The sequence below is a fragment of the Mustelus asterias genome, chromosome 23 (assembly GCF_964213995.1).
Source record: "Mustelus asterias chromosome 23, sMusAst1.hap1.1, whole genome shotgun sequence".
Classification (NCBI taxonomy): domain Eukaryota; kingdom Metazoa; phylum Chordata; class Chondrichthyes; order Carcharhiniformes; family Triakidae; genus Mustelus; species Mustelus asterias.
The window spans coordinates 10,129,179-10,201,267 of NC_135823.1; positions in this window are offsets into that span (position 1 = coordinate 10,129,179).

Below are 72,089 nucleotides of genomic sequence, written 5' to 3' on the forward strand. Positions count from 1 at the left end.
CAATCCAATCCAATCCAATCCAATTCAATCCAAGTAGCGGCATCCAATCCAATCCAATCCAAGGAACGGCATTAAACCAATCCATTCCAGTCCAATCCAACTAACGGCATCCAGCCCAATCCAATCCAATCCAATCTCAGCCTGTCCAATCCAATCCAAGGAACGCCATCCAATCCATTCCAATCCAATCCGATCCAATCCAATCCAATCAAATCCAATCCAATCCAAGAAACGGCATCCAATCCAATCCAATCCAATCCAATGATCGGCATCCAAACCAATCCAATCCAATCCAATCCACTCCACTCCAATCCAATCCCATCCAATCCAAACCAATCCAATCCAATCCAGTCCAGTCCAGTCCAATGCAAGGAACGGGATCCAATCCAATCCAATCCAATGCAATCCGATCCAATACAATTCTATCCAATCCAATCAATTCCAATCCTAGGAACGGCATCCAATCCAATCGAATCCAATCTAAGGAACGACATTCAATCCAATCCAATCCAAACCAATCCAGTCCAATCCAATCCAATCCAATGAACGGCATGCAATCCAATCCAATGCAATCCAATCCTATCCAATCCAATCCAAGGAACGGCATCCAATCCAATCCAATCCAATCCAATCCAAGGAACGGCATTCATTCCAATCCAATCCAATCCAGTCCAATGAAACTCAATGCAATCAAAGGAACGGCATCCAATCGAATCCAATCCAATCCAATCCATTCCGAACCAATCCAATCCAATCCAACCCAATACAATCCAATCCAATGAACGGCATCCAATCCAATCCAATGCAATGCAATCCAGTCCAATCCAATCCGATCCAATCCAATCTAATCCAATCCAATCGAAGGAACGACATTCAATCCAATCCAATCCAATCCAATCCAGTCCAATCCAATCCAATCCAATCCAATCCAATCCAACGAACGGCATCCACCCCAATCCAATCCAATCCAATCAAATCCTATCCAGTCCAATCCAATCCAATCCGTTTCAATCCAATCCAATCCAATCCAAGAAACGGCATCCACTCCAATCCAATCCAATGCAATGCAATCCAATCCAATCCAATCCAAGAAACGGCATCCAATCCAATCCAATCCAATGCAATGCAATCCAATCCAATCCACTCCGATCCAATCCAATCCAATCCAATCCAATCCAATCTAAGGAACGGCATTCAATCCAATCCAATCCAATCCAATCCAAGGAACGGCATCAAATGCAATCCAATCCAATCCAATCCAATCCAATGAACGGCATGCAATCCAATCCAATGCAATCCAATCCTATCCAATCCAATGTAAGGATCGCCATCCAATCCAATCCAATGGAATCCAAACCGATCCAATCCAATCCAATCCAATCCAAGGAACGGCATCAAATCCACTCCAATACAATCAAATTCAATACAATCCAATCCAATCCAATACAACCCAATTCAAGGAACGGCATCCAATCCAATCCAATTCAATGCAATCCATTCCAATCCAATGCAATCTAAGGAACGGCATCCAATCCAATCCAATCCAATCTCATCCTATCCAATCCAATCTAAGGAACGCCATCCAATCCAATCCAATGCAATCCGATCCAATCCAATCCAATCCAATTCAATCCAGGAAACGGCATCCAATCCAATCCAATCAAATGCAATGCCATCCGATCCAATGCAATCCGATCCAATCCAATACAATACAATCCTATCGAAGGAACGTCATTCAATCCAATCCAATCCAATCCAATCCAATCCAATCCAATCCAAGCCAAGCCAAGCCAAGCCAAGCCAATCCAATCCAATCTGAGGAACGGAATTCAATCTAATCCAATCCAATCCAATCCAATCCAATCCAAGGAACGGCATTCAATCCACTCCAATCCAATTCAATCCAATCCAAACCAATCCAATCCACTCCAATCCAGGTCACGGCATCCAATCCAATCCAATCCAATCCAATCCAAGGAACGGCATTCATTCCAATCCAATCCAATCCAGTCCAATGAAACTCAATGCAATCAAAGGAACGGCATCCAATCGAATCCAATCCAATCCAATCCATTCCGAACCAATCCAATCCAATCCAACCCAATACAATCCAATCCAATGAACGGCATCCAATCCAATCCAATGCAATGCAATCCAGTCCAATCCAATCCGATCCAATCCAATCTAATCCAATCCAATCGAAGGAACGACATTCAATCCAATCCAATCCAATCCAATCCAGTCCAATCCAATCCAATACAATCCAATCCAATCCAACGAACGGCATCCACCCCAATCCAATCCAATCCAATCAAATCCTATCCAGTCCAATCCAATCCAATCCAATCCGATTCAATCCAATCCAATCCAATCCAAGAAACGGCATCCAATCCAATCCAATCCAATGCAATGCAATCCAATCCAATCCAATCCAAGAAACGGCATCCAATCCAATCCAATCCAATGCAATGCAATCCAATCCAATCCACTCCGATCCAATCCAATCCACTCCAATCCAATCCAATCCAATCTAAGGAACGGCATTCAATCCAATCCAATCCAATCCAATCCAAGGAACGGCATCAAATGCAATCCAATCCAATCCAATCCAATCCAATGAACGGCATGCAATCCAATCCAATGCAATCCAATCCTATCCAATCCAATGTAAGGATCGCCATCCAATCCAATCCAATGGAATCCAAACCGATCCAATCCAATCCAATCCAATCCAAGGAACGGCATCAAATCCACTCCAATACAATCAAATTCAATACAATCCAATCCAATCCAATCCAATCCAATTCAATGCAATCCATTCCAATCCAATGCAATCTAAGGAACGGCATCCAATCCAATCCAATCCAATCTCATCCTATCCAATCCAATATAAGGAACGCCATCCAATCCAATCCAATGCAATCCGATCCAATCCAATCCAATCCAATTCAATCCAGGAAACGGCATCCAATTCAATCCAATCAAATGCAATGCCATCCGATCCAATGCAATCCGATCCAATCCAATACAATACAATCCTATCGAAGGAACGTCATTCAATCCAATCCAATCCAATCCAATCCAATCCAATCCAAGCCAAGCCAAGCCAAGCCAAGCCAAGCCAAGCCAATCCAATCCAATCTGAGGAACGGAATCCAATCTAATCCAATCCTATCCAATCCAATCCAAGGAACGGCATTCAATCCACTCCAATCCAATTCAATCCAATCCAAACCAATCCAATCCACTCCAATCCAAGTCACGGCATCCAATCCAATCCAATCCAATCCAATCCAAGGAACGGCATTCATTCCAATCCAATCCAATCCAGTCCAATGAAACTCAATGCAATCAAAGGAACGGCATCCAATCGAATCCAATCCAATCCAATCCATTCCGAACCAATCCAATCCAATCCAACCCAATACAATCCAATCCAATGAACGGCATCCAATCCAATCCAATGCAATGCAATCCAGTCCAATCCAATCCGATCCAATCCAATCTAATCCAATCCAATCGAAGGAACGACATTCAATCCAATCCAATCCAATCCAATCCAGTCCAATCCAATCCAATCCAATCCAATCCAATCCAACGAACGGCACCCACCCCAATCCAATCCAATCCAATCAAATCCTATCCAGTCCAATCCAATCCAATCCGATTCAATCCAATCCAATCCAATCCAAGAAACGGCATCCAATCCAATCCAATCCAATGCAATGCAATCCAATCCAATCCAATCCAAGAAACGGCATCCAATCCAATCCAATCCAATGCAATGCAATCCAAACCAATCCACTCCGATCCAATCCAATCCAATCCAATCCATTCCAATCTAAGGAACGGCATTCAATCCAATCCAATCCAATCCAATCCAAGGAACGGCATCAAATGCAATCCAATCCAATCCAATCCAATCCAATCCAATGAACGGCATGCAATCCAATCCAATGCAATCCAATCCTATCCAATCCAATGTAAGGATCGCCATCCAAACCAATCCAATGGAATCCAAACCGATCCAATCCAATCCAATCCAAGGAACGGCATCAAATCCACTCCAATACAATCAAATTCAATACAATCCAATCCAATCCAATACAACCCAATTCAAGGAACGGCATCCAATCCAATCCAATTCAATGCAATCCATTCCAATCCAATGCAATCTAAGGAACGGCATCCAATCCAATCCAATCCAATCCAATCCAAGGAACGGCATTCATTCCAATCCAATCCAATCCAGTCCAATGAAACTCAATGCAATCAAAGGAACGGCATCCAATCGAATCCAATCCAATCCAATCCATTCCGAACCAATCCAATCCAATCCAACCCAATACAATCCAATCCAATGAACGGCATCCAATCCAATCCAATGCAATGCAATCCAGTCCAATCCAATCCGATCCAATCCAATCTAATCCAATCCAATCGAAGGAACGACATTCAATCCAATCCAATCCAATCCAATCCAGTCCAATCCAATCCAATCCAATCCAATCCAATCCAACGAACGGCACCCACCCCAATCCAATCCAATCCAATCAAATCCTATCCAGTCCAATCCAATCCAATCCGATTCAATCCAATCCAATCCAATCCAAGAAACGGCATCCAATCCAATCCAATCCAATGCAATGCAATCCAATCCAATCCAATCCAAGAAACGGCATCCAATCCAATCCAATCCAATGCAATGCAATCCAAACCAATCCACTCCGATCCAATCCAATCCAATCCAATCCATTCCAATCTAAGGAACGGCATTCAATCCAATCCAATCCAATCCAATCCAAGGAACGGCATCAAATGCAATCCAATCCAATCCAATCCAATCCAATCCAATGAACGGCATGCAATCCAATCCAATGCAATCCAATCCTATCCAATCCAATGTAAGGATCGCCATCCAAACCAATCCAATGGAATCCAAACCGATCCAATCCAATCCAATCCAATCCAAGGAACGGCATCAAATCCACTCCAATACAATCAAATTCAATACAATCCAATCCAATCCAATACAACCCAATTCAAGGAACGGCATCCAATCCAATCCAATTCAATGCAATCCATTCCAATCCAATGCAATCTAAGGAACGGCATCCAATCCAATCCAATCCAATCTCATCCTATCCAATCCAATCTAAGGAACGCCATCCAATCCAATCCAATGCAATCCGATCCAATCCAATCCAATCCAATTCAATCCAGGAAACGGCATCCAATCCAATCCAATCAAATGCAATGCCATCCGATCCAATGCAATCCGATCCAATCCAATACAATACAATCCTATCGAAGGAACGTCATTCAATCCAATCCAATCCAATCCAATCCAATCCAATCCAAGCCAAGCCAAGCCAAGCCAAGCCAAGCCAATCCAATCCAATCCAATCTGAGGAACGGAATTCAATCTAATCCAATCCAATCCAATCCAATCCAAGGAACGGCATTCAATCCACTCCAATCCAATTCAATCCAATCCAAACCAATCCAATCCACTCCAATCCAAGTCACGGCATCCAATCCAATCCAATCCAATCCAATCCAAGGAACGGCATTCATTCCAATCCAATCCAATCCAGTCCAATGAAACTCAATGCAATCAAAGGAACGGCATCCAATCGAATCCAATCCAATCCAATCCATTCCGAACCAATCCAATCCAATCCAACCCAATACAATCCAATCCAATGAACGGCATCCAATCCAATCCAATGCAATGCAATCCAGTCCAATCCAATCCGATCCAATCCAATCTAATCCAATCCAATCGAAGGAACGACATTCAATCCAATCCAATCCAATCCAATCCAATCCAGTCCAATCCAATCCAATCCAATCCAATCCAATCCAACGAACGGCATCCACCCCAATCCAATCCAATCCAATCAAATCCTATCCAGTCCAATCCAATCCAATCCAATCCGATTCAATCCAATCCAATCCAATCCAAGAAACGGCATCCAATCCAATCCAATCCAATGCAATGCAATCCAATCCAATCCAATCCAAGAAACGGCATCCAATCCAATCCAATCCAATGCAATGCAATCCAATCCAATCCACTCCGATCCAATCCAATCCAATCCAATCCAATCTAAGGAACGGCATTCAATCCAATCCAATCCAATCCAATCCAAGGAACGGCATCAAATGCAATCCAATCCAATCCAATCCAATCCAATGAACGGCATGCAATCCAATCCAATGCAATCCAATCCTATCCAATCCAATGTAAGGATCGCCATCCAATCCAATCCAATGGAATCCAAACCGATCCAATCCAATCCAATCCAATCCAAGGAACGGCATCAAATCCACTCCAATACAATCAAATTCAATACAATCCAATCCAATCCAATACAACCCAATTCAAGGAACGGCATCCAATCCAATCCAATTCAATGCAATCCATTCCAATCCAATGCAATCTAAGGAACGGCATCCAATCCAATCCAATCCAATCTCATCCTATCCAATCCAATCTAAGGAACGCCATCCAATCCAATCCAATGCAATCCGATCCAATCCAATCCAATCCAATTCAATCCAGGAAACGGCATCCAATTCAATCCAATCAAATGCAATGCCATCCGATCCAATGCAATCCGATCCAATCCAATACAATACAATCCTATCGAAGGAACGTCATTCAATCCAATCCAATCCAATCCAATCCAATCCAATCCAATCCAAGCCAAGCCAAGCCAAGCCAAGCCAAGCCAATCCAATCCAATCTGAGGAACGGAATCCAATCTAATCCAATCCTATCCAATCCAATCCAAGGAACGGCATTCAATCCACTCCAATCCAATTCAATCCAATCCAAACCAATCCAATCCACTCCAATCCAAGTCACGGCATCCAATCCAATCCAATCCAATCCAATCCAAGGAACGGCATTCATTCCAATCCAATCCAATCCAGTCCAATGAAACTCAATGCAATCAAAGGAACGGCATCCAATCGAATCCAATCCAATCCAATCCATTCCGAACCAATCCAATCCAACCCAATACAATCCAATCCAATGAACGGCATCCAATCCAATCCAATGCAATGCAATCCAGTCCAATCCAATCCGATCCAATCCAATCTAATCCAATCCAATCGAAGGAACGACATTCAATCCAATCCAATCCAATCCAGTCCAATCCAATCCAATCCAATCCAATCCAATCCAACGAACGGCACCCACCCCAATCCAATCCAATCCAATCAAATCCTATCCAGTCCAATCCAATCCAATCCGATTCAATCCAATCCAATCCAATCCAAGAAACGGCATCCAATCCAATCCAATCCAATGCAATGCAATCCAATCCAATCCAATCCAAGAAACGGCATCCAATCCAATCCAATCCAATGCAATGCAATCCAATCCAATCCACTCCGATCCAATCCAATCCAATCCAATCCAATCTAAGGAACGGCATTCAATCCAATCCAATCCAATCCAATCCAAGGAACGGCATCAAATGCAATCCAATCCAATCCAATCCAATCCAATGAACGGCATGCAATCCAATCCAATGCAATCCAACCTATCCAATCCAATGTAAGGATCGCCATCCAATCCAATCCAATGGAATCCAAACCGATCCAATCCAATCCAATCCAATCCAAGGAACGGCATCAAATCCACTCCAATACAATCAAATTCAATACAATCCAATCCAATCCAATACAACCCAATTCAAGGAACGGCATCCAATCCAATCCAATTCAATGCAATCCATTCCAATCCAATGCAATCTAAGGAACGGCATCCAATCCAATCCAATCCAATCTAATCCTATCCTATCCAATCTAAGGAACGCCATCCAATCCAATCCAATGCAATCCGATCCAATCCAATCCAATCCAATTCAATCCAGGAAACGGCATCCAATCCAATCCAATCAAATGCAATGCCATCCGATCCAATGCAATCCGATCCAATCCAATACAATACAATCCTATCGAAGGAACGTCATTCAATCCAATCCAATCCAATCCAATCCAATCCAATCCAATCCAAGCCAAGCCAAGCCAAGCCAAGCCAAGCCAATCCAATCCAATCTGAGGAACGGAATCCAATCTAATCCAATCCTATCCAATCCAATCCAAGGAACGGCATTCAATCCACTCCAATCCAATTCAATCCAATCCAAACCAATCCAATCCACTCCAATCCAAGTCACGGCATCCAATCCAATCCAATCCAATCCAAGTCACGGCATCCAATCCAATCCAATCCAATCCAATTCAAGGAACGGCGGTAAACCAATCCATTCCAATCCAATCCAATCCAACGAACGGAATCAAGCCCAATCCAATCCAATCCAATCTTATCCTATCCAATCCAATCTAAGGAACGCCATCCAATCCAATCCAATCCAATCCAATCAAATCCAATCCATCCAATGAACGGCATGCCATCCAATCCAATGCAATCCAATCCAATCCAATTCAATCCAATCCAATGATCGGCATCCAAACCAATCCAATCCAATCCAATCCACTCCACTCCAATCCAATCCCATCCAATCCAAACCAATACAATCCAATCCAGTCCAGTCCAGTCCAGTCCAGTCCAATCCAAGGAACGGGATCCAATCCAATCCAATCCAATGCAATCCGATCCAATCCAATTCTATCCAATCCAATCAATTCCAATCCTAGGAACGGCATCCAATCCAATCGAATCCAATCTAAGGAACGACATTCAATCCAATCCAATCCAAACCAATCCAGTCCAATCCAATCCAATCCAATCCAATGAACGGCATGCAATCCAATCCAATGCAATCCAATCCTATCCAATCCAATCCAAGGAACGGCATCCAATCCAATCCAATCCAATCCAAGGAACGGCATCCATTCCAATCCAATCCAATCCAGTCCAATGAAACTCAATGCAATCAAAGGAACGGCATCCAATCGAATCCAATCCAATCCAATCCAATCCGAACCAATCCAATCCAATCCAACCCAATACAATCCAATCCAATGAACGGCATCCAATCCAATCCAATGCAATGCAATCCAGTCCAATCCAATCCGATCCAATCCAATCTAATCCAATCCATTCTAAGGAACGACATTCAATCCAATCCAATCCAATCCAATCCAGTCCAATCCAATCCAATCCAATCCAATCCAATCCAACGAACGGCATCCACCCCAATCCAATCCAATCCAATCAAATCCTATCCAGTCCAATCCAATCCAATCCAATCCGATTCAATCCAATCCAATCCAATCCAAGAAACGGCATCCAATCCAATCCAATCCAATGCAATGCAATCCAATCCAATCCAATCCAATCCAAGAAACGGCATCCAATCCAATCCAATCCAATGCAATGCAATCCACTCCGATCCAATCCAATCCAATCCAATCCAATCCAATCAAAGGAACGGCATTCAATCCAATCCAATCCAATCCAATCCAAGGAACGGCATCAAATCCAATCCAATCCAATCCAATCCAATGCAATCCAATGAACGGCATGCAATCCAATCCAATGCAATCCAATCCTATCCAATCCAATGTAAGGATCGCCATCCAATCTAATCCAATGGAATCCAAACCGATCCAATCCAATCCAATCCAATCCAATCCAAGGAACGGAATCAAATCCACTCCAATACAATCAAATTCAATACAATCCAATCCAATCCAATACAACCCAATTCAAGGAACGGCATCCAATCCAATCCAATTCAATGCAATCCATTCCAATCCAATGCAATCTAAGGAACGGCATCCAATCCAATCCAATCCAATCTAATCCTATCCAATCCAATCTAAGGAACGCCATCCAATCCAATCCAATGCAATCCGATCCCATCCAATCCAATCCACGAAACGGCATCCAATCCAATCCAATCAAATGCAATGCCATCCAATCCAATGCAATCCGATCCAATCCAATACAATACAATCCTATCGAAGGAACGTCATTCAATCCAATCCAATCCATTCTAATCCAATCCAATCCAATCCAATCCAATCCAATCCAAGCCAAGCCAAGCCAATCCAATCCAATCTGAGGAACGGAATCCAACCTCATCCAATCCTATCCAATCCAATCCAAGGAACGGCATCCAATCCACTCCAATCCAATTCAATCCAATCCAAACCAATCCAATCCACTCCAAACCAAGTCACGGCATCCAATCCAATCCAATCCAATCCAATCCAATCCAATCCAATCCAATCCAAGTCACGGCATCCAATCCAATCCAATCCAATCCAATTCAAGGAACGGCGGTAAACCAATCCATTCCAATCCAATCCAATCCAACGAACGGAATCAAGCCCAATCCAATCCAATCCAATCTAATCCTATCCAATCCAATCTAAGGAACGCCATCCAATCCAATCCAATCCAATCAAATCCAATCCATCCAATGAACGGCATGCCATCCAATCCAATGCAATCCAATCCAATCCAATTCAATCCAAGTAGCGGCATCCAATCCAATCCAATCCAAGGAACGGCATTAAACCAATCCAATCCAATCCAGTCCAATCCAACTAACGGCATTCGGCCCAATCCAATCCAATCCAATCTAATGCTATCCAATCCAATCCAAGTAACGCCATCCAATCCATTTCAATCCAATCCGATCCAATCCAATCCAATCAAATCCAATCCAAGAAACGGCATCCAATCCAATCCAATGATCGGCATCCAAACCAATCCAATCCAATCCAATCCACTCCACTCCAATCCAATCCCATCCAATCCAAACCAATCCAATCCAATCCAGTCCAGTCCAGTCCAGTCCAGTCCAATCCAAGGAACGGGATCCAATCCAATCCAATCCAATGCAATCCGATCCAATCCAATTCTATCCAATCCAATCAATTCCAATCCTAGGAACGGCATTCAATCCAATCCAATCCAATCTAAGGAACGACATTCAATCCAATCCAATCCAATCCAATCCAGTCCAACTTGGCAGAGAACGTCCAATGAACCTGACAATATCATTGGAAACGAATGTAGATTTAGGCAAATTGCTGAACTCACCGAGATTCGCACTTTGCCGGCATATCAATTGAGTGGCGAAAAATCTTCAATGACAATGCCAGAAACATTGGAAGCTAAAGTGCATTTACTCAAAATGCTTAACTCAACTGGGTAGGCACTTGGCCGCAATAAGACATTTGTTGGCGAAACATCACGATTGGCATGGAGAGAAAGGTCGGAAACGATTGTTGATTGACTCCAAATGCTTCACACAACGACACAGGCACATTGCTGATTGGGGATAAAGTTATAATATATTGAGCGGAATCGAGATGAGGACCTCGCCACAATATCAATAACTTGGCAGAAAACTTTCAATGAACCGGACAATATGATTGGTACCTAATGCAGATTCAGGCAAATTGCTGAACTCACCGACATTAGCACTTTGCCGCCGTCTCAATTGAGTGGCGAAAAATCTTCAATGACAATGCCAGAAACATTGGAAGCTAAAGTGCATTTACTCAAAATGCTGAACTGAACTGGGTAGGCACTTGGCCGCAATATGACATTTGTTGGCGAAACATCTCGAATGGAACGGAGAGAAAGATTGGAAACGATTGTCGATTGACTCCAAATGCTTTACACAACGACATAGGCACATTACTGCAATAGGAGCTGTTTGGCGATAAAGCTAAAATATTTTGAGCGGAATCGAGATGAGGACTTCGCCACAATATCAATAACGTGGCAGAAAACTTTCAATGAACCTGAAAATATCACTGGAAACTAACGTAGCTTTAGGCTAACTTCTGAACTCACCGAGATTAGCACTTTGCCGCCATATCAATTGAGTGGCGATAAATCTTCAATGACAATGCCAGAAACATTGGAAGCTAAAGTGCATTTACTCAAAATGCTTAACTCAACTGGGTCGGCACTTGGCCGCAATATGACATTTGTTGGCGGAACATCTCGAATGGCATGGAGAGAAAGATCGGAAACGATTGTTGATTGACTCCAAATGCTTCACACAACGACACAGGCGCTTTGCTGCAACAGAAGCTGTTTGGCGATAAAGCTAAAATATTTTGAGCGGAATCGAGATGAGGACTTCGCCACAACGTCAATAACGTGGCAGAAAACTTTCAATGAACCTGAAAATATCACTGGAAACTAACGTAGCTTTCGGCAGATTGCTGAACTCACCGAGATTAGCACTTTGCCGCCATATTAATTGAGTGGCGAAAAATCTTCAATGACAATGCCAGAAACATTGGAAGCCCAAGTGCATTTACTCAAAACACTTAATTTAACTGGGTAGGCACTTCACCTCAATATGACATTTGTTGGCGGAACATCTCGAATGGCATGGAGAGAAAGATTGGAAACGATTGTTGATTGACTCCAAATGCTTAACACAACGACACAGGCGCTTTGCTGCAACAGAAGCTGTTTGGCGATAAAGCTAAAATATCTTGAGCGGAATCGAGATGAGAACATCGCCACAATATTAATAACTTGGTAGAAAACTTTCAATGATCCTGACAATATCATTGGAAACGAATGTAGATTTAGGCAAATTGCTGAACTCACCGAGATTAGCACTTTGCCGCCATATTAATTGAGTGGCGTAAAATCTTCAATGACAATGCCAGAAACATTGGAAGCCATAGTTCATTTACTCAACATGCTTAACTCAACTGGGTAGGCACTTGGCCGCAATAAGACATTTGTTGGCGAAACATCACGATTAGCATGGAGAGAAAGATTGGAAACGATGTTGATTGACTCCAAATGCTTAACACAACGACACAGGCGCTTTGCTGCAACAGAAGCTGTTTGGCGATAAAGCTAAAATATTTTGAGCGGAATCGAGATGAGAATATCGCCACAATATCAATAACTTGGCAGAAAACTTTCAATGATCCTGACAATATCATTGGTACCAAATGCAGATTCAGGCAAATTGCTGAACTCACCGACATTAGCACTTTGCCGCCGTCTCAATTGAGTGGCGAAAAATCTTCAATGACAATGCCAGAAACATTGGAAGCTAAAGTGCATTTACTCAAAATGCTTAACTCAACTGGGTAGGCACTTGGCCGCAATAAGACATTTGTTGGCGAAACATCACGATTGGCATGGAGAGAAAGATTGGAAACGATTGTTGATTGACTCCAAATGCTTAACACAACGACACAGGCGCTTTGCTGCAACAGAAGCTGTTTGGCGATAAAGCTAAAATATTTTGAGCGGAATCGAGATGAGGACTTCGCCACAATATCAATAACGTGGCAGAGAACGTCCAATGAACCTGAAAATATCACTGGAAACGAATGTAGATTTAGGCAAATTGCTGAACTCACCGAGATTCGCACTTTGCCGGCATATCAATTGAGTGGCGAAAAATCTTCAATGACAATGCCAGAAACATTGGAAGCTAAAGTGCATTTACCCAAAATGCTTAACTCAACTGGGTAGGCACTTGGCCGCAATAAGACATTTGTTGGCGGAACATCTCGAATGGCATGGAGAGAAAGATCGGAAACGATTGTCGATTGACTCCAAATGCTTAACACAACGACACAGGCGCTTTGCTGCAACAGAAGCTGTTTGGCGATCAAGCTAAAATATTTTGAGCGGAATCGAGATGCGGACTTCGCCACAATATCATTAACTTGGCAGACAACTTTCAATGAACCTGACAATATCATTGGTACCTAATGCAGATTCAGGCAAATTGCTGAACTCACCGACATTAGCACTTTGCCGCCGTCTCAATTGAGTGGCGAAAAATCTTCAATGAAAGTGCCAGAAACATTGGGAGCTAAAGTGCATTTACTCAAAATGCTTAACTCAACTGGGTAGGCACTTGGCCGCAATATGACATTTGTTGGCGAAACATCTCGAATGGCATGGAGAGAAAGATCGCAAACGATTGTTGATTGACTCCAAATGCTTAACGGAACGACATAGGCACATTGCTGATTGGGGATAAAGTTAAAATATATTGAGCGGAATCGAGATGAGGACCTCGCCACATATCAATAACTTGGCAGAAAACTTTCAATGAACCGGACAATATGATTGGAAACTAATGGAGATTTAGGCAAATTGCTGAACTCACCGAGATTAGCACTTTGCCGCCATATTAATTGAGTGGCGTAAAATCTTCAATGACAATGCCAGAAACATTGGAAGCTAAAGTTCATTTACCCAAAATGCTTTACTCAACTGGGTAGGCACTTGGCCGCAATAAGACATTTGTTGGCGAAACATCACGATTGGCATGGAGAGAAAGAACGCAAACGATTGTTGATTGACTCCAAATGCTTAACACAACGACACAGGCGCTTTGCTGCAACAGAAGCTGTTTGGCGACCAAGCTAAAATATTTTGAGCGGAATCGAGATGAGGACTTCGCCACAATATCATTAACTTGGCAGAAAACTTTCAATGAACCTGACAATATCATTGGTACCTAATGCAGATTCAGGCAAATTGCTGAACTCACCGACATTAGCACTTTGCCGCCGTCTCAATTGAGTGGCGAAAAATCTTCAATGACAATGCCAGAAACATTGGAAGCTAAAGTGCATTTACTCAAAATGCTGAACTCAACTGGGTAGGCACTTGGCCGCAATAAGACATTTGTTGGCGAAACATCACGATTGGCATGGAGAGAAAGATTGGAAACGATTGTTGATTGACTCCAAATGCTTAACACAACGACACAGGCGCTTTGCTGCAACAGAAGCTGTTTGGCGATAAAGCTAAAATATCTTGAGCGGAATCGAGATGAGAACATCGCCACAATATTAATAACTTGGCAGAGAACGTCCAATGAACCTGACAATATCATTGGAAACGAATGTAGATTTAGGCAAATTGCTGAACTCACCGAGATTCGCACTTTGCCGGCATATCAATTGAGTGGCGAAAAATCTTCAATGACAATGCCAGAAACATTGGAAGCTAAAGTGCATTTACTCAAAATGCTTAACTCAACTGGGTAGGCACTTGGCCGCAATAAGACATTTCTTGGCGAAACATCACGATTGGCATGGAGAGAAAGATCGGAAACGATTGTTGATTGACTCCAAATGCTTCACACAACGACACAGGCACATTGCTGATTGGGGACAAAGTTAAAATATATTGAGCGGAATCGAGATGAGGACCTCGCCACAATATCAATAACTTGGCAGAAAACTTTCAATGAACCGGACAATATGATTGGAAACTAATGTAGATTCAGGCAAATTGCTGAACTCACCGCCATTCGCACTTTGCCGCCGTATCAATTGAGTGGCGAAAAATCTTCAATAACAATGCCAGAAACATTGGAAGCTCAAGTGCATTTACTCAAAATACTTAATTTAACTGGGTAGGCAGTTCACCTCAATATGACATTTGTTGGCGAAACATCTCGAATGGAACGGAGAGAAAGATTGGAAACGATTGTCGATTGACTCCAAATGCTTTACACAACGACATAGGCACATTACTGCAATAGGAGCTGTTTGGCGATAAAGCTAAAATATTTTGAGCGGAATCGAGATGAGGACTTCGCCACAATATCAATAACGTGGCAGAAAACTTTCAATGAACCTGAAAATATCACTGGAAACTAACGTAGCTTTAGGCTAACTTCTGAACTCACCGAGATTAGCACTTTGCCGCCATATCAATTGAGTGGCGATAAATCTTCAATGACAATGCCAGAAACATTGGAAGCTAAAGTGCATTTACTCAAAATGCTTAACTCAACTGGGTAGGCACTTGGCCGCAATATGACATTTGTTGGCGGAACATCTCGAATGGCATGGAGAGAAAGGTCGGAAACGATTGTTGATTGACTCCAAATGCTTAACGGAACGACATAGGCACATTGCTGATTGGGGATAAAGTTAAAATATATTGAGCGGAATCGAGATGAGGACCTCGCCACAATATCAATAACTTGGCGGCAAAGTGACACAAGTGTCACATCAAGTGACACAAGTGTCACATCAATATGACATTTGTTGGCGAAACATCTCGAATGGAACGGAGAGAAAGATTGGAAACGATTGTCGATTAACTCCAAATGCTTTACACAACGACACAGGCGCCATGCTGCAATAACATCAGTGTGGCGAAAAAGCTGAATTACTTTGAGCGGAATCCAGATGTGGTCCCGCTACAATAATAACTTGTCAGAAAACGTTGCCTGAACCTGAAAGAATCTTTGGAAACTGATGTAGATTCAGGCAAATTGCTGAACTCACCGAGATTCGCACTTTGCCGCCATATCAATTGAGTGGCGAAAAATCTTCAATGACAATGCCAGAAACATTGGAAGCTAAAGTGCATTTACTCAAAATGCTTAACTCAACTGGGTAGGCACTTGGCCGCAATAAGACATTTGTTGGCGAAACATCACGATTGGCATGGAGAGAAAGATTGGAAACGATTGTTGATTGACTCCAAATGCTTAACACAACGACACAGGCGCTTTGCTGCAACAGAAGCTGTTTGGCGATAAAGCTAAAATATTTTGAGCGGAATCGAGATGAGAACATCGCCACAATATCAATAACTTGGCAGAAGACTTTCAATGATCCTGACAATATCATTGGAAACGAATGTAGATTTAGGCAAATTGCTGAACTCACCGAGATTAGCACTTTGCCGCCATATTAATTGAGTGGCGTAAAATCTTCAATGACAATGCCAGAAACATTGGAAGCTAAAGTTCATTTACCCAAAATGCTTTACTCAACTGGGTAGGCACTTGGCCGCAATAAGACATTTGTTGGCGAAACATCACGATTGGCATGGAGAGAAAGAACGCAAACGATTGTTGATTGACTCCAAATGCTTAACACAACGACACAGGCGCTTTGCTGCAACAGAAGCTGTTTGGCGACCAAGCTAAAATATTTTGAGCGGAATCGAGATGAGGACTTCGCCACAATATCATTAACTTGGCAGAAAACTTTCAATGAACCTGACAATATCATTGGTACCTAATGCAGATTCAGGCAAATTGCTGAACTCACCGACATTAGCACTTTGCCGCCGTCTCAATTGAGTGGCGAAAAATCTTCAATGACAATGCCAGAAACATTGGAAGCTAAAGTGCATTTACTCAAAATGCTGAACTCAACTGGGTAGGCACTTGGCCGCAATAAGACATTTGTTGGCGAAACATCACGATTGGCATGGAGAGAAAGATTGGAAACGATTGTTGATTGACTCCAAATGCTTAACACAACGACACAGGCGCTTTGCTGCAACAGAAGCTGTTTGGCGATAAAGCTAAAATATCTTGAGCGGAATCGAGATGAGAACATCGCCACAATATTAATGACTTGGCAGAGAACGTCCAATGAACCTGACAATATCATTGGAAACGAATGTAGATTTAGGCAAATTGCTGAACTCACCGAGATTCGCACTTTGCCGGCATATCAATTGAGTGGCGAAAAATCTTCAATGACAATGCCAGAAACATTGGAAGCTAAAGTGCATTTACTCAAAATGCTTAACTCAACTGGGTAGGCACTTGGCCGCAATAAGACATTTCTTGGCGAAACATCACGATTGGCATGGAGAGAAAGATCGGAAACGATTGTTGATTGACTCCAAATGCTTCACACAACGACACAGGCACATTGCTGATTGGGGATAAAGTTAAAATATATTGAGCGGAATCGAGATGAGAACATCGCCACAATATCAATAACTTGGCAGAAAACTTTCAATGAACCGGACAATATGATTGGAAACTAATGTAGATTCAGGCAAATTGCTGAACTCACCGCCATTCGCACTTTGCCGCAGTATCAATTGAGTGGCGAAAAATCTTCAAAACAATGCCAGAAACATTGGAAGCTCAAGTGCATTTACTCAAAATACTTAATTTAACTGGGTAGGCAGTTAGAACATAGAACATAGAACATAGAACATTACAGCGCAGAACAGGCCCTTCGGCCCACGATGTTGCACCGACCAGTTAAAAAAAAACTGTGACCCTCCAACCTAAACCAATTTCTTTTCGTCCATGAACCTATCTACGGATCTCTTAAACGCCCCCAAACTAGGCGCATTTACTACTGATGCTGGCAGGGCATTCCAATCCCTCACCACCCTCTGGGTAAAGAACCTACCCCTGACATCGGTTCTATAACTACCCCCCCTCAATTTAAAGCCATGCCCCCTCGTGCTGGATTTCTCCATCAGAGGAAAAAGGCTATCACTATCCACCCTATCTAAACCTCTAATCATCTTATATGTTTCAATAAGATCCCCTCTTAGCCGCCGCCTTTCCAGCGAAAACAATCCCAAATCCCTCAGCCTCTCCTCATAGGATCTCCCCTCCATACCAGGCAACATCCTGGTAAACCTCCTCTGCACCCTCTCCAAAGCCTCCACATCCTTCCTGTAATGTGGGGACCAGAACTGCACACAGTACTCCAAGTGCGGCCGCACCAGAGTTGTGTACAGTTGCAACATAACGCTACGACTCCTAAATTCAATCCCCCTACCAATAAACGCCAAGACACCATATGCCTTCTTAACAACCTTATCTACTTGATTCCCAACTTTCAGGGATCTATGCACACATACACCTAGATCCCTCTGCTCCTCCACACTATTCAAAGTCCTCCCGTTAGCCCTATACTCAACACATCTGTTATTCCTACCAAAGTGAATTACCTCACACTTCTCCGCATTAAACTCCATCCGCCACCTCTCGGCCCAACTTTGCAACCTGTCTAAGTCTTCCTGCAAACTACGACACCCTTCCTCACTGTCTACCACACCACCGACTTTGGTGTCATCAGCAAATTTGCTAATCCACCCAACTATACCCTCATCCAGATCATTAATAAATATTACAAACAGCAGTGGCCCCAAAACAGATCCCTGAGGTACACCACTTGTAACCGCACTCCATGATGAATATTTACTATCAACCACCACCCTCTGTTTCCTATCCGCTAGCCAATTCCTGATCCAATTTCCTAGATCACCCCCAATCCCATACATCTGCATTTTCTGCAGAAGCCTACCATGGTGAACCTTATCAAACGCCTTACTAAAATCCATATATACCACGTCCACTGCCTTGCCCCCATCCACCTCCTTGGTCACTTTCTCAAAAAACTCAATAAGGTTAGTAAGGCACGACCTACCTGCCACAAAACCATGCTGACTATCACCTATCAATTCATTACTCTCCAAATAACTATAAATCCTATCCCTTATAATTTTTTCCAACATCTTGCCGACAACAGAAGTGAGACTCACCGGTCTATAATTCCCGGGGAAGTCTCTGTTCACCTCAATATGACATTTGTTGGCGAAACATCTCGAATGGAACGGAGAGAAAGATTGGAAACGATTGTCGATTGACTCCAAATGCTTTACACAACGACATAGGCACATTACTGCAATAGGAGCTGTTTGGCGATAAAGCTAAAATATTTTGAGCGGAATCGAGATGAGGACTTCGCCACAATATCAATAACGTGGCAGAAAACTTTCAATGAACCTGAAAATATCACTGGAAACTAACGTAGCTTTAGGCTAACTTCTGAACTCACCGAGATTAGCACTTTGCCGCCATATCAATTGAGTGGCGATAAATCTTCAATGACAATGCCAGAAACATTGGAAGCTAAAGTGCATTTACTCAAAATGCTTAACTCAACTGGGTAGGCACTTGGCCGCAATATGACATTTGTTGGCGGAACATCTCGAATGGCATGGAGAGAAAGATTGGAAACGATTGTTGATTGACTCCAAATGCTTAACACAACGACACAGGCGCTTTGCTGCAACAGAAGCTGTTTGGCGATAAAGCTAAAATATTTTGAGCGGAATCGAGATGAGGACTTCGCCACAACGTCAATAACGTGGCAGAAAACTTTCAATGAACCTGAAAATATCACTGGAAACTAACGTAGCTTTCGGCAGATTGCTGAACTCACCGAGATTAGCACTTTGCCGCCATATTAATTGAGTGGCGAAAAATCTTCAATGACAATGCCAGAAACATTGGAAGCCCAAGTGCATTTACTCAAAATACTTAATTTAACTGGGTAGGCACTTCACCTCAATATGACATTTGTTGGCGGAACATCTCGAATGGCATGGAGAGAAAGATTGGAAACGATTGTTGATTGACTCCAAATGCTTAACACAACGACACAGGCGCTTTGCTGCAACAGAAGCTGTTTGGCGATAAAGCTAAAATATCTTGAGCGGAATCGAGATGAGAACATCGCCACAATATTAATAACTTGGCAGAAAACTTTCAATGATCCTGACAATATCATTGGAAACGAATGTAGATTTAGGCAAATTGCTGAACTCACCGAGATTAGCACTTTGCCGCCATATTAATAGAGTGGCGTAAAATCTTCAATGACAATGCCAGAAACATTGGAAGCTAAAGTTCATTTACTCAACATGCTTAACTCAACTGGGTAGGCACTTGGCCGCAATAAGACATTTGTTGGCGAAACATCACGATTGGCATGGAGAGAAAGATTGGAAACGATGTTGATTGACTCCAAATGCTTAACACAACGACACAGGCGCTTTGCTGCAACAGAAGCTGTTTGGCGATAAAGCTAAAATATTTTGAGCGGAATCGAGATGAGAACATCGCCACAATATCAATAACTTGGCAGAAAACTTTCAATGATCCTGACAATATCATTGGTACCTAATGCAGATTCAGGCAAATTGCTGAACTCACCGACATTAGCACTTTGCCGCCGTCTCAATTGAGTGGCGAAAAATCTTCAATGACAATGCCAGAAACATTGGAAGCTAAAGTTCATTTACCCAAAATGCTTTACTCAACTGGGTAGGCACTTGGCCGCAATAAGACATTTGTTGGCGAAACATCACGATTGGCATGGAGAGAAAGAACGCAAACGATTGTTGATTGACTCCAAATGCTGAACACAACGACACAGGCGCTTTGCTGCAACAGAAGCTGTTTGGCGACCAAGCTAAAATATTTTGAGCGGAATCGAGATGAGGACTTCTCCACAATATCATTAACTTGGCAGAAAACTTTCAATGAACCTGACAATATCATTGGTACCTAATGCAGATTCAGGCAAATTGCTGAACTCACCGACATTAGCACTTTGCCGCCGTCTCAATTGAGTGGCGAAAAATCTTCAATGACAATGCCAGAAACATTGGAAGCTAAAGTGCATTTACTCAAAATGCTGAACTCAACTGGGTAGGCACTTGGCCGCAATAAGACATTTGTTGGCGAAACATCACGATTGGCATGGAGAGAAAGATTGGAAACGATTGTTGATTGACTCCAAATGCTTAACACAACGACACAGGCGCTTTGCTGCAACAGAAGCTGTTTGGCGATAAAGCTAAAATATCTTGAGCGGAATCGAGATGAGAACATCGCCACAATATTAATAACTTGGCAGAGAACGTCCAATAAACCTGACAATATCATTGGAAACGAATGTAGATTTAGGCAAATTGCTGAACTCACCGAGATTCGCACTTTGCCGGCATATCAATTGAGTGGCGAAAAATCTTCAATGACAATGCCAGAAACATTGGAAGCTAAAGTGCATTTACTCAAAATGCTTAACTCAACTGGGTAGGCACTTGGCCGCAATAAGACATTTCTTGGCGAAACATCACGATTGGCATGGAGAGAAAGATCGGAAACGATTGTTGATTGACTCCAAATGCTTCACACAACGACACAGGCACATTGCTGATTGGGGATAAAGTTAAAATATATTGAGCGGAATCGAGATGAGGACCTCGCCACAATATCAATAACTTGGCAGAAAACTTTCAATGAACCGGACAATATGATTGGAAACTAATGTAGATTCAGGCAAATTGCTGAACTCACCGCCATTCGCACTTTGCCGCCGTATCAATTGAGTGGCGAAAAATCTTCAATAACAATGCCAGAAACATTGGAAGCTCAAGTGCATTTACTCAAAATACTTAATTTAACTGGGTAGGCAGTTCACCTCAATATGACATTTGTTGGCGAAACATCTCGAATGGAACGGAGAGAAAGATTGGAAACGATTGTCGATTGACTCCAAATGCTTTACACAACGACATAGGCACATTACTGCAATAGGAGCTGTTTGGCGATAAAGCTAAAATATTTTGAGCGGAATCGAGATGAGGACTTCGCCACAATATCAATAACGTGGCAGAAAACTTTCAATGAACCTGAAAATATCACTGGAAACTAACGTAGCTTTAGGCTAACTTCTGAACTCACCGAGATTAGCACTTTGCCGCCATATCAATTGAGTGGCGATAAATCTTCAATGACAATGCCAGAAACATTGGAAGCTAAAGTGCATTTACTCAAAATGCTTAACTCAACTGGGTAGGCACTTGGCCGCAATATGACATTTGTTGGCGGAACATCTCGAATGGCATGGAGAGAAAGATTGGAAACGATTGTTGATTGACTCCAAATGCTTAACACAACGACACAGGCGCTTTGCTGCAACAGAAGCTGTTTGGCGATAAAGCTAAAATATTTTGAGCGGAATCGAGATGAGGACTTCGCCACAACGTCAATAACGTGGCAGAAAACTTTCAATGAACCTGAAAATATCACTGGAAACTAACGTAGCTTTCGGCAGATTGCTGAACTCACCGAGATTCGCACTTTGCCGCCATATCAATTGAGTGGCGAAAAATCTTCAATTACAATGCCAGAAACATTGGAAGCTAAAGTGCATTTTACTCAAAATGCTTCACTCAACTGGGTAGGCACTTGGCCGCAATAAGACATTTGTTGGCGAAACATCACGATTGGCATGGAGAGAAAGATTGGAAACGATTGTTGATTGACTCCAAATGCTTAACACAACGACACAGGCGCTTTACTGCAACAGAAGCTGTTTGGCGATAAAGCTAAAATATTTTGAGCGGAATCGAGATGAGAACATCGCCACAATATCAATAACTTGGCAGGAGACTTTCAATGATCCTGACAATATCATTGGAAACGAATGTAGATTTAGGCAAATTGCTGAACTCACCGAGATTAGCACTTTGCCGCCATATTAATTGAGTGGCGTAAAATCTTCAATGACAATGCCAGAAACATTGGAAGCTAAAGTTCATTTACCCAAAATGCTTTACTCAACTGGGTAGGCACTTGGCCGCAATAAGACATTTGTTGGCGAAACATCACGATTGGCATGGAGAGAAAGAACGCAAACGATTGTTGATTGACTCCAAATGCTTAACACAACGACACAGGCGCTTTGCTGCAACAGAAGCTGTTTGGCGACCAAGCTAAAATATTTTGAGCGGAATCGAGATGAGGACTTCGCCACAATATCATTAACTTGGCAGAAAACTTTCAATGATCCTGACAATATCATTGGTACCTAATGCAGATTCAGGCAAATTGCTGAACTCACCGACATTAGCACTTTGCCGCCGTCTCAATTGAGTGGCGAAAAATCTTCAATGACAATGCCAGAAACATTGGAAGCTAAAGTGCATTTACTCAAAATGCTGAACTCAACTGGGTAGATCCAATCCAATCCAAGGGAATCCAAACCGATCCAATCCAATCCAATCCAATCCAAGGAACGGCATCAAATCCACTCCAATCCAATCAAATTCAATACAATCCAATCCAATACAACCCAATTCAAGGAACGGCATCCAATCCAATCCAATCCAATGCAATCCATTCCAATCCAATGCAATCTAAGGAACGGCTTCCAATCCAATCCAATCCAATCCAAGTCACGGCATCCAATCCAATCCAATCCAATCCAATTCAAGGAACGGCAGTAAACCAATCCATTCCAATCCAATCCAATCCAACGAACGGAATCAAGCCCAATCGAATCCAATCCAATCTCATCCTATCCAGTCCAATCTAAGGAACGCCATCCAATCCAATCCAATCCAATGCAATCCGATCCAATCCAATCCAATCCAATCAATTCCAATCCTAGGAACGGCATCCAATCTCATCCAATCCAATCCAATCCAATCCAATCCAATCCAAGCCAAGCCAAGCCAAGCCAAGCCAATCCAATCCAATCTGAGGAACGGAATCCAATCTAATCCAATCCTATCCAATCCAATCCAAGGAACGGCATCCAATCCACTCCAATCCAATTCAATCCAATCCAAACCAATCCAGGCCAATCCAATCCAATCCAAGGAACGGCATGAAATCCATTCCAATGCAATCCAATCCAATACAATACAATACAACACAATCCAGTCGAAGGAACGGCATTCAATCCAATCCAATCCAATCCAATCAAATCCAATCCATCCAATGAACGGCATGCCATCCAATCCAATGCAATCCAATCCAATCCAATCCAATTCAATCCAAGTAGCGGCATCCACTCCAATCCAATCCAAGAAACGGCATTAAACCAATCCAATCCAATCCAACTAACGGCATCCAGCCCAATCCAATCCAATCCAATCCAATCCAATCAAATCCAATCCAAGAAACGGCATCCAATCCAATCCAATCCAATCCAATGATCGGCATCCAAACCAATCCAATCCAATCCAATCCACTCCACTCCAATCCAATCCCATCCAATCCAAACCAATCCAATCCAATCGAGTCCAGTCCAGTCCAGTCCAGTCCAATCCAAGGAACGGGATCCAATCCAATCCAATCCAATGCAATCCGATCCAATCCAATTCTATCCAATCCAATCAATTCCAATCCTAGGAACGGCATCCAATCCAATCCAATCCAATCTAAGGAACGACATTCAATCCAATCCAATCCAATCCAATCCAGTCCAATCCAATCCAATCCAATCCAATGAACGGCATGCAATGCAATCCAATGCAATCCAATCCTATCCAATCCAATCCAAGTAACGCCATCCAATCCAATCCAATCCGATCCAATCCAACCCAATCCAATCCAATCCAATCCAAGAAACGGGATACAATCCAATCCAATCCAATCCAAGGATCGGCATCCAAACCAATGCAATCCAATCCAATCCACTCCATCCAATCCCATCCAATCCAAACCAGTCCAATCCAATCCAGTCCAGTCCAATCCAAGGAACGGGATCCAATCCAATCCAATACAATACAATCCGATCCAATCCAATTCTATCCAATCCAATCAATTTCAGTCCTAGGAACGGCATCCAATCCAATGCAATCCAATCCAATCCAATCCAAGGAACGGCATTCAATCCAATCCAATCCAATCCAGTTCAATGAAACTCAATGCAATCAAAGGAACGGCATCCAATCGAATCCAATCCAACCCAATCCAAACCGAACCAATCCAATCCAATCCAACCCAATACAATCCAGTCCAATGAACGGCATCCAATCCAATCCAATGCAATGCAATCCAGTCCAATCCAATTCAAGGAACGGCAGTAACCCAATCCATTCCAATCCAATCCAATCCAACGAACGGAATCAAGCCCAATCCAATCCAATCTAATCCTATCCAATCCAATCTAAGGAACGCCATCCAATCCAGTCCAGTCCAATGCAATCCGATCCAATCCAATTCTATCCAATCCAATCAATTCCAATCCTAGGAACGGCATCCAATCCAATCCAATCCAATCCAAGGAACGGCATTCAATCCAATCCAATCCAATCCAGTCCAGTCCAATGCAATCCGATCCAATCCACTTCTATCCAATCCAATCAATTCCAATCCTAGGAACGGCATCCAAACCAATCCAATCCAATCCAAGGAACGGCATTCAATCCAATCCAATCCAATCCAGTCCAATGAAACTCAGTGCAATCAAAGGAACGGCATCCAATCGAATCCAATCCAATCCAATCCAATCCGAACCAATCCAATCCAATCCAACCCAATACAATCCAATCCAATGAACGACATCCAATCCAATCCAATGCAATGCAATCCAGTCCAATCCAATCCGATCCAATCCAATCTAATCCAATCCAATCTAAGGAACGACACTCAATCCAATCCAATCCAATCCAGTCCAATCCAATCCAATCCAATCCAACGAACGGCATCCACCCCAATCCATTCCAATCCAATCAAATCCTATCCAGTCAATTCCAATCCAATCCAATCCGATTCCATCCAATCCAATCCAATCCAATCCAAGAAACGGCATCCAATCCAATCCAATCCAATGCAATGCAATCCAATCCAATCCAATCCAATCCAAGAAACGGCATCCAATCCAATCCAATGCAATGCAATCCAATCCAATCCAATCCGATCCAATCCAATCCAATCCAATCCAATCCAATCAATTCCAATCCTAGGAACGGCATCCAATCCAATCCAATCCAATCCAATCCAAGGAACGGCATTCAATCCAATCTAATCGAATCCAGTCCAATGAAACTCAATGCAAACAAAGGAACGGCATCCAATCGAATCCAATCCAATCCAATCCAAACCGAACCAATCCAATCCAATCCAACCCAATACAATCCAATCCAATGAACGACATCCAATCCAATCCAATGCAATGCAATCCAGTCCAATCCAATCAGATCCAATCCAATCTAATCCAATCCAATCTAAGGAACGACATTCAATCCAATCCAATCCAATCCAATCCAGTCCAATCCAATCCAATCCAATCCAATCCAGTCCAATGAAACTCAATGCAATCAAAGGAACGGCATCCAATCGAATCCAATCCAATCCAATCCAATCCGAACCAATCCAATCCAACCCAATACAATACAATCCAATGAACGACATCCAATCCAATCCAATGCAATGCAATCCAGTCCAATCCAATCCGATCCAATCCAATCTAATCCATTCCAATCTAATGAACGACATTCAATCCAATCCAATCCAATCCAGTCCAATCCAATCCAATCCAATCCAACGAACGGCATCCACCCCAATCCAATCCAATCCAATCAAATCCTATCCAGTCCAATCCAATCCAATTCGATTCAATCCAATCCAATCCAATCCAAGAAACGGCATCCAATCCAATCCAATCCAATGCAATGCAATCCAATCCAATCCAATCTAATCCAAGAAACGGCATCCAATCCAATCAAATGCAATGCAATCCAATCCAATCCAATCCGATCCAATCCAATCCAATCGAATCTAAGGAACGGCATTCAATCCAATCCAATCCAATCCAATCCAATCCAAGGAACGGCATTAAATCCAATCCAATCCAATCCAATGAACGGCATGCAATCCAATCCAATGCAATCCAATCCTATCCAATCCAATCCAAGGATCGCCATCCAATCCAATCCAATGGAATCCAAACCGATCCAATCCAATCCAATCCAATCCAATCCAATGCAAGGAACGGCATCAAATCCACTCCAATCCAATCTAATTCAATACAATCCAATCCAATACAACCCAATTCAAGGAAAGGCATCCAATCCAATCCAATCCAATGCAATCCATTCCAATCCAATCCAATCCAATGCAATCTAAGGAACGGCTTCCAATCCAATCCAATCCAATCCAAGTCACGGCATCCAATCCAATCCAATCCAATCCAATTCAAGGAACGGCAGTAAACCAATCCATTCCAATTCAATCCAATCCAACGAACGGAATCAAGCCCAATCCAATCCAATCCAATCTAATCCTATCCAATCCAATCTAAGGAACGCCATCCAATCCAATCCAATCCAATCCAATCCAATCCAATCCAATCCAATCCAATCCAATCCAAGCCAATCCAATCCAAGGAACGGCATGAAACCAATCCAATCCAATCCAATCCAATCCAATCCAACGAACGGTATCCAGCCCAATCCAATCCAATCCAATCTAATCCAAGGAACGGCATGAAACCAATCCAATCCAATCCAATCCAACAAACGGCATCCAGCCCAATCCAATCCAATCCAATCTAATCGTATCCAACCCAATCCAAGGAACGCCATCCAATCCAATCCAATCGAACCCAATCCGATTCAATCCAATCCAATCCAATCCAATCCAAGAAACGGCATCCAATCCAATGCAATCCAATCCAATGCAATGCCATCCAATCCAATCCAATCCATTCCAATCCAAGGAACGGCATCCAATCCTATCCAATCCAATCCAATCCAAGGCAAGCCAAGCCAAGCCAAGCCAAGCCAATCCTGTCCAATCTGAGGAACGGCATCCAATCGATTCCAATCCAATCCTATTCAATCCAATCCAAGGAACGGCATCCAATCCACTCCAATCCAATCCAATCCAATCCAAGAAACGGCATCCAATCCAATCCAATCCAATCCAATCCAATCCAAGGATCGGCATCCAATCCACTCCAATCCAATCCAATCCAATCCAATCCAAACCAATGCAAACCAATCCAATCCAATCCAAGGAACGGCATGAAATCCATTCCAATGCAATCCAATCCAATCCAATACAATACAATACAATACAAACCAGTCGAAGGAACGGCATTCAATCCAATCCAATCCAATCCAATCAAATCCAATCCATCCAATGAACGGCATGCCATCCAAACCAATGCAACCCAATCCAATCCAATTCAATCCAAGATTCCAATCGAATCCAATCCAAGGATCGGCATTAAACCAAACCAATCCAATCCAATCCAACGAACGGCATCCTCCCCAATCCAATCCAATCCAATCCAATCCTATCCAATCCAATCCAAGGAACGCCATCCAATCCATTCCAATCCAATCCGATCCAATCCAATACAATCCAATCCAAGAAACGGCATCCAATCCAATCCAATCCAATCCAAGGACCGGCATCCAATCCTATCCAATCCAATCGAATCCACTCCACTCCAATCCAATCCCATCCCATCCAATCCAAACCAATCCAATCCAATCCAGTCCAGTCCAGTCCAGTCCAGTCCAGTCCAATGCAAGGAACGGGATCCAATCCAATCCAATCCAATGCAATCCGATCCAATCCAATTCTATCCAATCCAATCAATTCCAATCCTAGTAACAGCATCCAACCTATTCCAATCCAATCAAATCCAAGGAACGGAATTCAATCCAATCCAATCCAATCCAGTCCAATGAAACCCAATGCAATCAAAGCAACGGCATCCAATCAATTCCAATCCAATCCAAACCAAACCAATCCAATCCAACCCAATACAATCCAATCCAATGAACGGCATCCAATCCAATCCAATCCAATCCAATCGGAGCCAATCCAATCCAAGGAACGGCATCCAATCCAATCCAATGCAATGCAATCCAGTCCAATCCAATCCGATCCAATCCAATCTAATCCAATCCAATCTAAGGCACGACATTCAATCCAATCCAATCCAATCCAGTCCAATCCAATCCAATCCAATCCAATGAACGGCATGCAATCCAATCCAATGCAATCCAAACCGATCCAATCCAATCCAAGGAACGCCGTCCAATCCAATCCAATCCAATCCGATCCAATCCAATCCAATCCATTCCACGAAACGGCATCCAATCCAATCCAATCCAATCCAATCCAAGGATCGGCATCCAAACCAATCCAATCCAATCCAATCCACTCCATCCAATCCCATCCAATCCAAACCAGTCCAATCCAATCCAGTCCAGTCCAATGCAATCCGATCCAATCCAATTCTATCCAATCCAATCAATTCCAATCCTAGGAACGGCATCCAATCCAATCCAATCCAATCCAATCCAATCCAATCCAATCCAAGGAACGGCATTCAATCCAATCCAATCCAATCCAGTCCAATGAAACTCAATGCAATCAAAGGAACGGCATCCAATCGAATCCAATCCAATCCAATCCAATCCGAACCAATCCAATCCAATCCAACCCAATACAATACAATCCAATGAACGACATCCAATCCAATCCAATGCAATGCAATCCAGTCCAATCCAATCCGATCCGATCCAATCCAATCTAATCGAATCCAATCTAAGGAACGACACTCAATTCAATCCAATCCAATCCAATCCAGTCCAATCCAATCCAGTCCAATCCAACGAACGGCATCCACCCCAATCCAATCCAATCCAATCCAGTCCAATCCAATCCAATCAATTCCAATCCTAGGAACGGCATCCAATCCAATCCAATCCGATCCAATCCAATCCAATCCAATCCAATCTAAGGAACGGCATTCAATCCAATCCAATCCAATCCAATCCAAGGAACGGCATTAAATCCAATCCAATCCAATCCAATCCAATCCAATCCAATCCAATGAACGGCATGCAATCCAATCCAATGCAATCCAATCCTATCCAAACCAATCCAAGGATCGCCATCCAATCCAATCCAATGGAATCCAAACCGATCCAATCCAATCCAATCCAATCCAATGCAAGGAACGGCATCAAATCCACTCCAATCCAATCTAATTCAATACAATCCAATCCAATACAACCCAATTCAAGGAAAGGCATCCAATCCAATCCAATCCAATGCAATCCATTCCAATCCAATCCAATCCAATGCAATCTAAGGAACGGCTTCCAATCCAATCCAATCCAATCCAAGTCACGGCATCCAATCCAATCCAATCCAATCCAATTCAAGGAACGGCAGTAAACCAATCCATTCCAATCCAATCCAATCCAACGAACGGAATCAAGCCCAATCCAATCCAATCCAATCTAATCCTATCCAATCCAATCTAAGGAACGCCATCCAATCCAATCCAATCCAATCCAATCCAAGCCAATCCAATCCAAGGAACGGCATGAAACCAATCCAATCCAATCCAATCCAATCCAACGAACGGTATCCAGCCCAATCCAATCCAATCCAATCTAATACAAGGAACGGCATGAAACCAATCCAATCCAATCCAATCCAACAAACGGCATCCAGCCCAATCCAATCCAATCCAATCTAATCCTATCCAACCCAATCCAAGGAAAGCCATCCAATCCAATCCAATCGAACGTAATCCGATTCAATCCAATCCAATCCGATCCAATCCAAGAAACGGCATCCAATCCAATGCAATCCAATCCAATGCAATGCCATCCAATCCAATCCAATCCATTCCAATCCAAGGAACGGCATCCAATCCAATCCAATCCAATCCAAGGCAAGCCAAGCCAAGCCAATCCAATCCAGTCCAATCTGAGGAACGGCATCCAATCGATTCCAATCCAATCCTATTCAATCCAATCCAAGGAACGGCATCCAATCCACTCCAATCCAATCCAATCCAATCCAAGAAACGGCATCCAATCCAATCCAATCCAATCCAATCCAAGGATCGGCATCCAATCCACTCCAATCCAATCCAATCCAATCCAAACCAATGCAAACCAATCCAATCCAATCCAAGGAACGACATGAAATCCATTCCAATGCAATCCAATCCAATCCAATACAATACAATACAATACAAACCAGTCGAAGGAACGGCATTCAATCCAATCCAATCCAATCCAATCAAATCCAATCCATCCAATGAACGGCATGCCATCCAAAGCAATGCAACCCAATCCAATCCAATTCAATCCAAGTAACGGCATCCAATCGAATCCAATCCAAGGATCGGCATTCAACCAAACCAATCCAATCCAATCCAACGAACGGCATCCTCCCCAATCCAATCCAATCCAATCTAATCCTATCCAATCCAATCCAAGGAACGCCATCCAATCCATTCCAATCCAATCCGATCCAATCCAATCCAATCCAATCCAAGAAACGGCATCCAATCCAATCCAATCCAATCCAAGGATCGGCATCCAATCCTATCCAATCCAATCGAATCCACTCCACTCCAATCCAATCCCATCCCATCCAATCCAAACCAATCCAATCCAATCCAGTCCAGTCCAGTCCAGTCCAGTCCAATGCAAGGAACGGGATCCAATCCAATCCAATCCAATGCAATCCGATCCAATCCAATTCTATCCAATCCAATCAATTCCAATCCTAGGAACAGCATCCAATCTATTCCAATCCAATCAAATCCAAGGAACGGAATTCAATCCAATCTAATCCAATCCAGTCCAATGAAACCCAATGCAATCAAAGCAACGGCATCCAATCAATTCCAATCCAATCCAAACCAAACCAATCCAATCGAACGCAATACAATCCAATCCAATGAACGGCATCCAATCCAATCCAATCCAATCCAATCGGAGCCAATCCAATCCAAGGAACGGCATCCAATCCAATCCAATGCAATGCAATCCAGTCCAATCCAATCCGATCCAATCCAATCTAATCCAATCCAATCTAAGGCACGACATTCAATCCAATCCAATCCAATCCAGTCCAATCCAATCCAATCCAATCCAATGAACGGCATGCAATCCAATCCAATGCAATCCAAACCTATCCAATCCAATCCAAGGAACGCCGTCCAATCCAATCCAATCCAATCCGATCCGATCCAATCCAATCCATTCCACGAAACGGCATCCAATCCAATCCAATCCAATCCAAGGATCGGCATCCAAACCAATCCAATCCAATCCAATCCACTCCATCCAATCCCATCCAATCCAAACCAGTCCAAGCCAATCCAGTCCAGTCCAATGCAATCCGATCCAATCCAATTCTATCCAATCCAATCAATTCCAATCCTAGGAACGGCATCCAATCCAATCCAATCCAATCCAAGGAACGGCATTCAATCCAATCCAATCCAATCCAGTCCAGTCCAATGCAATCCGATCCAATCCAATTCTATCCAATCCAATCAATTCCAATCCTAGGAACGGCATCCAATCCAATCCAATCCAATCCAAGGAACGGCATTCAATCCAATCCAATCCAATCCAGTCCAATGAAACTCAGTGCAATCAAAGGAACGGCATCCAATCGAATCCAATCCAATCCAATCCAATCCGAACCAATCCAATCCAATCCAACCCAATACAATCCAATCCAATGAACGACATCCAATCCAATCCAATGCAATGCAATCCAGTCCAATCCAATCCGATCCAATCCAATCTAATCCAATACAATCTAAGGAACGACACTCAATCCAATCCAATCCAATCCAGTCCAATCCAATCCAATCCAATCCAACGAACGGCATCCACCCCAATCCATTCCAATCCAATCAAATCCTATCCAGTCAATTCCAATCCAATCCAATCCGATTCCATCCAATCCAATCCAATCCAATCCAAGAAACGGCATCCAATCCAATCCAATCCAATGCAATGCAATCCAATCCAATCCAATCCAATCCAAGAAACGGCATCCAATCCAATCCAATGCAATGCAATCCAATCCAATCCAATCCGATCCAATCCAATCCAATCCAATCCAATCCAATCAATTCCAATCCTAGGAACGGCATCCAATCCAATCCAATCCAATCCAATCCAATCCAATCCAATCCAATCCAAGGAACGGCATTCAATCCAATCTAATCCAATCCAGTCCAATGAAACTCAATGCAATCAAAGGAACGGCATCCAATCGAATCCAATCCAATCCAATCCAATCCGAACCAATCCAATCCAATCCAACCCAATACAATCCAATCCAATGAACGACATCCAATCCAATCCAATGCAATGCAATCCAGTCCAATCCAATCAGATCCAATCCAATCTAATCCAATCCAATCTAAGGAACGACATTCAATCCAATCCAATCCAATCCAATCCAGTCCAATCCAATCCAATCCAATCCAATCCAGTCCAATGAAACTCAATGCAATCAAAGGAACGGCATCCAATCGAATCCAATCCAATCCAATCCAATCCGAACCAATCCAATCCAACCCAATACAATACAATCCAATGAACGACATCCAATCCAATCCAATGCAATGCAATCCAGTCCAATACAATCCGATCCAATCCAATCTAATCCAATCCAATCTAATGAACGACATTCAATCCAATCCAATCCAATCCAATCCAGTCCAATCCAATCCAATCCAATCCAACGAACGGCATCCACCCCAATCCAATCCAATCCAATCAAATCCTATCCAGTCCAATCCAATCCAATCCGATTCAATCCAATCCAATCCAATCCAAGAAACGGCATCCAATCCAATCCAATCCAATGCAATGCAATCCAATCCAATCCAACCTAATCCAAGAAACGGCATCCAATCCAATCCAATGCAATGCAATCCAATCCAATCCAATCCGATCCAATCCAATCCAATCCAATCTAAGGAACGGCATTCAATCCAATCCAATCCAATCCAATCCAAGGAACGGCATTAAATCCAATCCAATCCAATCCAATGAACGGCATGCAATCCAGTCCAATGCAATCCAATCCTATCCAATCCAATCCAAGGATCGCCATCGAATCCAATCCAATGGAATCCAAACCGATCCAATCCAATCCAATCCAATCCAATGCAAGGAACGGCATCAAATCCACTCCAATCCAATCTAATTCAATACAATCCAATCCAATACAACCCAATTCAAGGAAAGGCATCCAATCCAATCCAATCCAATGCAATCCATTCCAATCCAATCCAATCCAATGCAATCTAAGGAACGGCTTCCAATCCAATCCAATCCAAGTCACGGCATCCAATCCAATCCAATCCAATCCAATTCAAGGAACGGCAGTAAACCAATCCATTCCAATCCAATCCAATCCAACGAACGGAATCAAGCCCAATCCAATCCAATCCAATCTAATCCTATCCAATCCAATCTAAGGAACGCCATCCAATCCAATCCAATCCAATCCAATCCAATCCAATCCAATCCAATCCAAGCCAATCCAATCCAAGGAACGGCATGAAACCAATCCAATCCAATCCAATCCAACGAACGGTATCCAGCCCAATCCAATCCAATCCAATCTAATCCTATCCAACCCAATCCAGGGAACGCCATCCAATCCAATCCAATCGAACCCAATCCGATTCAATCCAATCCAATCCAATCCAATCCAAGAAACGGCATCCAATCCAATGCAATCCAATCCAATGCAATGCCATCCAATCCAATCCAATCCATTCCAATCCAAGGAACGGCATCCAATCCAATCCAATCCAATCCAATACAAGGCAAGCCAAGCCAAGCCAAGCCAAGCCAATCCTGTCCAATCTGAGGAACGGCATCCAATCGATTCCAATCCAATCCTATTCAATCCAATCCAAGGAACGGCATCCAATCCACTCCAATCCAATCCAATCCAATCCAAGAAACGGCATCCAATCCAATCCAATCCAATCCAATCCAATCCAAGGATCGGCATCCAATCCACTCCAATCCAATCCAATCCAATCCAATCCAAACCAATGCAAACCAATCCAATCCAATCCAAGGAACGGCATGAAATCCATTCCAATGCAATCCAATCCAATCCAATACAATACAATACAATACAAACCAGTCGAAGGAACGGCATTCAATCCAATCCAATCCAATCCAATCAAATCCAATCCATCCAATGAACGGCATGCCATCCAAACCAATGCAACCCAATCCAATCCAATTCAATCCAAGTAACGGCATCCAATCGAATCCAATCCAAGGATCGGCATTAAACCAAACCAATCCAATCCAATCCAACGAACGGCATCCTCCCCAATCCAATCCAATCCAATCTAATCCTATCCAATCCAATCCAAGGAACGCCATCCAATCCATTCCAATCCAATCCGATCCAATCCAATACAATCCAATCCAAGAAACGGCATCCAATCCAATCCAATCCAATCCAATCCAAGGACCGGCATCCAATCCTATCCAATCCAATCGAATCCACTCCACTCCAATCCAATCCCATCCCATCCAATCCAAACCAATCCAATCCAATCCAGTCCAGTCCAGTCCAGTCCAGTCCAATGCAAGGAACGGGATCCAATCCAATCCAATCCAATGCAATCCGATCCAATCCAATTCTATCCAATCCAATCAATTCCAATCCTAGGAACAGCATCCAACCTATTCCAATCCAATCAAATCCAAGGAACGGAATTCAATCCAATCCAATCCAATCCAGTCCAATGAAACCCAATGCAATCAAAGCAACGGCATCCAATCAATTCCAATCCAATCCAAACCAAACCAATCCAATCCAACCCAATACAATCCAATCCAATGAACGGCATCCAATCCAATCCAATCCAATCCAATCGGAGCCAATCCAATCCAAGGAACGGCATCCAATCCAATCCAATGCAATGCAATCCAGTCCAATCCAATCCGATCCAATCCAATCTAATCCAATCCAATCTAAGGCACGACATTCAATCCAATCCAATCCAATCCAGTCCAATCCAATCCAATCCAATCCAATGAACGGCATGCAATCCAATCCAATGCAATCCAAACCGATCCAATCCAATCCAAGGAACGCCGTCCAATCCAATCCAATCCAATCCGATCCAATCCAATCCAATCCATTCCACGAAACGGCATCCAATCCAATCCAATCCAATCCAATCCAAGGATCGGCATCCAAACCAATCCAATCCAATCCAATCCACTCCATCCAATCCCATCCAATCCAAACCAGTCCAATCCAATCCAGTCCAGTCCAATGCAATCCGATCCAATCCAATTCTATCCAATCCAATCAATTCCAATCCTAGGAACGGCATCCAATCCAATCCAACCCAATCCAATCCAATCCAAGGAACGGCATTCAATCCAATCCAATCCAATCCAGTCCAATGAAACTCAATGCAATCAAAGGAACGGCATCCAATCGAATCCAATCCAATCCAATCCAATCCGAACCAATCCAATCCAATCCAACCCAATACAATACAATCCAATGAACGACATCCAATCCAATCCAATGCAATGCAATCCAGTCCAATCCAATCCGATCCGATCCAATCCAATCTAATCGAATCCAATCTAAGGAACGACACTCAATTCAATCCAATCCAATCCAATCCAGTCCAATCCAATCCAGTCCAATCCAACGAACGGCATCCACCCCAATCCAATCCAATCCAATCCAGTCCAATCCAATCCAATCAATTCCAATCCTAGGAACGGCATCCAATCCAATCCAATCCGATCCAATCCAATCCAATCCAATCCAATCTAAGGAACGGCATTCAATCCAATCCAATCCAATCCAATCCAAGGAACGGCATTAAATCCAATCCAATCCAATCCAATCCAATCCAATGAACGGCATGCAATCCAATCCAATGCAATCCAATCCTATCCAATCCAATCCAAGGATCGCCATCCAATCCAATCCAATGGAATCCAAACCGATCCAATCCAATCCAATCCAATCCAATGCAAGGAACGGCATCAAATCCACTCCAATCCAATCTAATTCAATACAATCCAATCCAATACAACCCAATTCAAGGAAAGGCATCCAATCCAATCCAATCCAATGCAATCCATTCCAATCCAATCCAATCCAATGCAATCTAAGGAACGGCTTCCAATCCAATCCAATCCAATCCAAGTCACGGCATCCAATCCAATCCAATCCAATTCAAGGAACGGCAGTAAACCAATCCATTCCAATCCAATCCAATCCAACGAACGGAATCAAGCCCAATCCAATCCAATCCAATCTAATCCTATCCAATCCAATCTAAGGAACGCCATCCAATCCAATCCAATCCAATCCAATCCAATCCAAGCCAATCCAATCCAAGGAACGGCATGAAACCAATCCAATAAAATCCAATCCAATCCAATCCAACGAACGGTATCCAGCCCAATCCAATCCAATCCAATCTAATACAAGGAACGGCACGAAACCAATCCAATCCAATCCAATCCAACAAACGGCATCCAGCCCAATCCAATCCAATCCAATCTAATCCTATCCAACCCAATCCAAGGAAAGCCATCCAATCCAATCCAATCGAACGTAATCCGATTCAATCCAATCCAATCCAATCCAATCCAAGAAACGGCATCCAATCCAATGCAATCCAATCCAATGCAATGCCATCCAATCCAATCCAATCCATTCCAATCCAAGGAACGGCATCCAATCCAATCCAATCCAATCCAATCCAAGGCAAGCCAAGCCAAGCCAAGCCAATCCAGTCCAATCTGAGGAACGGCATCCAATCGATTCCAATCCAATCCTATTCAATCCAATCCAAGGAACGGCATCCAATCCACTCCAATCCAATCCAATCCAATCCAAGAAACGGCATCCAATCCAATCCAATCCAATCCAATCCAAGGATCGGCATCCAATCCACTCCAATCCAAACCAATCCAATCCAAACCAATGCAAACCAATCCAATCCAATCCAAGGAACGGCATGAAATCCATTCCAATGCAATCCAATCCAATCCAATACAATACAATACAATACAAACCAGTCGAAGGAACGGCATTCAATCCAATCCAATCCAATCCAATCAAATCCAATCCATCCAATGAACGGCATGCCATCCAAAGCAATGCAACCCAATCCAATCCAATTCAATCCAAGTAACGGCATCCAATCGAATCCAATCCAAGGATCGGCATTCAACCAAACCAATCCAATCCAATCCAACGAACGGCATCCTCCCCAATCCAATCCAATCCAATCTAATCCTATCCAATCCAATCCAAGGAACGCCATCCAATCCATTCCAATCCAATCCGATCCAATCCAATCCAATCCAATCCAAGAAACGGCATCCAATCCAATCCAATCCAATCCAATCCAAGGATCGGCATCCAATCCTATCCAATCCAATCGAATCCACTCCACTCCAATCCAATCCCATCCCATCCAATCCAAACCAATCCAATCCAATCCAGTCCAGTCCAGTCCAGTCCAGTCCAATGCAAGGAACGGGATCCAATCCAATCCAATCCAATGCAATCCGATCCAATCCAATTCTATCCAATCCAATCAATTCCAATCCTAGGAACAGCATCCAATCTATTCCAATCCAATCACATCCAAGGAACGGAATTCAGTCCAATCTAATCCAATCCAGTCCAATGAAACCCAATGCAATCAAAGCAACGGCATCCAATCAATTCCAATCCAATCCAAACCAAACCAATCCAATCCAACGCAATAAAATCCAATCCAATGAACGGCATCCAATCGAATCCAATCCAATCCAATCGGAGCCAATCCAATCCAAGGAACGGCATCCAATCCAATCCAATGCAATGCAATCCAGTCCAATCCAATCCGATCCAATCCAATCTAATCCAATCCAATCTAAGGCACGACATTCAATCCAATCCAATCCAATCCAGTCCAATCCAATCCAATCCAATCCAATGAACGGCATGCAATCCAATCCAATGCAATCCAAACCTATCCAATCCAATCCAAGGAACGCCGTCCAATCCAATCCAATCCAATCCGATCCGATCCAATCCAATCCATTCCACGAAACGGCATCCAATCCAATCCAATCCAATCCAAGGATCGGCATCCAAACCAATCCAATCCAATCCAATCCACTCCATCCAATCCCATCCAATCCAAACCAGTCCAATCCAATCCAGTCCAGTCCAATGCAATCCGATCCAATCCAATTCTATCCAATCCAATCAATTCCAATCCTAGGAACGGCATCCAATCCAATCCAATCCAATCCAAGGAACGGCATTCAATCCAATCCAATCCAATCCAGTCCAATGAAACTCAGTGCAATCAAAGGAACGGCATCCAATCGAATCCAATCCAATCCAATCCAATCCGAACCAATCCAATCCAACCCAATACAATCCAATCCAATGAACGACATCCAATCCAATCCAATGCAATGCAATCCAGTCCAATCCAATCCGATCCAATCCAATCTAATCCCATCCAATCTAAGGAACGACACTCAATCCAATCCAATCCAATCCAGTCCAATCCAATCCAATCCAATCCAACGAACGGCATCCACCCCAATCCATTCCAATCCAATCAAATCCGATCCAGTCCAATCCAATCCAATCCAATCCGATTCAATCCAATCCAATCCAATCCAATCCAAGAAACGGCATCCAATCCAATCCAATCCAATGCAATGCAATCCAATCCAATCCAATCCAATCCAAGAAACGGCATCCAATCCAATACAATGCAATGCAATCCAATCCAATCCAATCCGATCCAATCCAATCCAATCCAATCCAATCCAATCTAAGGAACGGCATTCAATCCAATCCAATCCAATCCAAGGAACGGCATCAAATCCAATCCAATCCAATCCAATCCAATCCAATGAACGGCATGCAATCCAATCCAATCCTATCCAATCCATGGATCGCCATCCAATCCAATCCAATGGAATCCAAACCGATCCAATCCAATCCAATCCAATCCAAGGAACGGCATCAAATCCACTCCAATCCAATCAAATTCAATACAATCCAATCCAATACAACCCAATTCAAGGAACGGCATCCAATCCAATCCAATCCAATGCAATCCATTCCAATCCAATCCAATCCAATGCAATCTAAGGAACGGCTTCCAATCCAATCCAATCCAATCCAAGTCACGGCATCCAATCCAATCCAATCCAATCCAATTCAAGGAACGGCAGTAAACCAATCCATTCCAATCCAATCCAATCCAACGAACGGAATCAAGCCCAATCGAATCCAATCCAATCTCATCCTATCCAGTCCAATCTAAGGAACGCCATCCAATCCAATCCAATCCAATGCAATCCGATCCAATCCAATCCAATCCAATCCAATCCAATTCAATCCAATCCAAGAAACGGCATCCAATCCAATCCAATGCAATGCCATCCAATACAATCCAATCCGATCCAATCCAATACAATACAATCCTATCGAAGGAACGTCATTCAATCCAATCCAATCCAATCCAAGGAACGGCATCCAAACCAATCCAATCCAATCCAATCCAATCCAAGCCAAGCCAAGCCAAGCCAAGCCAAGCCAATCCAATCCAATCTGAGGAACGGAATCCAATCTAATCCAATCCTATCCAATCCAATCCAAGGAACGGCATCCAATCCACTCCAATCCAATTCAATCCAATCCAAACCAATCCAGGCCAATCCAATCCAATCCAATCCAAGGAACGGCATGAAATCCATTCCAATGCAATCCAATACAATACAATACAATACAACACAATCCAGTCGAAGGAACGGCATTCAATCCAATCCAATCCAATCCAATCAAATCCAATCCATCCAATGAACGGCATGCCATCCAATCCAATGCAATCCAATCCAATCCAATCCAATTCAATCCAAGTAGCGGCATCCAATCCAATCCAGGAAACGGCATTAAACCAATCCAATCCAATCCAATCCAATCCAATCCAACTAACGGCATCCAGTCCCAATCCAAACCAATCCAATCCAATCCAATCAAATCCAATCCAAGAAACGGCATCCAATCCAATCCAATCCACTCCACTCCAATCCAATCCCATCCAATCCAAACCAATCCAATCCAATCGAGTCCAGTCCAGTCCAGTCCAATCCAAGGAACGGGATCCAATCCAATCCAATCCAATGCAATCCGATCCAATCCAATTCTATCCAATCCAATCAATTCCAATCCTAGGAACGGCATCCAATCCAATCCAATCCAATCTAAGGAACGACATTCAATCCAATCCAATCCAATCCAATCCAGTCCAATCCAATCCAATCCAATCCAATAAACGGCATGCAATGCAATCCAATGCAATCCAATCCTATCCAATCCAATCCAAGTAACGCCATCCAATCCAATCCAATCCGATCCAATCCAACCCAATCCAATCCAATCCAATCCAAGAAACGGGATACAATCCAATCCAATCCAATCCAAGGATCGGCATCCAAACCAATGCAATCCAATCCAATCCACTCCATCCAATCCCATCCAATCCAAACCAGTCCAATCCAATCCAGTCCAGTCCAATCGAAGGAACGGGATCCAATCCAATCCAATCCAATACAATCCGATCCAATCCAATTCTATCCAATCCAATCAATTCCAGTCCTAGGAACGGCATCCAATCCAATGCAATCCAATCCAATCCAATCCAAGGAACGGCATTCAATCCAATCCAATCCAATCCAGTTCAATGAAACTCAATGCAATCAAAGGAACGGCATCCAATCGAATCCAATCCAACCCAGTCCAAACCGAACCAATCCAATCCAATCCAACCCAATACAATCCAGTCCAATGAACGGCATCCAATCCAATCCAATGCAATGCAATCCAGTCCAATCCAATTCAAGGAACGGCAGTAACCCAATCCATTCCAATCCAATCCAATCCAACGAACGGAATCAAGCCCAATCCAATCCAATCCAATCTAATCCTATCCAATCCAATCTAAGGAACGCCATCCAATCCAGTCCAGTCCAATGCAATCCGATCCAATCCAATTCTATCCAATCCAATCAATTCCAATCCTAGGAACGGCATCCAATCCAATCCAATCCAATCCAATCCAAGGAACGGCATTCAATCCAATCCAATCCAATCCAGTCCAATGAAACTCAGTGCAATCAAAGGAACGGCATCCAAACGAATCCAATCCAATCCAATCCGAACCAATCCAATCCAATCCAACCCAATACAATCCAATCCAATGAACGACATCCAATCCAATCCAATGCAATGCAATCCAGTCCAATCCAATCCGATCCAATCCAATCTAAACCAATCCAATCTAAGGAACGACACTCAATCCAATCCAATCCAATCCAGTCCAATCCAATCCAATCCAATCCAACGAACGGCATCCACCCCAATCCATTCCAATCCAATCAAATCCTATCCAGTCAATTCCAATCCAATCCAATCCGATTCCATCCAATCCAATCCAATCCAATCCAAGAAACGGCATCCAATCCAATCCAATCCAATGCAATGCAATCCAATCCAATCCAATCCAATCCAAGAAACGGCATCCAATCCAATCCAATGCAATGCAATCCAATCCAATCCAATCCGATCCAATCCAATCCAATCCAATCCAATCTAAGGAACGGCATCCAATCCAATCCAATCCAATGCAATGCAATCCAATCCAATCCAATCCAATCCAAGAAACGGCATTCAATCCAATCCAATCCAATCCAGTCCAATGAAACTCAGTGCAATCAAAGGAACGGCATCCAATCGAATCCAATCCAATCCAATCCAATCCGAACCAATCCAATCCAATCCAACCCAATACAATCCAATCCAATGAACGACATCCAATCCAATCCAATGCAATGCAATCCAGTCCAATCCAATCCGATCCAATCCAATCTAATCCAATCCAATCTAAGGAACGACACTCAATCCAATCCAATCCAATCCAGTCCAATCCAATCCAATCCAATCCAACGAACGGCATCCACCCCAATCCATTCCAATCCAATCAAATCCTATCTAGTCCAATCCAATCCAATCCAATCCGATTCCATCCAATCCAATCCAATCCAATCCAAGAAACGGCATCCAATCCAATCCAATCCAATGCAATGCAATCCAATCCAATCCAATCCAATCCAAGAAACGGCATCCAATCCAATCCAATGCAATGCAATCCAATCCAATCCAATCCGATCCAATCCAATCCAATCCAATCCAATCCAATCCAATCCAATCTAAGGAACGGCATTCAATCCAATCCAATCCAATCCAAGGAACGGCATCAAATCCAATCCAATCCAATCGAATCCAATGAACGGCATGCAATCCAATCCAATCCTATCCAATCCATGGATCGCCATCCAATCCAATCCAATGGAATCCAAACCGATCCAATCCAATCCAATCCAATCCAAGGAACGGCATCAAATCCACTCCAATCCAATCAAATTCAATACAATCCAATCCAATACAACCCAATTCAAGGAACGGCATCCAATCCAATCCAATCCAATGCAATCCATTCCAATCCAATCCAATCCAATGCAATCTAAGGAACGGCTTCCAATCCAATCCAATCCAATCCAAGTCACGGCATCCAATCCAATCCAATCCAATCCAATTCAAGGAACGGCAGTAAACCAATCCATTCCAATCCAATCCAATCCAACGAACGGAATCAAGCCCAATCGAATCCAATCCAATCTCATTCTCTCCAGTCCAATCTAAGGAACGCCATCCAATCCAATCCAATCCAATGCAATCCGATCCAATCCAATCCAATCAATTCCAATCCTAGGAACGGCATCCAATCTCATCCAATCCAATCCAATCCAATCCAATTCAATCCAATCCAAGAAACGGCATCCAATCCAATCCAATGCAATGCCATCCAAGACAATCCAATCCGATCCAATCCAATACAATACAATCCTATCGAAGGAACGTCATTCAATCCAATCCAATCCAATCCAAGGAACGGCATCCAATCCAATCCAATCCAATCCAATCCAAGCCAAGCCAAGCCAAGCCAATCCAATCCAATCTGAGGAACGGAATCCAATCTAATCCAATCCTATCCAATCCAATCCAAGGAACGGCATCCAATCCACTCCAATCCAATTCAATCCAATCCAAACCAATCCAGGCCAATCCAATCCAAGGAACGGCATGAAATCCATTCCAATGCAATCCAATCCAATACAAAACAATACAACACAATCCAGTCGAAGGAACGGCATTCAATCCAATCCAATCCAATCCAATCAAATCCAATCCATCCAATGAACGGCATGCCATCCAATCCAATGCAATCCAATCCAATCCAATCCAATTCAATCCAATGATCGGCATCCAAACCAATCCAATCCAATCCAATCCACTCCACTCCAATCCAATCCCATCCAATCCAAACCAATCCAATCCAATCGAGTCCAGTCCAGTCCAGTCCAGTCCAATCCAAGGAACGGGATCCAATCCAATCCAATGCAATGCAATCCGATCCAATCCAATTCTATCCAATCCAATCAATTCCAATCCGAGGAACGGCATCCAATCCAATCCAATCCAATCTAAGGAACGACATTCAATCCAATCCAATCCAATCCAATCCAGTCCAATCCAATCCAATCCAATCCAATCCAATGAACGGCATGCAATGCAATCCAATGCAATCCAATCCTATCCAATCCAATCCAAGTAACGCCATCCAATCCAATCCAATCCGATCCAATCCAACCCAATCCAATCCAATCCAATCCAAGAAACGGGATACAATCCAATCCAATCCAATCCAAGGATCGGCATCCAAACCAATCCAATCCAATCCAATCCACTCCATCCAATCCAAACCAGTCCAATCCAATCCAGTCCAGTCCAATCCAAGGAACGGGATCCAATCCAATCCAATCCAATACAATCCGATCCAATCCAATTCTATCCAATCCAATCAATTCCAGTCCTAGGAACGGCATCCAATCCAATGCAATCCAATCCAATCCAATCGAAGGAACGGCATTCAATCCAATCCAATCCAATCCAGTTCAATGAAACTCAATGCAATCAAAGGAACGGCATCCAATCGAATCCAATCCAACCCAATCCAAACCGAACCAATCCAATCCAATCCAACCCAATACAATCCAGTCCAATGAACGGCATCCAATCCAATCCAATGCAATGCAATCCAGTCCAATCCAATTCAAGGAACGGCAGTAACCCAATCCATTCCAATCCAATCCAATCCAACGAACGGAATCAAGCCCAATCCAATCCAATCCAATCTAATCCTATCCAATCCAATCTAAGGAACGCCATCCAATCCAATCCAATCCAATGCAATCCGATCCAATCCAATCCAATCCAATCAATTCCAATCCAAGAAACGGCATCCAATCCAATCCAATCCAATGCAATCCGATCCAATCCAATTCTATCCAATCCAATCAATTCCAATCCTAGGAACGGCATCCAATCCAATCCAATCCAATCTAAGGAACGACATTCAATCCAATCCAATCCAATCCAATCCAATCCAGTCCAATCCAATCCAATTCAATCCAATCCAATGAACGGCATGCAATGCAATCCAATGCAATCCAATCCTATCCAAACCAATCCAAGTAACGCCATCCAATCCAATCCAATCCGATCCAATCCAACCCAATCCAATCCAATCCAATTCAAGAAACGGGATCCAATCCAATCCAATCCAATCCAAGGATCGGCATCCAAACCAATCCAATCCAATCCAATCCACTCCATCCAATCCCATCCAATCCAAACCAGTCCAATCCAATCCAGTCCAGTCCAATCCAAGGAACGGGATCCAATCCAATCCAATCCAATGCAATCCGATCCAATCCAATTCTATCCAATCCAATCAATTCCAGTCCTAGGAACGGCATCCAATCCAATGCAATCCAATCCAATCCAATCGAAGGAACGGCATTCAATCCAATCCAATCCAATCCAGTTCAATGAAACTCAATGCAATCAAAGGAACGGCATCCAATCGAATCCAATCCAACCCAATCCAAACCGAACCAATCCAATCCAATCCAACCCAATACAATCCAGTCCAATGAACAGCATCCAATCCAATCCAATGCAATGCAATCCAGTCCAATCCAATTCAAGGAACGGCAGTAACCCAATCCATTCCAATCCAATCCAATCCAACGAACGGAATCAAGCCCAATCCAATCCAATCTAATCCTATCCAATCCAATCTAAGGAACGCCATCCAATCCAATCCAATCCAATGCAATCCGATCCAATCCAATCCAATCCAATCAATTCCAATCCAAGAAACGGCATCCAATCCAATCCAATCCAATGCAATGCCATCCAATCCAATCCAATCCGATCCAATCCAATACAATACAATCCAATCGAAGGAACGTCATTCAATCCAATCCAATCCAATCCAAGGAACGGCATCCAATCCAATCCAATCCAATCCAATCCATGCCAAGCCAAGCCAATCCAATCCAATCTGAGGAACGGAATTCAATCTAACCCAATCCTATCCAATCCAATCCAAAGAACGGCATCCGATCCAATCCAATTCAATCCAATCCAAACCAATCCAAGCCAATCCAATCCAATCCAAGGAACGGCATGAAATCCATTCCAATGCAATCCAATCCAATACAATCCAATACAATACAATCCAGTCGAAGGAACGGCATTCAATCCAATCCAATCCAATCAAATCCAATCCATCCAATGAACGGCATGCCATCCGATCCAATGCAATCCAATCCAATCCAATCCAATTCAATCCAAGCAGCGGCATCCAATCCAATCCAATCCAAGGAACGGCATTAAACCAATCCAATCCAATCCAATCCAATCCAACGAACGGCATCCAGCCCAATCCAATGCAATCCAATCTAATCCTATCCAATCCAATCCAAGGAACGCCATCCAATCCATTCCAATCAAATCCGATCCAATCCAATCCAATCAAATCCAATCCAAGAAACGGCATCCAATCCAATCCAATCCAATGATCGGCATCCAAAGCAATCCAATCCAATCCAATCCACTTCACTCCAATCCAATCCCATCCAATCCAAACCAATCCAATCCAATCCAGTCCAGTCCAGTCCAGTCCAGTCCAGTCCAATCCAAGGAACGGGATCCAATCCAATCCAATCCAATGCAATCCGATCCAATCCAATTCTATCCAATCCAATCAATTCCAATCCTAGGAACGGCATCCAATCCAATCCAATCTAAGGAACGACATTCAATCCAATCCAATCCAGTCCAATCCAATCCAATCCAATCCAAAGAACGGCATGCAATCCAATCCAATGCAATCCAATCCGATCCAATTCAATCCAAGGAACGCCATCCAATCCAATCCAATCCAATCCAAGGAACGGCATCCAATCCAATCCAATCCAATCCAATCCATGCCAAGCCAAGCCAATCCAATCCAATCTGAGGAACGGAATTCAATCTAACCCAATCCTATCCAATCCAATCCAAAGAACGGCATCCGATCCAATCCAATTCAATCCAATCCAAACCAATCCAAGCCAATCCAATCCAATCCAAGGAACGGCATGAAATCCATTCCAATGCAATCCAATCCAATACAATCCAATACAATACAATCCAGTCGAAGGAACGGCATTCAATCCAATCCAATCCAATCAAATCCAATCCATCCAATGAACGGCATGCCATCCGATCCAATGCAATCCAATCCAATCCAATCCAATTCAATCCAAGCAGCGGCATCCAATCCAATCCAATCCAAGGAACGGCATTAAACCAATCCAATCCAATCCAATCCAATCCAACGAACGGCATCCAGCCCAATCCAATGCAATCCAATCTAATCCTATCCAATCCAATCCAAGGAACGCCATCCAATCCATTCCAATCAAATCCGATCCAATCCAATCCAATCAAATCCAATCCAAGAAACGGCATCCAATCCAATCCAATCCAATCCAATGATCGGCATCCAAAGCAATCCAATCCAATCCAATCCACTTCACTCCAATCCAATCCCATCCAATCCAAACCAATCCAATCCAATCCAGTCCAGTCCAGTCCAGTCCAGTCCAGTCCAATCCAAGGAACGGGATCCAATCCAATCCAATCCAATGCAATCCGATCCAATCCAATTCTATCCAATCCAATCAATTCCAATCCTAGGAACGGCATCCAATCCAATCCAATCTAAGGAACGACATTCAATCCAATCCAATCCAGTCCAATCCAATCCAATCCAATCCAAAGAACGGCATGCAATCCAATCCAATGCAATCCAATCCGATCCAATTCAATCCAAGGAACGCCATCCAATCCAATCCAATCCAATCCGATCCAATCCAACCCAATCCAATCCAATCCAATCCATGAAACGGCATCCAATCCAATCCAATGATCGGCATCCAAACCAATCCAATCCAATCCAATCCACTCCACTCCAATCCAATCCCATCCAATCCAAACCAATCCAATCCAATCCAGTCCAATCCAGTCCAGTCCAGTCCAGTCCAATCCAAGGAACGGGATCCAATCCAATCCAATCCAATGCAATCCGATCCAATCCAATTCTATCCAATCCAATCAATTCCAATCCTAGGAACGGCATCCAATCCAATCCAATCCAATCTAAGGAACGATATTCAATCCAATCCAATCCAATCCAATCCAGTCCGATCCAATCCAATCCCATCCAATGAACGGCATGCAATCCAATCTAATGCAATCCAATCCTATCCAATCCAATCCAAGTAACGCCATCCAATCCAATCCAATCCCATCCGATCCAATCCAACCCAATCCAATCCAATCCAATCCAAGAAACGGGATACAATCCAATCCAATCCAATCCAAGGATCGGCATCCAAACCAATCCAATCCAATCCACTCCATCCAATCCCATCCAATCCAAACCAGTCCAATCCAATCCAGTCCAGTCCAATCCAAGGAACGGGATCCAATCCAATCCAATCCAATGCAATCCGATCCAATCCAATTCTATCCAATCCAATCAATTCCAGTCCTAGGAACATAGAACATAGAACATAGAACATTACAGCGCAGAACAGGCCCTTCGGCCCACGATGTTGCACCGACCAGTTAAAAAAAAACTGTGACCCTCCAACCTAAACCAATTTCTTTTCGTCCATGAACCTATCTACGGATCTCTTAAACGCCCCCAAACTAGGCGCATTTACTACTGATGCTGGCAGGGCATTCCAATCCCTCACCACCCTCTGGGTAAAGAACCTACCCCTGACATCGGTTCTATAACTACCCCCCCTCAATTTAAAGCCATGCCCCCTCGTGCTGGATTTCTCCATCAGAGGAAAAAGGCTATCACTATCCACCCTATCCAAACCTCTAATCATCTTATATGTTTCAATAAGATCCCCTCTTAGCCGCCGCCTTTCCAGCGAAAACAATCCCAAATCCCTCAGCCTCTCCTCATAGGATCTCCCCTCCATACCAGGCAACATCCTGGTAAACCTCCTCTGCACCCTCTCCAAAGCTTGGCTTGGATTGGATTGGATTGGATCCAATCAATTCCAATCCTAGGAACGGCATCCAATCCAATCCAATCCAATCTAAGGATCGACATTCAATCCAATCCAATCCAATCCAATCCAGTCCAATCCATTCCAATCCAATCCAAAGAACGGCATGCAATCCAATCCAATGCAATCCAATCCTATCCAATCCAATCCAAGGAACGCCATCCAATCCAATCCAATCCAATCCGATCCAATCCAACCCAATCCAATCCAATCCAAGAAACGGCATCCAATCCAATCCAATCCAATCCAAGGATCGGCATCCAAACCAATCCAATCCAATCCACTCCATCCAATCCCATCCAATCCAAACCAGTCCAATCCAATCCAGTCCAGTCCAATCCAAGGAACGGGATCCAATCCAATCCAATCCAATGCAATCCGATCCAATCCAATTCTATCCAATCCAATCAATTCCAATCCTAGGAACGGCATCCAATCCAACTCAATCCAATCCAATCCAATCCAAGGAACGGCATTCAATCCAATCCAATCCAATCCAGTCCAATGAAACTCAATGCAATCAAAGGAACGGCATCCAATCGAATCCAATCCAATCCAATCCAATCCGAACCAATCGACTCCAATCCAACCCAATACAATCCAATCCAATGAACGGCATCCAATCCAATCCAATGCAATGCAATCCAGTCCAATCCAATTCAAGGAACGGCAGTAAACCAATCCATTCCAGTCCAATCCAATCCAACGAACGGAATCAAGCCCAATCCAATCCAATCCAATCTAATCCTATCCAATCCAATCTAAGGAACGCCATCCAATCCAATCCAATCCAATGCAATCCGATCCAATCCAATCCAATCCAATCAATTCCAATCCTAGGAACGGCATCCAATCTAATCGAATCGAATCCAATCCAATCCAATCAAATCCAATCCAAGAAACGGCATCCAATCCAATCCAATCCAATCCAATGACATCCAATCCAATCCAATCCGATCCAATCCAATACAAGGAACGGCATGAAATCCATTCCAATGCAATCCAATCCAATAGAATTCAATACAATACAATCCAGCCGAAGGAACGGCATTCAATCCAATCCAATCCAATCCAATCAAATCCAATCCATCCAATGAACGGCATGCCATCCAATCCAATGCAATCCAATCCAATGCAATCCAATCCAATCCAATCCAAGGAACGGCATTCAATCCAATCCAATCCAATCCAGTTCAATGAAACTCAATGCAATCAAAGGAACGGCATCCAATCGAATCCAATCCAACCCAATCCAAACCGAACCAATCCAATCCAATCCAACCCAATACAATCCAATCAAATGAACGGCATCCAATCCAATCCAATGCAATGCAATCCAGTCCAATCCAATTCAAGGAACGGCAGTAAACCAATCCATTCCAATCCAATCCAATCCAACGAACGAAATCAAGCCCAATCCAATCCAATCCAATCTAATCCTATCCAATCCAATCTAAGGAACGCCATCCAATCCAATCCAATCCAATGCAATCCGATCCAATCCAATCCAATCCAATCAATTCCAATCCTAGGAACCCCATCCAATCTAATCCAATCCAATCCAATCCAATCCAAGAAACGGCATCCAGTCCAATCCAATCCAATGCAATGCCATCCAATCCAAACCAATCCGATCCAATCCAATACAATACAATCCTATCGAAGGAACGTCATTCAATCCAATCCAATCCAATCCAAGGAACGGCATCCAATCCAATCCAATCCAATCCAATCCAATCCAATCCAATCCAAGCCAAGCCAAGCCAAGCCAATCCAATCCAATCTGAGGAACGGAATCCAATCTAATCCAATCCTATCCAATCCAATCCAAGGAACGGCATCCAATCCACTCCAATCCAATTCAATCCAATCCAAACCAATGCAAGCCAATCCAATCCAATCCAAGGAAACAGCATGAAATACATTCCAATGCAATCCAATCCAATCCAATCCAATCTAATCCTATCCAATCCAATATAAGGAACGCCATCCAATCCAATCCAATCCAATGCAATCCGATCCAATCCAATCCAATCCAATCAATTCCAATCCTAGGAACGGCATCCAATCTAATCCAATCCAATCCAATCCAATCCAAGAAACGGCATCCAATCCAATCCAATCCAATGCAATGCCATCCAATCCAATCCAATCCGATCCAATCCAATACAATACAATCCTATCGAAGGAACGTCATTCAATCCAATCCAATCCAATCCAAGGAACGGCATCCAATCCAATCCAATCCAATCCCACCCAATCCAATCCAATCCAATCCAATGCAATCCGATCCAATCCAATTCTATCCAATCCAATCAATTCCAATCCTAGGAACGGCATCCAATCCAATCCAATCCAATCTAAGGATCGACATTCAATCCAATCCAATCCAATCCAATCCAGTCCAATCCATTCCAATCCAATCCAAAGAACGGCATGCAATCCAATCCAATGCAATCCAATCCTATCCAATCCAATCCAAGGAACGCCATCCAATCCAATCCAATCCAATCCGATCCAATCCAACCCAATCCAATCCAATCCAAGAAACGGCATCCAATCCAATCCAATCCAATCCAAGGATCGGCATCCAAACCAATCCAATCCAATCCACTCCATCCAATCCCATCCAATCCAAACCAGTCCAATCCAATCCAGTCCAGTCCAATCCAAGGAACGGGATCCAATCCAATCCAATCCAATGCAATCCGATCCAATCCAATTCTATCCAATCCAATCAATTCCAATCCTAGGAACGGCATCCAATCCAACTCAATCCAATCCAATCCAATCCAAGGAACGGCATTCAATCCAATCCAATCCAATCCAGTCCAATGAAACTCAATGCAATCAAAGGAACGGCATCCAATCGAATCCAATCCAATCCAATCCAATCCGAACCAATCGACTCCAATCCAACCCAATACAATCCAATCCAATGAACGGCATCCAATCCAATCCAATGCAATGCAATCCAGTCCAATCCAATTCAAGGAACGGCAGTAAACCAATCCATTCCAGTCCAATCCAATCCAACGAACGGAATCAAGCCCAATCCAATCCAATCCAATCTAATCCTATCCAATCCAATCTAAGGAACGCCATCCAATCCAATCCAATCCAATGCAATCCGATCCAATCCAATCCAATCCAATCAATTCCAATCCTAGGAACGGCATCCAATCTAATCGAATCGAATCCAATCCAATCCAATCAAATCCAATCCAAGAAACGGCATCCAATCCAATCCAATCCAATCCAATGACATCCAATCCAATCCAATCCGATCCAATCCAATACAAGGAACGGCATGAAATCCATTCCAATGCAATCCAATCCAATAGAATTCAATACAATACAATCCAGCCGAAGGAACGGCATTCAATCCAATCCAATCCAATCCAATCAAATCCAATCCATCCAATGAACGGCATGCCATCCAATCCAATGCAATCCAATACAATCCAATCCGATTCAATCCAATCCAATCCAATCCAAGAAACGGCATCCAATCCAATCCAATCCAATGCAATGCAATCCAATCCAATCCAATCCAATCCAAGAAACGGCATCCAATCCAATCCAATCCAATGCAATGCAATCCAATCCAATCCAATCCACTCCGATCCAATCCAATCCAATCCAATCCAATCTAAGGAACGGCATTCAATCCAATCCAATCCAATCCAAGGAACGGCATTAAATCCAATCCAATCCAATCCAATCCAATCCAATGAACGGCATGCAATCCAATCCAATGCAATCCAATCCTATCCAATACAATGTAAGGATCGCCATCCAGTCCAATCCAATGGAATCCAAACCGATCCAATCCAATCTAATCCAATCCAATCCAAGGAACGGCATCAAATCCACTCCAATACAATCAAATTCAATCCAATCCAATCCAATCCAATACAACCCAATTCAAGGAACGGCATCCAATCCAATCCAATTCAATGCAATCCATTCCAATCCATTCCAATCCAATGCAATCTAAGGAACGGCATCCAATCCAATCCAATCCAATCCAAGTCACGGCATCCAATCCAATCCAATCCAATCCAATTCAAGGAACGGCAGTAAACCAATCCATTCCAATCCAATACAAAGAACGGAATCAAGCCCAATCCAATCCAATCTAATCCTATCCAATCCAATCTAAGGAACGCCATCCAATCCAATCCAATCCAATGCAATCCGATCCAATCCAATCCAATCCAATCCAATCAATTCCAATCCTAGGAACGGCATCCAATCTAATCGAATCCAATCCAATCCAATCCAATCCAATCCAAGAAACGGCATCCAAGCCAATCCAATCCAATGCAATGCCATCCAATCCAATGCAATCCGATCCAATCCAATCCAATACAATCCTATCGAAGGAACGTCATTCAATCCAATCCAATCCAATCCAATCCAATCCAATCCAAGCCAAGCCAAGCCAAGCCAAGCCAATCCAATCCAATCTGAGGAACGGAATCCAATCTAATCCAATCCTATCCAATCCAATCCAAGGAACGGCATCCAATCCACTCCAATCCAATTCAATCCAATCCAAACCAATCCAATCCACTCCAATCCAAGTCACGGCATCCAATCCAATCCAATCCAATCCAATCCAAGTCACGGCATCCAATCCAATCCAATCCAATCCAATTCAAGGAACGGCGGTAAACCAATCCATTCCAATCCAATCCAATCCAACGAACGGAATCAAGCCCAATCCAATCCAATCCAATCTAATCCTATCCAATCCAATCTAAGAAACGCCAGCCAATCCAATCCAATCCAATCCAATCAAATCCACTCCATCCAATGAACGGCATGCCATCCAATCCAATGCAATCCAATCCAATCCAATCCAATTCAATCCAAGTAGCGGCATCCAATCCAATCCAATCCAAGGAACGGCATTAAACCAATCCAATCCAATCCAATCCAATCCAACTAACGGCATACAGCCCAATCCAATCCAATCCAATCTAATCCTATCCAATCCAATCCAGGGAACGCCATCCAATCCATTCCAATCCAATCCGATCCAATCCAATCCAATCCAATCAAATACAATCCAGGAACCGGCATCCAATCCAATCCAATCCAATCCAATCCAATGATCGGCATCCAAACCAATCCCATCCAATCCAATCCACTCCACTCCAATCCAATCCCATCCATTCCAAACCAATCCAATCCAATCCAGTCCAGTACAGTCCAGTCCAGTCCAATCCAAGGAACGGGATCCAATCCAATCCAATCCAATGCAATCCGATCCAATCCAATTCTATCCAATCCAATTAATTCCAATCCTAGGAACGGCATCCAATCCAATTCAATCCAATCCAATCCAATCCAAGGTACGGCATTCAATCCAATCCAATCCAATCCAGTCCAATGAAACTCAATGCAATCAAAGGAACGGCATCCAATCGAATCCAATCCAATCCAATCCAATCCGAACGAATCCACTCCAATCCAACCCAATACAATCCAATCCAATGAACGGCATCCAATCCAATCCAATGCAATGCAATCCAGTCCAATCCAATTCAAGGAACGGCAGTAAACCAATCCATTCCAATCCAATCCAATCCAACGAACGGAATCAAGCCCAATCCAATCCAATCCAATCCAATCTAATCCTATCCAATCCAATCTAAGGAACGCCATCCAATCCAATCCAATCCAATGCAATCCGATCCAATCCAATCCAATCCAATCAATTCCAATCCTAGGAACGGCATCCAATCTAATCGAATCCAATCCAATCCAATCCAATCCAATCAAATCCAATCCAAGAAACGGCATCCAATCCAATCCAATCCAATGCAATGCCATCCAATCCAATCCAATCCGATCCAATCCAATACAATACAATCAATTCGAAGGAACGTCATTCAATCCAATCCAATCCAATCCAAGGAACGGCATCCAATCCAATCCAATCCAATCCAATCCAAGCCAAGCCAAGCCGAGCCAAGCCAATCCAATCCAATCTGAGGAACGGAATCCAATCTAATCCAATCCTATCCAACCCAATCCAAGGAACGGCATCCAATCCACTCCAATCCAATTCAATCCAATGCAAACCAATCCAGGCCAGTCCAATCCAATCCAAGGAACGGCATGAAATCCATTCCAATGCAATCCAATCCAATACAATCCAATACAATACAATCCAGCCGAAGGAACGGCATTCAATCCAATCCAATCCAATCCAATCAAATCCAATCCATCCAATGAACGGCATGCCATCCAATCCAATGCAATCCAATCCAATCCAATCCGATTCAATCCAATCCAATCCAATCCAAGAAACGGCATCCAATCCAATCCAATGCAATGCAATCCAATCCAATCCAAGAAACGGCATCCAATCCAATCCAATCCAATCCAATGCAATGCAATCCAATCCAATCCACTCCGATCCAATCCAATCCAATCCAATCCAATCTAAGGAACGGCATTCAATCCAATCCAATCCAATCCAAGGAACGGCATCAAATCCAATCCAATCCAATCCAATCCAATCCAATCCAATAAACGGCATGCAATCCAATCCAATGCAATCCAATCCTATCCCATCCAATCCAAGGAACGCCATCCAATCCAATCCAATGGAATCCAAACCGATCCAATCCAATCTAATCCAATCCAATCCAAGGAACGGCATCAAATCCACTCCAATACAATCAAATTCAATACAATCCAATCCAATCCAATACAACCCAATTCAAGGAACGGCATCCAATCCAATCCAATTCAATGCAATCCATTCCAATCCATTCCAATCCAATGCAATCTAAGGAACGGCATCCAATCCAATCCAATCCAATCCAAGTCACGGCATCCAATCCAATCCAATCCAATCCAATTCAAGGAACGGCAGTAAACCAATCCATTCCAATCCAATCCAAAGAACGGAATCAAGCCCAATCCAATCCAATCCAATCTAATCCTATCCAATCCAATCTAAGGAACGCCATCCAATCCAATCCAATCCAATGCAATCCGATCCAATCCAATCCAATCAATTCCAATCCTAGGAACGGCATCCAATCTAATCGAATCCAATCCAATCCAATCCAATCCAAGAAACGGCATCCAATCCAATGCAATGCCATCCAATCCAATGCAATCCGATCCAATCCAATCAAATACAATCCTATCGAAGGAACGTCATTCAATCCAATCCAATCCAATCCAATCCAATCCAATCCAATCCAAGCCAAGCCAATCCAATCCAATCTGAGGAACGGAATCCAATCTAATCCAATCCGATCCAATCCAATCCAAGGAACGGCATCCAATCCACTCCAATCCAATTCAATCCAATCCAAACCAATCCAATCCACTCCAATCCAAGTCACGGCATCCAATCCAATCCAATCCAATCCAATCCAATCCAAGTCACGGCATCTAATCCAATCCAATCCAATCCAATTCAAGGAACGGCGGTAAACCAATCCATTCCAATCCAATCCAATCCAACGAACGGAATCAAGCCCAATCCAATCCAATCCAATCTAATCCTATCCAATCCAATCTAAGAACCGCCAGCCAATCCAATCCAATCCAATCCAATCAAATCCAATCCATCCAATGAACGGCATGCCATCCAATCCAATGCAATCCAATCCAATCCAATTCAATCCAATCCAAGTAGCGGCATCCAATCCAATCCAATCCAAGGAACGGCATTAAACCAATCCAATCCAATCCGATCTAATCCTATCCAATCCAATCCAGGGAACGCCATCCAATCCATTCCAATCCAATCCGATCCAATCCAATCCAATCCAATCAAATCCAATCCAGGAACCGGCATCAAATCCAATCCAATCCAATCCAATCCAATGATCGGCATCCAAACCAATCCCATCCAATCCAATCCACTCCACTCCAATCCACTCCCATCCATTCCAAACCAATCCAATCCAATCCAGTCCAGTCCAGTCCAGTCCAGTCCAGTCCAATCCAAGGAACGGGATCCAATCCAATCCAATCCAAAGCAATCCGATCCAATCCAATCCAATCCAATCAATTCCAATCCTAGGAACGGCATCCAATCTAATTCAATCCAATCCAATCCAAGAAACGGCATCCAATCCAATCCAATCCAATGCAATGCCATCCAATCCAATCCAATCCGATCCAATCCAATACAATACAATCCTATCGAAGGAACGTCATTCAATCCAATCCAATCCAATCCAAGGAACGGCATCCAATCCAATGCAATCCAATCCAATCCAATCCAATGAACGGCATGCCATCCAATCCAAGCCAAGCCAAGCCAAGCCAAGCCAATCCAATTCAATCTGAGGAACGGAGTCCAATCTAATCCAATCCTATCAAATCCAATCCAAGTAACGGCATCCAATCCACTCCAATCCAATTCAATCCAATCCAAACCAATCCAAGCCAATCCAATCCAATCCAAGGAACGGCATGAAATCCATTCCAATGCAATCCAATCCAATACAATGCAATACAATACAATCCAGTCGAAGGAACGGCATTCAATCCAATCCAATCCAATCCAATCAAATCCAATCCATCCAATGAACGGCATGCCATCCAATCCAATGCAATCCAATCCAATCCAATCCAATTCAATCCAAGTAGCGGCATCCAATCCAATCCAATCCAAGGAACGGCATAAAACCAATCCAATCCAATCCAATCCAATCCAACGAACGGCATCCAGCCCAATCCAATCCAATCCAATCTAATCCTATCCAATCCAATCCAAGGAACGCCATCCAATCCATTCCAATCCAATCCGATCCAATCCAATCCAATCACATCCAATCCAAGAAACGGCATCCAATCCAATCCAATCCAATCCAATGATCGGCATCCAAAGCAATCCAATCCAATCCAATCCACTCCACTCCAATCCAATCCCATTCAATCCAAACCAATCCAATCTAATCCAGTCCAGTCCAGTCCAGTCCAGTCCAGTCCAGTCCAGTCCAATCCAAGGAACGGGATCCAATCCAATCCAATCCAATGCAATCCGATCCAATCCAATTCTATCCAATCCAATCAATTCCAATCCTAGGAACGGCATCCAATCCAATCCAATCCAATCTAAGGAACGACATTCAATCCAATCCAATCCAATCCAATCCAGTCCATTCCAATCCAATCCAATCCAAAGAACGGCATGCAATCCAATCCAATGCAATCCAATCCTATCCAATCCAATCCAAGGAACGCCATCCAATCCAATCCAATCCAATCCGATCCAATCCAAACCAATCCAATCCAGTCCAATCCATGAAACGGCATCCAATCCAATCCAATCCAATCCAATGATCGGCATCCAAACCAATCCAATCCAATCCAATCCACTCCACTCCAATCCAATCCAATCCCATCCAATGCAAACCAATCCAATCCAATCGAGTCCAGTCCAGTCCAGTCCAATCCAAGGAACGGGATCCAATCCAATCCAATCCAATGCAATCCGATCCAATCCAATTCTATCCAATCCAATCAATTCCAATCCTAGGAACGGCATCCAATCCAATCCAATCCAATCTAAGGAACGACATTCAATCCAATCCAATCCAGTCCAATCCAATCCAATCCAAAACAAAGAACGGCATGCAATCCAATCCAATGCAATCCAATCCTATCCAATCCAATCAAAGGAACGCCATCCAATCCAATCCAGTCCAATCCGATCCAATCCAACCCAATCCAATCCAATCCAATACAATCCAATCCAAGAAACGGGATACAATCCAATCCAATCCAATCCAAGGATCGGCATCCAAACCAATCCAATCCAATCCAATCCACTCCTTCCAATCCCATCCAATCCAAACCAGTCCAATCCAATCCAGTCCAGTCCAATCCAAGGAACGGGAGCAATTCCAATCCAATCCAATGCAATCCGATCCAATCCAATTCTATCCAATCCAATCAATTCCAGTCCTAGGAACGGCATCCAATCCAATGCAATCCAATCCAATCCAATCCAAGGAACGGCATTCAATCCAATCCAATCCAATCCAGTTGAATGAAACTCAATGCAATCAAAGGAACGGCATCCAATCGAATCCAATCCAATCCAATCCAAACCGAACCAATCCAATCCAACCCAATACAATCCAATCCAATCCAATGAACGGCATCCAAACCAATCCAATCCAATCCAATCCACTCCACTCCAATCCAATCCCATCCAATCCTAACCAATCCAATCCAATCGAGTCCAGTCCAGTCCAGTCCAATCCAAGGAACGGGATCCAATCCAATCCAATCCAATGCAATCCAATCCAATCCAATTCTATCCAATCCAATCAATTCCAATCCTAGGAACGGCATCCAATCCAATCCAATCCAATCTAAGGAACGACATTCAATCCAATCCAATCCAATCCAGTCCAATCCAAACCAATCCCATCCAATGAACGGCATGCAATCCAATCCAATGCAATCCAATCCTATCCAATCCAATCCAAGTAACGCCACCCAATCCAATCCAATCCAATCCGATCCAATCCAACCCAATCCAATCCAATCCAATCCAATCCAATCCAATCCAAGAAACGGGATACAATCCAATCCAATCCAATCCAAGGATCGGCATCCAAACCAATCCAATCAATCCACTCCATCCAATCCCATCCAATCCAAACCAGTCCAATCCAATCCAGTCCAGTCCAATCCAAGGAACGGGATCCAATCCAATCCAATCCAATGCAATCCGATCCAATCCAATTCTATCCAATCGAATCAATTCCAGTCCTAGGAACGGCATCCAATCCAATGCAATCCAATCCAATCCAATCCAAGGAACGGCATTCAATCCAATCCAATCCAATCCAGTTCAATGAAACTCAATGCAATCAAAGGAACGGCATCCAATCGAATCCAATCCATTCCAATCCAAACCGAACCAATCCAATCCAATCCAACCCAATACAATCCAATCCAATGAACGGCATCCAATCCAATCCAATGCAATGCAATCCAGTCCAATCCAATTCAAGGAACGGCAGTAAACCAATCCATTCCAATCCAATCCAATCCAACGAACGGAATCAAGCCCAATCCAATCCAATCCAATCCAATCTAATCCTATCCAATCCAATCTAAGGAACGCCATCCAATCCAATCCAATCCAATGCAATCCGATCCAATCCAATCCAATCCAATCAATTCCAATCCTAGGAACGGCATCCAATCTAATCGAATCCAATCCAATCCAATCCAATCCAATCAAATCCAATCCAAGAAACGGCATCCAATCCAATCCAATCCAATGCAATGCCATCCAATCCAATCCAATCCGATCCAATCCAATACAATACAATCAATTCGAAGGAACGTCATTCAATCCAATCCAATCCAATCCAAGGAACGGCATCCAATCCAATCCAATCCAATCCAATCCAAGCCAAGCCAAGCCGAGCCAAGCCAACCCAATCCAATCTGAGGAACGGAATCCAATCTAATCCAATCCTATCCAACCCAATCCAAGGAACGGCATCCAATCCACTCCAATCCAATTCAATCCAATGCAAACCAATCCAGGCCAGTCCAATCCAATCCAAGGAACGGCATGAAATCCATTCCAATGCAATCCAATCCAATACAATCCAATACAATACAATCCAGCCGAAGGAACGGCATTCAATCCAATCCAATCCAATCCAATCAAATCCAATCCATCCAATGAACGGCATGCCATCCAATCCAATGCAATCCAATCCAATCCAATCCGATTCAATCCAATCCAATCCAATCCAAGAAACGGCATCCAATCCAATCCAATCCAATGCAATGCAATCCAATCCAATCCAAGAAACGGCATCCAATCCAATCCAATCCAATCCAATGCAATGCAATCCAATCCAATCCACTCCGATCCAATCCAATCCAATCCAATCCAATCTAAGGAACGGCATTCAATCCAATCCAATCCAATCCAAGGAACGGCATCAAATCCAATCCAATCCAATCCAATCCAATCCAATAAACGGCATGCAATCCAATCCAATGCAATCCAATCCTATCCCATCCAATCCAAGGAACGCCATCCAATCCAATCCAATGGAATCCAAACCGAACCAATCCAATCTAATCCAATCCAATCCAAGGAACGGCATCAAATCCACTCCAATACAATAAAATTCAATACAATCCAATCCAATCCAATACAACCCAATTCAAGGAACGGCATCCAATCCAATCCAATTCAATGCAATCCATTCCAATCGATTCCAATCCAATGCAATCTAAGGAACGGCATCCAATCCAATCCAATCCAATCCAAGTCACGGCATCCAATCCAATCCAATCCAATCCAATTCAAGGAACGGCAGTAAACCAATCCATTCCAATCCAATCCAAAGAACGGAATCAAGCCCAATCCAATCCAATCCAATCTAATCCTATCCAATCCAATCTAAGGAACGCCATCCAATCCAATCCAATCCAATGCAATCCGATCCAATCCAATCCAATCAATTCCAATCCTAGGAACGGCATCCAATCTAATCGAATCCAATCCAATCCAATCCAATCCAAGAAACGGCATCCAATCCAATGCAATGCCATCCAATCCAATGCAATCCGATCCAATCCAATCAAATACAATCCAAGCCAAGCCAATCCAATCCACTCTAAGGAACGGCATCCAATCCAATCCAATCCAATCCAATCAAACCCAATCCAGACCAATCCAATACAAGGAACGGCATCCAATCCAATACAATCCAATGCAATCCGATCCAATCCAATCAATTCCAATCCAAGGACCGGCATCCAATCCAATCCAATGCAATCCAATCCAGTCCAATCCAATCCAATCCAATCCAATCCACTCAAATCCAATCCAATCCAATCCAATCCAATCAAAGGAACGGCATCCAATCCAAACCAATTCAATGCAATCCAATCCAATCCAATCCAATCCAAGTAACGGCATCGAATCCAATGCAATTCAATCCATGAAACGGCATCAAATCCAATACAATCCAATCCACTCCAACGAACGGCATCCAGCCCAATCCAATCCAATCCAATCCAATCCGATTCAATCCAATCCAATCCAATCCAATCCAATCCAGTCCAGTCGAATCCAAGTAATGGAATCCAATCCCATCCAATCCAAAGCAATCCAATCAAATCCAATCCAAGCCAATCCACCCCAAGCTAAGGAACGGCATCCAATCAAACCCAATCCAATCCAATCCAATCCAAGCCAAGCCAATCCAATCCAATCTAAGGAACGGCATCCAATCCAATCCAATCCAATCCAATCAAACCCAATCCAGACCAATCCAATACAAGGAACGGCATCCAATCCAATACAATCCAATGCAATCCGATCCAATCCAATCAATTCCAATCCAAGGACCGGCATCCAATCCAATCCAATCCAATCCAATCCAATCCAATCCAATCCACTCCAATCCAATACAATCGAATCCTATCCAATCCAATCCAAGCCAATCCACTATAAGCTAAGGAACGGCATCCAATCCAATCCATTCCAATCGAATCACATCGAATCCAATCCAATCCAATCCGAGCGAATCCAATTCAATATAAGGAACGGCATCCAATCCAGTCCAATCCAATCCAATCCAATCCAATCGAATCCAATCCAATCCAATCCAATCCAATCCAATCCAATCCAATCCAATCCAATCCTATCCAATCCAATCCAATCCAATCCAATCCAATCCATGGAACGGCGTCCAATACAATCCAATGCAATCCAATGCAATCCAATCCGATCCAATGCAATCCCATACAATCCAATCCAATCCAATCTAAGGAACAGCATCCAACCCAATCCAATCCAATCCTATTCAATCCAATCCAAGGAACGGCATCCAATCCAATCCAATGCAATCCAATGCAGTCCAATCCAATCCAATCCAATCCCATCCAATCCAATCAACTCCAATCCAATCCAATCCAATCAAAGGAACGGCATCCAATCCAATCCAATTCAATGCAATCCAATCCAATCCAATCCAATCCAAGTAACGGCATCGAATCCAATCCAATCCAATCCATGAAACGGCATCAATTCCAATCCAATCCAATCCAATCCACTCCAACGAACGGCATCCAGCCCAATCCAATCCAATCCAATCAAATCCAATCCAAGCCAATCCACCCCAAGCAATGGAACGGCATCCAATCCAACCCAATCCAATCCAATCGAATCGAATCGAATCGAATCGAATCGAATCGAATCCAATCCAATCCAATCCAATCCAATCCAAGCCAAGCCAATCCAATCCAATCTAAGGAACGGCATCCAATCCAATCCAATCCAATCCAATCCAACCCAATCCAGACCAAGCCAATACAAGGAAAGGCATCCAATCCAATCTAACCCAATCCAATCCAATCCAATCCAAGGATCGGCATCCAATCCAATCCAATCCAATCCAATCTACTCCAACTAATCCAATCCAATCCAAACAAATCCCATCCAGTCTAGTCCAATCCAAGGAACGGGATCCAATCCAATACAATCCAATGCAATCCGATCCAATCCAATCAATTCCAATCCAAGGACCGGCATCCAATCCAATCCAATGCAATCCAATCCAGTCCAATCCAATCCAATCCAATCCAATCCACTCAAATCCAATCCAATCCAATCCAATCCAATCCAATCAAAGGAACGGCATCCAATCCAAACCAATTCAATGCAATCCAATCCAATCCAATCCAATCCAAGTAACGGCATCGAATCCAATGCAATTCAATCCATGAAACGGCATCAAATCCAATCCAATCCAATCCAATCCACTCCAACGAACGGCATCCAGCCCAATCCAATCCAATCCAATCCAATCCGATTCAATCCAATCCAATCCAATCCAATCCAATCCAATCCAATCCAGTCCAGTCGAATCCAAGTAATGGAATCCAATCCCATCCAATCCAAAGCAATCCAATCAAATCCAATCCAAGCCAATCCACCCCAAGCTAAGGAACGGCATCCAATCAAACCCAATCCATTCCAATCCAATCCAAGCCAAGCCAATCCAATCCACTCTAAGGAACGGCATCCAATCCAATCCAATCCAATCCAATCAAACCCAATCCAGACCAATCCAATACAAGGAACGGCATCCAATCCAATACAATCCAATGCAATCCGATCCAATCCAATCAATTCCAATCCAAGGACCGGCATCCAATCCAATCCAATCCAATCCAATCCAATCCACTCCAATCCAATACAATCGAATCCTATCCAATCCAATCCAAGCCAATCCACTATAAGCTAAGGAACGGCATCCAATCCAATCCATTCCAATCGAATCACATCGAATCCAATCCAATCCAATCCGAGCGAATCCAATTCAATATAAGGAACGGCATCCAATCCAGTCCAATCCAATCCAATCCAATCGAATCCAATCCAATCCAATCCAATCCAATCCAATACAATCCAATCGAATCCAAGGAATGGCATCCAATACAATCCAATCCAATCCGATCCAATCAAAGCCAATCCAATCCATTCCTAGGAACGGCATCAACTCCAATCCAATCCAATCCAATACAATCCAAGCCAATCCAATACAATCCAATAGAATCCAATCCAAGAAACGGCATCCAATCCAATCCAATCCAATGCAATCCACTCCTATCGAATCCAATCCAATCTAAGGAACGGCATCCAATCCAATACAATCCAATCCAATCCAATCCTATCCAATCCAATCCAATCCAATCCAATCCATGGAACGGCGTCCAATACAATCCAATGCAATCCAATGCAATCCAATCCGATCCAATGCAATCCAATCCAATCCAATCCAATCTAAGGAACAGCATCCAACCCAATCCAATCCAATCCTATCCAATCCAATCCAAGGAACGGCATCCAATCCAATGCAATGCAATCCAATGCAGTCCAATCCAATCCAATCCAATCCAATCCCATCCAATCCAATCCCATCCAATCAAATCCAATCCAATCCAATCCAATCCAATCAAAGGAACGGCATCCAATCCAATCCAATTCAATGCAATCCAATCCAATCCAATCCAATCCAATCCAATCCAAGTAACGGCATCGAATCCAATCCAATCCAATCCATGAAACGGCATCAAATCCAATCCAATCCAATCCAATCCACTCCAACGAACGGCATCCAGCCCAATCCAATCCAATCCAATCCAATCCGATTCAATCCAATCCAATCCAATCCCATCCAATCCAGTCCAGTCGAATCTAAGTAATGGAATCCAATCCCATCCAATCCAAAGCAATCCAATCAAATCCAATCCAAGCCAATCCACCCCAAGCTAAGGAACGGCATCCAATCCAACCCAATCCAATCCAATCCAATCGAATCGAATCGAATCCAATCCAATCCAATCCAATCCAATCCAAGAAACGGCATCAAATCCAATCCAATCCAATCCAATCCAAACCAATCCACTCCAACGAACGGCATCCAGCCCAATCCAATCCAATCCAATCCAATACAATCCGATTCAATCCAATCCAATCCAATCCAATCCAATCCAATCCAAGGAACGGCACGCAATCCAATCCAATCCAATGCAATCCATTCCAATCCAATCCAATCCAATTCAATCCAATCCAATCGAATCCAATCTAAGGAACGGCATCCAATCCAATTGAAGTAACGGCATCCAATCCAAACCAATCCAATCCAATGCAATCCAATCCAATCCAATCCAATCCAATCCAATCCAATCCAATGCAATCCAATCCAAGGAACTTCATCCAATCGAATCGAATCGAATCGAATCCAATCCAATCCAATCCAATCCAATCCAATCCTATCCTACACGAGGAACGGCATTCAATCCTATCCAATCCAACCCAAGGAACAGCGTCCAAATCCAATCCAAAACAATCCAATGCAATCCAATCCAAGGAACCGCATCCAATCCAATCCAATCCAATCCAATCTAATCGAAGGAACGGCATCCAATCCAATCCAATCGATTCCAATCCAATCCAATCGAAGGAACGGCATCCAATCCAATCCAATCCAATCCAACGAACGGCATCCAATACAATCCAATACAATCCAATCCCATCCAATCCAGTCCAGTCCAATCCAATCCAAGTAACGGAATCCAATCCCATCCAATCCAAAGCAATCCAATCAAATCCAAACCAAGCCAATCCATCCCAAGCTAAGGAACGGCATCCAATCCAACCCAGACCAATCCAATCCAATCCAATCCAATCCAATCCAATCCAAGCCAAGCCAATCCAATCCAATCCAATCTAAGGAACGGCATCCAATCCAATCCAATCCAATCCAACCCAATCCAGACCAAGCCAATACAAGGAAAGGCATCTAATCCAATCTAACCCAATCCAATCCAATCCAATCCAAGGATCGGCATCCACTCCAATCCAATCCAATCCAATCCAATCCAATCTACTCCAACTAATCCAATCCAATCCAAACAAATCCCATCCAGTCTAGTCCAATCCAAGGAACGGGATCCAATCCAATACAATCCAATGCAATCCGATCCAATCCAATCAATTCCAATCCAAGGACCGGCATCCAATCCAATCCAATGCAATCCAATCCAGTCCAATCCAATCCAATCCAATCCAATCCACTCAAATCCAATCCAATCCAATCCAATCCAATCAAAGGAACGGCATCCAATCCAAACCAATTCAATGCAATCCAATCCAATCCAATCCAATCCAAGTAACGGCATCGAATCCAATGCAATTCAATCCATGAAACGGCATCAAATCCAATCCAATCCAATCCACTCCAACGAACGGCATCCAGCCCAATCCAATCCAATCCAATCCAATCCGATTCAATCCAATCCAATCCAATCCAATCCAATCCAATCCAGTCCAGTCGAATCCAAGTAATGGAATCCAATCCCATCCAATCCAAAGCAATCCAATCAAATCCAATCCAAGCCAATCCACCCCAAGCTAAGGAACGGCATCCAATCAAACCCAATCCAATCCAATCCAATCCAAGCCAAGCCAATCCAATCCAATCTAAGGAACGGCATCCAATCCAATCCAATCCAATCCAATCAAACCCAATCCAGACCAATCCAATACAAGGAACGGCATCCAATCCAATACAATCCAATGCAATCCGATCCAATCCAATCAATTCCAATCCAAGGACCGGCATCCAATCCAATCCAATCCAATCCAATCCAATCCAATCCACTCCAATCCAATACAATCGAATCCTATCCAATCCAATCCAAGCCAATCCACTATAAGCTAAGGAACGGCATCCAATCCAATCCATTCCAATCGAATCACATCGAATCCAATCCAATCCAATCCGAGCGAATCCAATTCAATATAAGGAACGGCATCCAATCCAGTCCAATCCAATCCAATCCAATCGAATCGAATCCAATCCAATACAATCCAATACAATCCAATCGAATCCAAGGAATGGCATCCAATACAATCCAATCCAATCCGATCCAATCAAAGCCAATCCAATCCATTCCTAGGAACGGCATCAACTCCAATCCAATACAATCCAAGCCAATCCAATACAGTCCAATAGAATCCAATCCAAGAAACGGCATCCAATCCAATCCAATCCAATGCAATCCACTCCTATCGAATCCAATCCAATCTAAGGAACGGCATCCAATCCAATCCAATCCAATCCAATCCAATCCTATCCAATCCAATCCAATCCAATCCAATCCAATCCATGGAACGGCGTCCAATACAATCCAATGCAATCCAATGCAATCCAATCCGATCCAATGCAATCCAATCCAATCCAATCCAATCCAATCCAATCTAAGGAACAGCATCCAACCCAATCCAATCCAATCCTATCAAATCCAATCCAAGGAACGGCATCCAATCCAATCCAATGCAATCCAATGCAGTCCAATCCAATCCAATCCAATCCAATCCCATCCAATCCACTCCCATCCAATCAAATCCAATCCAATCCAATCCAATCCAATCAAAGGAACGGCATCCAATCCAATCCAATTCAATGCAATCCAATCCAATCCAATCCAATCCAATCCAATCCAATCCAATCCAAGTAACGGCATCGAATCCAATCCAATCCAATCCATGAAACGGCATCAAATCCAATCCAATCCAATCCAATCCACTCCAACGAACGGCATCCAGCCCAATCCAATCCAATCCAATCCAATCCGATTCAATCCAATCCAATCCAATCCCATCCAATCCAGTCCAGTCGAATCTAAGTAATGGAATCCAATCCCATCCAATCCAAAGCAATCCAATCAAATCCAATCCAAGCCAATCCACCCCAAGCTAAGGAACGGCATCCAATCCAACCCAATCCAATCCAATCCAATCGAATCGAATCGAATCGAATCGAATCCAATCCAATCCAATCCAAGAAACGGCATCAAATCCAATCCAATCCAATCCAATCCAAACCAATCCACTCCAACGAACGGCATCCAGCCCAATCCAATCCAATCCAATCCAATACAATCCGATTCAATCCAATCCAATCCAATCCAATCCAATCCAATCCAATCCAAGGAACGGCACGCAATCCAATCCAATCCAATGCAATCCATTCCAATCCAATCCAATCCAATCCAATTCAATCCAATCCAATCGAATCCAATCTAAGGAACGGCATCCAATCCAATTGAAGTAACGGCATCCAATCCAAACCAATCCAATCCAATGCAATCCAATCCAATCCAATCCAATCCAATCCAATCCAATCCAGTCCAATCCAATCCAATCCAATCCAATCCAATGCAATCCAATCCAAGGAACTTCATCCAATCGAATCGAATCGAATCGAATCCAATCCAATCCAATCGAATCCAATCCAATCCAATCCAATCTAATTGAAGGAACGGCATCCAATCCAATCGATTCCAATCCAATCCAATCGAAGGAACGGCATCCAATCCAATCCAATCCAATCCAATCCAACGAACGGCATCCAATACAATCCAATACAATCCAATCCCATCCAATCCAGTCCAGTCCAATCCAATCCAAGTAACGGAATCCAATCCCATCCAATCCAAAGCAATCCAATCAAATCCAAACCAAGCCAATCCATCCCAAGCTAAGGAACGGCATCCAATCCAACCCAGACCAATCCAATCCAATCCAATCCAATCCAATCCAAGCCAAGCCAATCCAATCCAATCCAATCTAAGGAACGGCATCCAATCCAATCCAATCCAATCCAACCCAATCCAGACCAAGCCAATACAAGGAAAGGCATCTAATCCAATCTAACCCAATCCAATCCAATCCAATCCAAGGATCGGCATCCACTCCAATCCAATCCAATCCAATCCAATCCAATCTACTCCAACTAATCCAATCCAATCCAAACAAATCCCATCCAGTCTAGTCCAATCCAAGGAACGGGATCCAATCCAATACAATCCAATGCAATCCGATCCAATCCAATCAATTCCAATCCAAGGACCGGCATCCAATCCAATCCAATGCAATCCAATCCAGTCCAATCCAATCCAATCCAATCCAATCCACTCAAATCCAATCCAATCCAATCCAATCCAATCAAAGGAACGGCATCCAATCCAAACCAATTCAATGCAATCCAATCCAATCCAATCCAATCCAAGTAACGGCATCGAATCCAATGCAATTCAATCCATGAAACGGCATCAAATCCAATCCAATCCAATCCACTCCAACGAACGGCATCCAGCCCAATCCAATCCAATCCAATCCAATCCGATTCAATCCAATCCAATCCAATCCAATCCAATCCAATCCAGTCCAGTCGAATCCAAGTAATGGAATCCAATCCCATCCAATCCAAAGCAATCCAATCAAATCCAATCCAAGCCAATCCACCCCAAGCTAAGGAACGGCATCCAATCAAACCCAATCCAATCCAATCCAATCCAAGCCAAGCCAATCCAATCCAATCTAAGGAACGGCATCCAATCCAATCCAATCCAATCCAATCAAACCCAATCCAGACCAATCCAATACAAGGAACGGCATCCAATCCAATACAATCCAATGCAATCCGATCCAATCCAATCAATTCCAATCCAAGGACCGGCATCCAATCCAATCCAATCCAATCCAATCCAATCCAATCCACTCCAATCCAATACAATCGAATCCTATCCAATCCAATCCAAGCCAATCCACTATAAGCTAAGGAACGGCATCCAATCCAATCCATTCCAATCGAATCACATCGAATCCAATCCAATCCAATCCGAGCGAATCCAATTCAATATAAGGAACGGCATCCAATCCAGTCCAATCCAATCCAATCCAATCGAATCGAATCCAATCCAATACAATCCAATACAATCCAATCGAATCCAAGGAATGGCATCCAATACAATCCAATCCAATCCGATCCAATCAAAGCCAATCCAATCCATTCCTAGGAACGGCATCAACTCCAATCCAATACAATCCAAGCCAATCCAATACAGTCCAATAGAATCCAATCCAAGAAACGGCATCCAATCCAATCCGATCCAATGCAATCCACTCCTATCGAATCCAATCCAATCTAAGGAACGGCATCCAATCCAATCCAATCCAATCCAATCCAATCCTATCCAATCCAATCCAATCCAATCCAATCCAATCCATGGAACGGCGTCCAATACAATCCAATGCAATCCAATGCAATCCAATCCGATCCAATGCAATCCAATCCAATCCAATCCAATCCAATCTAAGGAACAGCATCCAACCCAATCCAATCCAGTCCTATCAAATCCAATCCAAGGAACGGCATCCAATCCAATCCAATGCAATCCAATGCAGTCCAATCCAATCCAATCCAATCCAATCCAATCCCATCCAATCCACTCCCATCCAATCAAATCCAATCCAATCCAATCCAATCCAATCAAAGGAACGGCATCCAATCCAATCCAATTCAATGCAATCCAATCCAATCCAATCCAATCCAATCCAATCCAATCCAAGTAACGGCATCGAATCCAATCCAATCCAATCCATGAAACGGCATCAAATCCAATCCAATCCAATCCAATCCACTCCAACGAACGGCATCCAGCCCAATCCAATCCAATCCAATCCAATCCGATTCAATCCAATCCAATCCAATCCCATCCAATCCAGTCCAGTCGAATCTAAGTAATGGAATCCAATCCCATCCAATCCAAAGCAATCCAATCAAATCCAATCCAAGCCAATCCACCCCAAGCTAAGGAACGGCATCCAATCCAACCCAATCCAATCCAATCCAATCGAATCGAATCGATTCGAATCGAATCCAATCCAATCCAATCCAAGAAACGGCATCAAATCCAATCCAATCCAATCCAATCCAAACCA